The 60,948-nt window shown below is 40.7% G+C and overlaps 5 protein-coding genes across 7 annotated transcripts; 1 reads left to right on the forward strand and 4 right to left on the reverse strand.

Annotated features, from left to right (window-relative positions):
• Positions 1–3,048: 3,048 nt before the first annotated feature.
• prpf18 (PRP18 pre-mRNA processing factor 18 homolog (yeast)) lies at positions 3,049–14,284 on the reverse strand. 3 transcript variants are annotated; one of them, XM_080761611.1, is made up of 11 exons: positions 14,074–14,284; positions 12,571–12,648; positions 12,313–12,339; positions 10,511–10,615; positions 8,384–8,497; positions 7,515–7,661; positions 7,328–7,399; positions 6,185–6,325; positions 5,894–5,965; positions 5,638–5,793; positions 3,049–4,387 (listed from the first exon to the last, which is right to left on the reverse strand). In XM_080761611.1, the coding sequence occupies exons 1-11, from the start codon at positions 14,137–14,139 to the stop codon at positions 4,307–4,309; spliced, it is 1,059 nt and encodes a 352-aa protein (XP_080617737.1). In that variant the 5' UTR covers positions 14,140–14,284; the 3' UTR covers positions 3,049–4,306. The 3 variants fall into 3 exon arrangements, with proteins under 3 accessions (XP_080617737.1, XP_080617738.1, XP_080617739.1); XM_080761612.1 differs by lacking the exon at positions 12,313–12,339 and having other exon boundaries at positions 14,074–14,283; XM_080761613.1 differs by lacking the exon at positions 12,313–12,339 and having other exon boundaries at positions 10,511–10,612; positions 14,074–14,282.
• A 3,168-nt stretch (positions 14,285–17,452) lies between these two features.
• Positions 17,453–23,044, forward strand: sephs1 (selenophosphate synthetase 1). The gene is made up of 10 exons (XM_080760969.1): positions 17,453–17,498; positions 18,764–18,886; positions 19,406–19,502; positions 19,627–19,730; positions 19,857–19,964; positions 20,297–20,451; positions 20,555–20,645; positions 20,743–20,842; positions 21,518–21,730; positions 21,820–23,044. The coding sequence occupies exons 2-10, from the start codon at positions 18,791–18,793 to the stop codon at positions 22,032–22,034; spliced, it is 1,179 nt and encodes a 392-aa protein (XP_080617095.1). The 5' UTR covers positions 17,453–17,498; positions 18,764–18,790; the 3' UTR covers positions 22,035–23,044.
• Positions 23,045–23,594: 550 nt separating this feature from the next.
• cpt1b (carnitine palmitoyltransferase 1B (muscle)) lies at positions 23,595–38,517 on the reverse strand. Its single transcript, XM_080761064.1, has 19 exons — positions 38,329–38,517; positions 34,915–35,073; positions 33,807–33,946; positions 33,131–33,302; positions 32,797–32,898; positions 32,484–32,621; positions 32,326–32,403; positions 31,775–31,882; positions 31,351–31,435; positions 30,801–30,996; positions 29,883–30,068; positions 29,080–29,185; positions 28,859–28,978; positions 28,535–28,699; positions 27,940–28,074; positions 27,366–27,518; positions 25,680–25,793; positions 25,469–25,561; positions 23,595–25,330 (listed from the first exon to the last, which is right to left on the reverse strand). The coding sequence occupies exons 2-19, from the start codon at positions 35,053–35,055 to the stop codon at positions 25,217–25,219; spliced, it is 2,346 nt and encodes a 781-aa protein (XP_080617190.1). The 5' UTR covers positions 35,056–35,073; positions 38,329–38,517; the 3' UTR covers positions 23,595–25,216.
• Positions 38,518–39,686: 1,169 nt separating this feature from the next.
• LOC308314517 (kelch repeat and BTB domain-containing protein 13) lies at positions 39,687–43,791 on the reverse strand (the record flags this gene model as incomplete). Its single annotated transcript, XM_080762148.1, is given in 10 exon segments — positions 39,687–39,869; positions 40,003–40,058; positions 40,061–40,129; positions 41,010–41,164; positions 41,300–41,451; positions 41,599–41,950; positions 42,175–42,192; positions 42,194–42,348; positions 42,534–42,722; positions 43,483–43,791. Coding segments are annotated over 10 exon segments (1,572 nt in total). The 5' UTR covers positions 43,726–43,791.
• Positions 43,792–44,679: 888 nt separating this feature from the next.
• chkb (choline kinase beta) lies at positions 44,680–60,061 on the reverse strand. Its single transcript, XM_080760778.1, has 11 exons — positions 59,536–60,061; positions 57,882–57,990; positions 56,612–56,725; positions 55,875–56,008; positions 55,332–55,436; positions 53,378–53,436; positions 52,130–52,208; positions 51,379–51,487; positions 49,291–49,397; positions 48,845–48,926; positions 44,680–46,885 (listed from the first exon to the last, which is right to left on the reverse strand). Exons 1-11 carry the CDS (start codon positions 60,036–60,038, stop codon positions 46,829–46,831), a joined length of 1,458 nt encoding a protein of 485 aa, XP_080616904.1. The 5' UTR covers positions 60,039–60,061; the 3' UTR covers positions 44,680–46,828.
• Between the last annotated feature and the right edge of the window lie 887 nt (positions 60,062–60,948).

Below are 60,948 nucleotides of genomic sequence, written 5' to 3' on the forward strand. Positions count from 1 at the left end.
TGATTGAAAAAAACACTTTTTTTGGTGTGCCCCCATGTGCTAACTAACTTTACAGCCAGGTGTACATGATGGATGCTTATTAGATTTAAGGTCACATGGCAACACAGTTTTTTTGTTTTCTAGATAAAGGGGGTGGTTCAACTTGCCCGCTGGCTCATCTTACCCCGTTCTCCCCTATATAACATGTAGCCTATATAATGACACAATGTGACGTATAGCTCTGTTTACACAATGCTGTACCCCCTCCAACTGTATATCATTTCCCCATTTTCAACAGTTTATATTATATTGACACTTGCTTTGGTAATGTAAACATATGTTTTGTCATGCCAATAAAGCTCCTTTGAATAGAATAGAATAGATATGTGTTAGTGACACGGTATGAATCCCCCACTCGACCTACTCAACTCCGAATGGGAACAAAGGGACAAGAGAGCAGTCATTCATTCACCAGCTAGCCAAGATCGTATGGCCATTAATGTGCCTCTGCATAGATGACAGAGAGAGAGAGAGAGAGAGAGAGAGAGAGAGAGAGAGAGAGAGAGAGAGAGAGAGAGAGAGAGAGAGAGAGAGAGAGAGAGAGAAAAGAGATTAACAGCCCTAATGGCAATTAAGGGTACAGCTCTTCATTGTTGTGAGGAATCACAGGCAGCATTCGAGCAACATCACCCAAATACAGGACTGATGCCAAGAAAATGGGGCCAGGTCTCAGTTTAGTGTGCAACATTTTCAAAAGCATTACACAGCTTGAAACAAATAGGACAGAGTGGCCCAGAGATGACGGCAGCATAAAGATATACTTTATGCTGTCTCTGTAGAGAGAGAGAGAGAGCGAGAGAGAATAGAACAAAAGACTACACATATCAAATGAGATCAATATTTTGGGGGTTTTGAACAAACAATATAGAGGACAGCCTCGTCAGAATATGCAGAAGCTAATATTGAAAAGATCCATTTTACTGAGGCATATCAGAACTTCTGTTAGGAACAATAAGAAAGGAAACATTTTGAAATGTCTTGACCTTGGAAATGGTTTTATGCTTGGAGACGCCATTATTGAGGAATAATTGCCCGTGAAGTTGTTTATTGATTCCCCAGGCCAGGAATAGATGACTCACACCCATTCACCAACAACATCTCTCGAGCTGACAGTGGAATTTGAACAAACATGAATAGATATGCTTTCACACTTGAGCTTATTTACTTCCTACAAAGAATATAGAATATATACCGTACTCAAGTCAAAAGATAAATGAGTCTGTCATGACCACCCAGTATCTGCAGTGTCCCTGAACAGGCTATCTAAAGAAAAGAAACATCCGTCATTCTATTTTACCTTCTACATTCAGTATCTTCCCATTTCATTCCTTCCCTGCAGAACAAAATTATTTGTGTACAAATGGAACCGCAAGGGATTTTACTGTGTAGTGTGGGCTCCCCTATGGGCCCCACTGAAGAGAGATGTCATCATGTGTCATTGCCACTGTCTCAGTGTGTGACGGGTACAATGTGCCAAGTGTTGCCAGTGGGGGAAAAGGAGAGAGCAGATGCCTGTAGTGTACATACACAATGTGTGTATAGGTATTCTCTTAAATTTGCCATTTTGGTCTAATAATCATGACCCCAGTCTGAAGCCTGTCTAAATGTATGTTGCTCGTGCACGTATCACTTAATGCTATGCCGTGTTCAATTCAATGTTCTGCTTTATTGCCACTTTGTGCTTACAAACAAAACATCCTGAGCACACAGCAGCAATTACATGAATGCAGGGGGTGCATACTTAGTTTAGACTAGTTATTGGTTAGACATGGGTTAAGGTTAGGTTTAGGTGTGCTGCCTCGTGGGAGGTTAGGTTTAGGGTGAGGGTTTGAGATAGGTTGTAGTTGTAGGACTAATGACTGATCTAACCAATAACTAGTCTAAACCAAAAACTGTCTAAACTAAGTACTGCACCGGAATGCAGCTGTTAACAATCTGGGAGCCCTGCAGCACATTTAATTGGTTTTGTTTAATGGAATTCGAAGGTCTCTAATCTAGTTGTCTGTCTTTGTTGACCTTGGTTTAAAAAAAGAAACTTTCTCCTCTCAGTTGGACATAGTGCTGGCTCTGAGATAACACAACCAACACACATCCCCACAGTTACGATAAACACACAAAGAAACCCATTATTCGTTTGGAATTGCATGTAAATATCAGGTTTTGGGATAGGAACACTTTTGGCAGCGGGGGCCATAAACAGACTAAAGCGTGTGGTTTTCCTTTACCCACCAAGGACATTGAGCATGATACTACCACATTCTAATGCTTTTTTTCACTCCTGTTATAACATAAATCAAATTGTTAGTTACAGCCTTATATGCATTTGTGTAACAGATGTGCAGCTTTTTACAGTGATAGAGCTGCTATTCTTTGTATGGCTGAAAGAAAAGCCTCCAATAATCGTAGGACAGATTCGGAATGGCAGTGCCACCTGACCTTTTGTTCTCTGCAGCTAAGACTTGATTGGTGACGTGTTACAGAACTGAGACGCACATAGTGACGTGGGATGAGGCAGTGGGGAACACACAAATAACGACAAGGAGCAAATCAGGTCACCATGGTTACGGAATGTAATAAGGTCGGAGTGCCTCCATTAGCATCGGCAAGGATTTCCATCAGTGGCCAGGTGGCGTTTGGTTCATCAATAAAAGATACTTGACATTATAGTAGATGATGGATAGGCTTGTTCAGAATGAATTCCATGTATTTCAGTTCTTATTGAGCCACATGGTACTTCTGAGGTGAGTCTTTATTAGGAGTTGTTTTCCTACAGACACATTTTATAGTGACACCAAATGGATGAGAGAGGATCTGCTATAAATAGACTGGCTCTTCAGCGGGTGGAACAAGGGAACACATTCTTCTGAATTTTAAATAAAATCAATAGGGGGCAAGTACAGTGAGCTCTTGAAAATGGTTTTATTTCTCACAGGATCATATAAATAATCATAAAACATAATTTGAATGCACTAAAATGGAGACAAGTAGGCTACTTTGACTAGTTCCAGCTGCTGTTGTAAAACTTTATTGAAATGAAAACTCAAAAAGACACGATTGACATATTTGTTTTGACATTTCCACAAACAGAAGTCTTGGGTGTAATAAAACTTACAATCAACTTCAGCCAAGGACATCTTCCTTGAGATATTCAATCTTTCTAAAAGGGTCATGCACAACATTTTCCTGTATCAAAAGGGAAATTCTCCCTGCCTAGATCATAACAACTCAGTAAAAATGGGTAACTCCTTATTTTCCTTTTCCCATTTCCCTTGTGCAGTGTTTCTCAGAAGCAGTTGTAAACCAAAAGCAGGTTGCAGGATGTTCTGGCAAGTTCAAGGACAAAGAACAACCTCCAACGGGGAATAACATGTTATTTAATATACTGGGTCATGCTTTCATAGTCACAAAAGTCCTGCCCTCGTGTGAAACCAGTTTATACACATTGTCGCAATATACATGGCTGCAACTATCTCTGGCCTTACTGCTTCTATGATTCTGCCCTGCAGTAAGGCTCTGCTACTTTCGCTTTTAAATCTCACATGGAACTCAGACCTCTTTAGTGTAAATAAAAAGAACGTTTTAGCTACTCACCAAAACAAAGGCGGGTTGTGTCATTAGAAAGCCTACTTTCCTTAGTGGGAGCACCCTGAGACCCCCACCACACATAAAACGGTAGTTTTTGGCCAAAAAGGGATTTGTTTCCACCGGGGAAAAAAAACTTTTAGTTACTCCAATGCGCCCTCTACCTATATTTCCCAGAGAATTGCCGGAGGAATATTTTTCCTCCTGTGAAAGAAAATCCCTTTCTGGCCAAAAAGTACCGTTGTGTGTGGTGGGGGGCTCAGAGTGCTTCCACTAAGGAAAGTAGGCTTTCTAATGACACAACCCGTCTTTGTATTGGTGAGTAGGTCAAACGTTCTTGACATTTCCACTAAAGAGGACAGGCTGGTCTGAGTTCCATGTGAGATTTAAAAGCTAAAGTAGCAGAGCCTTACTGCAGCAGTAAGGCTATGGACCAGAGCTAGGCTGCAACTATCAAAAGTAACTGTGACAGAGGTTCTATTTTTGTCAGACATTGAAAAGGCTCCAGAGTTATAGAGGTTATTAAAAAGCATGTATATGTATTAATTATTGTGATAATGTACTGATAGAATGTGTTCACCCTGACACACTGGAACATGGTTATGAAAAAAGTTGAGTCTATCACTACCCTTTTGAAAAGTCCATGGTGTAAGAATCCTTCTTATTCCATTTACATGGAGTGAAATTATAGGGCATTGTACTCAACACACTTTGATGGGTCAGTTGTGAAGTGTTTCTGGCAAATGGTCATTAGTCGCTTCATTCCCTGCGGAGAGAAATTAAAGAAAATACATCTGTCACGGGGCAACCCGTGCCCTATATACAAAGACACTTGAAACTGCTTTCTATAACATGCAAGGACTAATGTTTTAAACTTGTGTATGGAAAACTGTGTGTTCACTGATTGTTTGCTAATTGTCTCTCCTGCAATGCTGGTGGCATTGCCCTTGATTTAGGAAGGGGCCAAGTGCTATGCAGGGGAGGGGGGGGGTTACTTCTTATGCTTTGAGTATTTGTCATTGAGTGTTCATGCTTATTTATATTTGTTTAATGGTAACACATCTTTAGTATGTTTAGGTTACTTTTATATACCCTGAAACGGCATTTCTGACTGTTATTGGAGCCTTGGCCGTTCGGGCAACTTCACAACATCATTACTTCAGTTCATCTTCTATTAACATTTTAATTTAATAACATTGGACTTTATAGACATATTTGTCAGTGTGCTAAGATTATGCCCAAACACAGGCCCATATATCGAGACCCCCAAAATCAGAGCAATTGTCAAATTCCAACTATGACATGGCCGGCGTCAGCACAAAACTGGGTTGGTAATGTTTTCCGTTGTGTATTTTATTTTATCCATGACTCACTTTCATGAAAACAGTCACACATACTCTCTAAGGCAGGGGTTCAACGTTTTGGGCTGGGGACCCCCGGAAAAGCTTTGGTCATGTCTCGCGATCCCCGCCCCACCCCCCAATACAAATTGACCACTACAATAACCTTAATAATATAGAAAATACATCATAAATAAATACTGAAAATAGATCATTATCTCATCCATAGCTAGATGGCAGTAGAAATAGTTCAGCACATGCTAACATAGATTTGTTCTATTTTTTTAGAAAGAGAGTTGTAAGATAATACAAAAATAAAATCCCAATGTTAAAAACGTCTTTGGCCTGAATGGCTATTTGTTACATTGATTGCCAGGTATATAATCAATGCGTTTTCATTGTTTGAAATGCATTTTCTTAAATGCACCGGACCTTTAAGAGTATTTGAGCAGATCACCAGCTACCATAGAGGCCACCAGTGAACTGTGCTGTAGACACAAGTTACAACACACACACAGTTATGCTTCATATCAGGTTGGGAATTGTAAAGTTATAGTTAGTGTCATTTTAACTCTTACTCTCTGCCTCTTAATGCATAATTTAATGCACTCTCATAGTTGAATGAATACCACATGTTAGTGTATCTTGTTGCTTGGGGAACATCTTGGGTTCTCACCTGAATGTACTTTCTCTGTGTCTCATCGTTCAGGACATGTGCCACGTGTTTGGAAAAGATCTTCTCTCTGCCTGTACGAGCATGGATGCCCACCATGGTTACACCGATGGGCCAAGGAGCATTACCGATGGCCATCTGCAGATATGCATCATTTGCCTGGGAAGGGATATACAGTATATCAATTGCATGACCCCAAAGACATGCAAAACTTCAATTCAAAGATTTTAGTAGTCAGTAGTGGTCAGAAATGACTTACCTTGACATATTCTCTTTCCAACATGAATTTGATGATATCCGTGATCGACTCTTTGATGTCAGCTGGTAAACTCTGGCAAAAAACAAAGTAAATCAAATACGAGCAAAATTGTATACTAATTTATAAGCCTTTAACCAAGTCTACTGATCATTAAAATGAAAACTGCCCGTTCTGTATCACACACACACACACACACACACACACACACACACACACACACACACACACACACACACACACACCTTAAGTGGTTAGTATTTTCGTTTTCCTCACTTCCTGTAGAAATGTTACCTTCTTTCTCAGCTTCCTGAAGAGGGGTTTGAGATAGGTTTCAGTTTGTGAGTGAGTGGCACTCTGCAGCTTGCCCTGAACACTGCGCTTCACATGGTCCACTCGGCTGTTCAGGTCTTTGGCCCAAACACCCAGGAGAAACTATGGAATACAGAGGGATATGTTAATCAATTGAATTAAATATATATATATATATATATGTTTAAATATATGAATAAAGATGAATTGTTTCATTTTCTAAACGCCTCTTCCAAAGACAGCCAATTGTTCTACACACACACACACACACACACAGATCATCAAACAGCTCCCTCTAGTTCCTATATTGTGTTACAGAAGACCTACAGTATGTCCCTTGTCTGTCACACTGGTCTAGTGAAGACCTACTGTATGTCCCTCGTCTGTCACACTGGTCTAGTGAAGACCTACTGTATGTCCCTCGTCTGTCACACTGGTCTAGTGAAGACCTACTGTATGTCCCTTGTCTGTCACATTGGTCTAGTGAAGACCTACTGTATGTCCCTCGTCTGTCACACTGGTCTAGTGAAGACCTACTATATGTCCCTCGTCTGTCACACTGGTCTAGTGAAGACCTACTGTATGTCCCTCGTCTGACACACTGGTCTAGTGAAGACATATGTCCCTCGTCTGTCACACTGGTCTAGTGAAGACCTATGTCCCTCGGCTCGTCTGTCACACTGGTCTAGTGAAGACCTACTGCATGTCCCTCGTCTGACACACTGGTCTAGTGAAGACCTATGTCCCTCGTCTGTCACACTGGTCTAGTGAAGACCTATGTCCCTCGTCTGTCACACTGGTCTAGTGAAGACCTATGTCCCTCGTCTGTCACACTGGTCTAGTGAAGACCTATGTCCCTCGGCTCGTCTGTCACACTGGTCTAGTGAAGACCTACTGTATGTCCCTCGTCTGTCACACTGGTCTAGTGAAGACCTACTGTATGTCCCTCGTCTGTCACACTGGTCTAGTGAAGACCTACTGTATGTCCCTCGTCTGTCACACTGGTCTAGTGAAGACCTACTGTATGTCTCTCTCTCTCTCTCTCAAAAACTACAAAGTGATTCACACAACTGTAAAGCTGTGATTTGACAATAAAGTAGATTGTGTAGCATTCCCCCGTCTTACCCTCAACACTTTGAAAATTATATCCTGGTCACGATTGTCATCTCCTGTGCCCAGGCAGGTTTTTCCAATAGCCTATAGGAGATTCCAAAAATAAGTTGAAATTGAAAAGTAACCTTTTTTCCAAAATTAAGGTGGCCTTGATATTAGACTGTAGTTATACAGGTGGATTGATTCACGAGCACTCTACCGTCAGTTCTTCTATGGTCGTATTCTCCTCATGAACTTTAAGGTCAAACTGTGTGTCTATTTGTCCAGGCTCTGTTCCCCCCACAATCTCATTCAGGTACTGCAGGTCAATCTTGTCCATGGCTGCCTTCAGGTCGTTCCTCAATCCCTGGTACCAAAGGACAGCAGAAAATATCATACCAGTGCCTTCAAACGTGTCTGAGAAGATACTCGATTCAATTTGCACAATTAATGTCTGGCTCACCGACTATAGTACCCGATTTGTTCCATTTGTGCTTGCAATGTACGTTAACGTCTGATTTACTTAGACAGCAGTTAATTATGTGATCAGCGAATGGGAACCTCACCTCCTAGCATTTTTGTGTTTGTGTGTAGAAAACAGCAAAAACTTGGGTTTCCTGAGGTGACATACCCTTTTCTGCTTCAGTTTCCCATAGCTTCACTTCACTCGCACAGAAGCAGATTTAAACTGGAAACATGTGTCATGCGTGTTTCCAGTTAAATTAAATCTGAAGCGAAGGGAAACAGGTATGCCACCTTCTGGATGCAACAAAATGCACCCCATGCATTGTGTGAATGTTAGTAAATCATCATATTTCGTCTCTTTGCACAAGTCTATGCATAAAGAACACTTTGTGATGACAAGAAATGTAAAATTCAAGCAAACAGCACTTTCAGGCCAGTTAACCTCAGGATAAATAACACATGATTTCTAGGCACAGAATGTGTCTTAAAATAGGCAAAAAAGCATTACTAAACCTGGCCCATAGAACCAAATCAATATGTATTTCACTGTGAAATTTCAGGATATAACTAAACCGTAATTCAAGAAGGAGCACACCTTGCAGTACAGCCTAGTATAATTCATACCTTGTTAACTTCTGGGGCCAGAATCTCAATCTTCCGTAGTCTTTGGAAGGCATCGTAGTCTGATTCTCCAAAAAAACGGACAGGCTCCCCTCTCTCCCTCAGCCGTCGGATTACCTTCACGACAGCAATGGATTATGTTTCGTTTTTTAATGATTTTACAATAAAGCATACAAAATTCACATGACTTACACAAAAGAAAAAGACAAGAAAAAACTAACAAAAAACAAAACTCAACTAGCAGTAAAAAAAAAAAAAGAAAAAAAAACACTCCTCCACATTCTGTTGTTGACACTAGGGATTATGTCATATGTAATGTATAAATACAAATTGTTACTGCAACCATCCTTTATTATATAAATAAAAGTAGTCCCATATTTCATGGAACTTGACATTGTTCCTCCTGGCAATTGAGTATTCAAAGGATGCAGTTTCAGTCATAAGTTGGGTCCAGTCTGTGATCTCTGGTGTAGCAGAGCTCTTCCAGTTTCTCAGTATCAACCTAGCTGCAGTAATAAGACCTGCAGTCACCAATGGATGTTGTGTCTTGGTGACCCCCTGTGGCAGCACCGTGCGGTCTCCCAAGAGACATAACCTTGGGCATTCTGGTAGTATTAGCCCCATGCAGTCTCCAAGTTCCCCTGTACCTCTCCAGAAAGGTAAAACCACAGGACATTCCCAAAAGGCATGTAAAAATGTACCATTTTACCCTTTACATTTCCAACACCGTTTGTCTTCCACCAAGCCCATCCTAAACAGTTTCACAGGGGTATAGTAGAATCTATGTATAATTTTGTAATGTATAAATTCTCTTTTAATATCCCTAGTGGCCCACCCAACTTTGGAAATTATATTTGACCATTTCTCCTCACTTATATCACATCCTAAATCCCTTTGCCATATTAATCTAAGATTTTCAGTCTTTGTAATTCCATTATATTTTTGTAAATTATTGAAGCATGCATTGTCGGTAGCCAGTCAAAAATAGTTTTCAACATATTATATTCCTACCCTGTTAAGGTTAAACACACTTCCAACACTACTTCTTAGTTGAAGATATTTCCAAAATTCACCCGTACCCATCGAGTAAAATTGATTCCCCAACTCCTGATAGGACTTAAAAGTTGCATCCATATATAAATCATCAATTACAACTATGCCATTTCTTTGCCAAGGCTCCCAGCAAAATGAATGTTTACCTATCATGATGCGTGGATTATCCCATATAATCACTGTTTATATTGGGATTTCCCCATCAGCCTATGGACCTCAGACCATACCCATTGGGAATGTTTCAAATTATTTAATTATTTCCCACCTTTCCAAATTGTTTTTCATCTCTTGAAGTAGTGGTGCAAGATTCATTTCTTTTTTTTTTATATATTTTTTATCCCAAGATTTTGTAACCCATTTTTCACCCCTGTGTCAAACATCTAATGTGATCCTGGGCTCTACACACCTTCCACCAACCTAGTCCCCATATATGGGGGACAAGGGGAGAGCAACGGACTTGAACTCATGCTTCCTTCATGCCCAAGTTGCTCCTTTACACCTGACAGGGGGGAGTTTCCCTGGTTGGACGTAGCGCGTGGAAGGAACACGTTATTCCAACCAGTTCCTTTCCCCTCCATCAGGCGCCCCGGCTGGCCAGGGGGAGGCAGTTTAGTGACCAGGATTACTGCATGTTTTTTGTGAGGGTACCTACCCTAGGGGACACAGGGAGAACATGCAAACTCCACACAGAAAGGCCCTTTCGCCAACCCCGCCTTCGGGTATGGGCACTGATGACGCGGAGGAGGAAACACGCCACCAGCACCCACATCGTCCCGAGTGCGAGCGGGAATAGAACCCTGGACCTTCTAGCTGTGAGGCGACAGCACTAACAACTGTGCCCCAAGATTAATTTCTATTATATCTGTGAACTCAGCACTCACCCCCCCACACACACACACACACACACCTTTAATACCTGCATCTGCTCTTAAAGCCACAGCCAACGGTTCGAAAAATATGGTGAAGAGTAGCGGACTCGGATTATGGTTTTCATATTTTGTGTTATGTAGTTTGGAGATAACGATAAACAGAGGAACTGGTGTAATTGGAAGTTATTCATGCCATATGGTGACTGACCTCCTGCCGTGACAATGTCATAGGCAACTTCTCTTCTGTAAGCTCCAACTCCAACCCTGGATTAGATGTGGTGGGTGGCTCATTTTCCTCCTCCTTATCGGTCTTCTTAACAAAGTGGATGAAATGAAAACATACTGCAGTTAGGACTCAACTCTGGTTACACACATTTCAGATGGTTGCCATTTAAACAAATTATATCACTTTCCACAGATACAATTAACAAACATATATCCGTTAAGTGTGCCGCATTTCATCAAGAGATTACACATGGATACTTGAGAAGGGTTTAAAACACTCAAACCACTGGTCTGCCCATCTACTCACCTGTGAAATCTACTTACACCTGTGATGTTTCTATAAAAGCAAGCAGTCTCACAGCTTACCAATGAAGGCTCATACATAGTCTGGATTTTCTGACCACCGAACTACAACATGACGTCACGAGCCGCGGTGAAGAGCAAACCACCGCCACCGCTCCAGCCCTTCTCTGTTTTTACTCACCACCGCTCAACGTTATTTCAGCTCCGGTGGTCACCTCGCCACCGAAAGTCCAGACTATCAATAGGCCTTGAGACAGACATCGATATTTTCTTAATATCCATATTGTGGCATTTTATAGATGTCAAAAGAAAACAGGACTACCAGTATCTTAACCATGTGGAAACAGATGTGTTCAGTACAGCATCAAACACTCCAATAATGGCATTTCAAATGTGCTTTCAAATGTGCTGATAGAGCATGCTATCAACGGCACATGCATCTCAGCCCTCTTAGATTGTGTTTTGAAGGACACAATCTATAAAATAAAATAAAAAACACAAAACCTTGTCATACGCTGCATTTGTAAAGAGCGTAGCTTCATACACTCTTTCACTGAAAATAAAACAGAAATGTAGTTTTACCCCCCAAGAGCAACTGTTGCAAGGCAATGCAAAACGAGTGAAATGAAACCACGGGAAAACTTAACGTTGGCACAGCTACGAATGCTGCTTCCACATGTGCAACATATGAACTCTATAACCATGTTTTTAATAGAAAACATACTGAACATTTCATTGTCTCATGCTGAAATCCACACTCAGGCTGTGTCCCATTTGGTTTTTGTATGGTTTCCTTTCCTTGCCCCGTTGCCTTCTGACAAACTATTAGAAATGGCAATAGAATAAAATAGAGCAGACCTGGGTCAAACAGTATTCAATCATAGATAAGTCTTAGTGAGTGTTCCAAACTACATGGAGTACCAAGAGGGTATTCATCAGATTTGGATCATTCAGATATATTTGCACTTAAATGTTTAAGACCGAGATGATTGATAGTATATTTCTGACACTATTAAACTAGCCTACACACTGCCCTGTCGTGTGTGTGTGTGTGTGTGTGTGTGTGTGTGTGTGTGTGTGTGTGTGTGTGTGTGTGTGTGTACGTGCACACGCAAAACAGGTTACCGTACCTTTGTGCAACTACAAGCAAGATAAGCAAAACATTAAAGTATTATAGCAAATACGATTTGACCCAGGTTCCAAATAGTGTTGAAACATACATATTATATAAATGTATACGACATACAGTAAAAAGAATCACTGGCTGATAGCCACCAATAATTTGAAAGATCCATTCCAGAGCAATTTGTTGCCATGACAATCATTAGAACTTTAAATAGTGAATAGCACATCATAGCCAGTTTTTGGATGACTGGTGACCATCAAGAAAGTGCCAAGGAAGGGAAAGCTTTTGGAACACAGTCATTTGATGGCCCCACTGTCATGCATCCTGTCAACTATCTTTACTGTACCATCCCATACCTGTCTCTCGGGAGTCTCTTTCTGAGCCTACAGATGCAGGCAGAAGATACAGGTTGGGGAGAAACAGCACAGTCAACACAGACACAAAAACGTATGTACACCTCCTGATCAACCCCGGAACTGGTTTTGTACCTGGCCAATAATGCACAAGTTAACACTAGGCTTAGACTCCAGAGTCCAGAGTGTGGTGTTCGAGTACGTATACATATACAATTGAATCATTTATGATGTTTGTGGATGTTACTTTTCTTCCATTACCTTATATCCACATCTTTTGTAATAATCCTCTTCCTCTTTGCGTGCCAAGTCAGCCCTTTTGAAGTATCTCTTTTTATCCTGAAAAAGATGTTAGTAGCTGTTATTTCACTTTAAGCCAAGTACACAAGGTCACATAGACTTAATTTGCAATCATTTGGGGTAGTTTATGGAATAAATGTACAGTCACACACACAGTATACTGTAGATTTAAAGGGGGTGAAATTATAAGTGATATATTTTTGAGGGGCGCTAGCCCCTCAAAAGTGATTTTGATTAAGTGTTAAATAGCTCTATAAAGGATATGCGTATGGCATCATCATCAAACTATGCCTACCGAGTGGCCAAATATTATTATGACAACCATTACTATCAGAGTATAATTGCTCAATAATAAAAATCACACTCATACAGAGGACGACAGAGGATCACCACAAACTGTCAACCTTGCAAACCAAAAGCTTAAGGAAAATTCATATTATATTATGGCCCAAAACCATCTCCAACCAACACCTTCTTGATCTGTGCAAACAGGAAAACATGGATACCATCCTTATGAGAAGACGGTGGAAATGGATTGGGCATGTAATACGTAAAGAACAGGACAACATCACCAAAAGTGCCCTTCACTGGACACTAGAGGGAAAACGCAAAAGAGGCCGAGCCAAGAACACCTGGCGTAGGACAGTGGAGGGAGAGTTGAAGACCCTGCATCACACCTGGGGATCTATAAAGACGCTGGCCCAGGTAGTAATCGTACAACATAAACATAAACAGCCATGTTGCACACACATGCCTAAAATTGCTCTTATTTGCGCCACCCTCGTTGAAAACAATGTATTTCAAACTCCAGCTTGTCCCTCTCCAGGCTGCATGAACAATGGTTTCTGCCCACTCAATATCGTATAATAGACCAGGGCTCTATTAGATGGCTCTGGGTTGGGTTAGTGCCCCTCAATAAAAGAAATAGCACCAGTAGGCCTAGCCCAAATTTTTAGATTCTCGTAGAGGTTTTTTTTCCGATTCTGACGAATCAGAATCGAAAAAAACCTCTACGAGCATCAAACATTTTGGGCTACAGTAGGCCTACTATCACATCAATGTTAAAGTATTACAAAATGAATTACTCAGCTGGTTTAAATAGTAAATAGGTCTATTTGTCTTGTGTTCAATTGAAAATAGCTTAACCAGCCACGTATCCCCCCACGGCCTCTAGATGACGCTGTGGGTTGATTTAACTGAGATAAGATGAAGCAACACTAAAAAATAACTCGACAACAACGCCATCTCAAGGCCGCGCGATTAGTATCTATGATGATTTGTGTTTCTGTCTTTATGTAGAAGAAAACTCATAAAAGCCATTTAAATCGTTTATCGGTTCCAGTTTGTGTCTCTGTTTCTCTAGTAGTGTGTAAAAGATGTGGGTTTCCGAGGCTACTGTCTGTGTACTATTTCAAAGCTAGGTTAGCTAGCTAACGAAAACAAACATCTTTATCAAGCACTCACGTCAACAAGATCTCTATCTTCGATGAGTTTTCTCTTCCTCGCGATCTCAGCCTTAAGTATGTCCATTTCACCACAAGTCTTCAGGCTACTGTTTGATTTCAACAAACCCCAGACTGTAATATTTAACAAACTCACAGGATTGTAAAATGTGTGAGACGAGGCGCTCAGGCTGGTAGCAGGCGGCTACTGATGGCTAGGCTAACCAACCGGAAATAAGCAAAGGAACTGTTTCGTTTTCTTCTTCTTTTTGATTTCCGGCAGTGTGGACGTATTCTTCCTGCCCTCCACTGGTGTGGTGGTTTATTCACGTGCAGGAATTGCGGTGGTGATTCTCACTGTGGCCAAACAAAGAAAAAGCTCCAAAACGTTCCACTTCCACCCTCCCCACTTTCTCATCCCCTTCTTCTAAGTTCTAGTGCCCTGGGGGAGTGACCCAACAAAATGTTGCCTATTTTGTCAGTCACATCACATTATAGTTATACAGTAGGCCGTAAGGCCGTAGTAGCCTAGGCCCTACAGCTTGTGGCATGCTTGAACTAGGGAACAGAAATATAAAGAATAAAAAAGAGATTATAACATACAAAATGTAAAATACATAAATAGGAGATAGAGTGAACATTTATAATTTATTTGTGTATATGAATATGCACAATATGTGAACCGGGAGAGGAAAGGAATGAAATGTAGGCCTATATACATATACTAGATTAAAGTCGATTATGGTTGGGTTTCCCGACCGCATTTAGTATAAGACTTGTAGTGCCACACAAGAATAATGTACTTCTGTATACAATATTAAGGCTGGGAGATATGACTACAAATCAATATCATAATTATTTCATGATCTCGAATATACGATTATATAAATATAGTAAAAATACAAGCTCAATTGTGAACTTTTGGTTGAGCAATTTTTGTACGCCACCATTCAGAGTCAGACTAGTCAGTTTAGTTGAGTATAACATTCTAGGATAATTTTTTTCGTGTTGATTCATTCATATACAAGTTTATCCTCGACTATTATCCTCAGTAAATCGGTTATTGGTTCTAAATATCGTTTTTTCAATATAAAGTATTTTCGGTTAATTGCCCAGCCCTAATACATAATATATACAGGTGAACCACAACAATCACTGGTCATCATGGAACAGTTCCTGCTGACATGCATCTTTGTAAAACCCCTTTTCTCTTTTGGCTGATCAGATGCTGTGGACAATGAAGATGCCTTCAGTAGACCACACATACGTACTGTTCCCTGCATTAATACAAATAATTATTTTTTTGCATGGATCAAATTGTGTTGGACTAATATGATCACATCATGTAGCTAGAATAATGAATATGACTGAATCATGTTGCCATAATGTATTTGAAACATTTAATAGTAAATTGAATGAAGTTAACTGAATCATGTTGCCCCAACTTGATTGAAACATGTACTAGTACATTGAATGACCTTAAGTAAATCATGTTGACCCAACGTGATTGAAACATGTATAAGTAACACTGTTCAATTGCATTAGGGTAAGTTCATATAGATGTGTTTAACCTAGACAATTGGAGCTAGTGCTGCCAAAGCAAACCATTCATGTGGAACCAATGTCCATATTTCATTCATGTTAAACCAACGTTTTTTTTCTTTCAGTGCACATATATGAATGGGCAAATATATATATGAATTAATTTTTTTATTGTCTCCACCAGGCCGATGGTTTTGTCATATGAGAACCCACATGTTTATTTTATCCACTGTTATGTCTGTTCCATATGACCTCTCCATCACAAATGCCTTGCCCTGTTATCGTTTTCACACTAAGTATGTGGTCTGCAGCCTGCCTCATTGCCAGTCCACCCACCAACGTGGGTGGACACCATCGTTTTGGCAACATAACACCATCTAGTTAAAGGTGAGCAACATCATTTTGGACTGGATGGCTTATTTACTGCCTCACATGCACGCTATCGCCATCGCAATGGCTTTGCAGCAGTTTTGTTGCAAGTAGCCTATAGCCTACACCTCTAAATTAATGTATTTTATTTGCCACTCTAAATTAAAGCTGTGACTGCTCTGCATTGTAGTTGTAAATGGAAAAGAAATACACAAGTGAACCAAATGATGAGCAAGTTACCAAATGAAATGCTCTCTCTGTGTGTCTCTCTCTGCCTCCACCCAGTAGGCCTACACACTGACTTGGGAACTAATCTAAATAATAAACACAAATAAGTATTGTTCATTGATTAGGAGGCATTAGGCAATTAATTCGTATATTTAGCAAAAAACAGCCTTATGGATTGTGCCTTTAAGTTACCAGTTTTCCAGTGGGTGTGTATATATGTACGCTAATAGTCTTATAGTGCAGCATCTGATTTGGTTCCACATATTGCATTCAGAAAATAAATGTAATTCATATATTTTTGTCAACTTTGTCATTTAACATTTACAAATTATGCCACAAATATATACCTTCATATAACTTTCCCTGTGCCTATAGGCTATGCACATTTCAGTTTTAGATTTAGTAGAGATGACTTGGATTTAGCAAAATAGTTTCAGAACACTGCATATGCCATATGATCACATTACTATCACAATTTGTGCCTTTATACCTTTAGATTTGTATAGCCTACTTTATGCATTATTTTTATATTTAAAATATTTTTACTCTTATTTGTTCACTTTCATCATTATTCTCCTTTACACCTGGTATAAACTTGTGATGATCATGTGACAATAAAGTTTAAGTGTATTACTGTTATTGTTGTAAATACTATAGATTTATTTTTGCCCCTGCTGTGGAACTTGTATTTAGAGTTGACTGTGCTGTGTGCTCATCATTAAACATGGATTCAGTGACCTCTGCTGTCTGCTCCCAAATTATTCATTTCAGCCACTGAAATCAAGAAGGTTTGGCAGATATTTGTTAGTCACACTATTGAAAAATATATGTAGACAGATGCCTAGTGATCAAAAGTACACAAAGCAAGTAGATCAGTCTAAACCAGGTTTTATAATTGGCAATCTATCTGCGTTTTAGCCTTATGGGCCTAATTGGAGGGAAAACACTGAATTAAAGGTACACTCCATTGTAGAGTTTTTATTGCCAGACTTCACAGTTCATTAAAGGGGATGTCTAAGCCACCAGCGTGCGGGCGAAGGACCCTTTGAGATCTCTGTACTCCCCTCTTTGTATCAAGAAACACATACTTTATTTTTTCAAGTTGCAACGTCATCAAACGTATAGACATTAATGCTGCAGCTTATACTAATTACTACAAAGGATATTATCAACCTAGTCGCGTAGATATAATATAGAATCGTCGTAGTTTTCGTCAGGCATTCTCCATGGACTCCCGATTCCTCCACAATGCACTGTGGTACCGTCCCCGCTCTTCTAGGATCTGGATCCACCGCAAACGTGAAACTGGTAAGATAAACTGGGAGAGCACTTAAAGGGGAATTGTTGCAAGAATATAACTCTGCTTTGGTCCTAAATCGGCACATAGTACCGTTATAAACGGCTTTAATGTGACACACGATCGTAAACATCACACGGGTTGTACGTTTAGGCGTGTTTTAATTCATACGAACTATGTTGTTGCACACCATCGCATGGCGCGGGGCAGGAAAGGGTTAATTTTTTACCCCGCCGACATTTTTGTTCAGACTGCTCTCCCCTGGCTGTAACTTTGTGACTTATAAACGTTACAAACCGGGGCCGCCGTTCTGCTCTGCAGCCACACCGTGAACTCACAGTGCACATTCTTTACTTGTTATCAATGATCTGTACACTGCCTGCTGTGTGTGTCGTGCAACTGCTGCTTTTATGCTCATCATCATCATCATTCTCGCATCGATCAGCGTTCCATAGCAAGCCCCCAGGAGTAGCGCACGAAAAAGGACAACTGCGATTGTTCCTTTTTTATATATAAAAAAAAAACTAACAATCAGATGCAGTAGAGTGACGTGTTTCTGTCCACGTGGTGATTGTTAGGCTTTAGAAACGTCTGGAAACTGGCTTCATGGTATTTTGGTGCAAATGTTATTGTTCGCAAGTTTGCAGCATTCTTCTTGGTCTCTTGAACGCCCCTCGACCCTCTCATCCTAGGCCCTGCGTCCAGTAATACATCAGTTGAATAACAAGACGATTTCATCACCTGTCTTGTTATGCATGCGGTTATATTTGTTATATCTTGTTTACATTGAGTATGTTTATTTAAATTAACATCGTTATTCGTGTATGTTTTATATTATGTTGTGGATCGGAAATCTGTTACTCTGGCCTGAATGAAGGTTCATCCACTGTACTGTATATAAACCGGTATACTATATATCTTCGTGCACACATTCATCACCAGTGCTAGTAGTATATAAAGTACTAATATGAACCCAAAAGTTACTCAGTTATTATGGGACTTAATAATACTGGTTAATAATACATTGGAAATAAAGAAATAATAGTACATTGACATTTATTTGAATAATTGTGGTAGGCTACTTTTATTTTAAAAAGTGTGGTACTATTACTTTAATAGTTACTACAATTATTTTTTAATGTATTCATATTGTTTCACAGTTTGCATGGCCCATAGCTTTTCCACTTGTTCACGTTTTAGGCAGCATTTCCAGGTATGTCTTCTTCTAAGTTCTTACCCTTCCTCTTCTGTGCATTGGTCATTGTTCCTGCTCTAGTGGTGAAGACCCAGTGTTTATCCAGCCATGTCTGTGAGGGAGTCATTTAACCCTGAGAGCTATGAGCTAGACAAGAGCTTCAGACTCACACGCTTCGCTGAGCTCAAGGGAACGGGCTGCAAGGTGGGTGTGTCGCCTCACTGCTGGAGTACTCTCCCTGCAGGTTATACCAGGGGTCTTCAACAGGGGGTCCGGGAGGGTAACCGGAAGGCTCACCCCAAAACACGCTCGCCCCTTTTTTGAGGGGCGGTGTGTGTGTGTGTGTAAACAAACTTTTTCCTAACACAAACAATTTTGAGTTTGTGTAAACACAAACATTGCGTAACATGAACATTGAAGACAAAGGTGAGGACGCAAATTCTGATTGGCCGGAATGAGATGATGTACGATGATGTACTGTTCTTACAGTATTGCACTCCACACCAATGGTTGCATTGCAACTCCTTGCAATTCAAACAAACGGTTTAGTAGATGCATGTAGTTGCAACTTGCAATCAACCATTGAATTGAACCCTGCTTCATCTCTCTCCGATACAGGGTCATTGGTCTGAAAAACGTTGAAGACTCCTGGGTTATACTAATAGTCTGACAAGTTAACAGGAAGGATGTCAAAATGTAAACAAGAGTTTGTCTTGACTGCAGGTGCCACAAGAGGTGTTACAGAAGCTGCTAGAATCCCTACAGGAGAACCACTTCCAAGAGGATGAACAATTCCTTGGAGCAGTTATGCCCCGGCTGGGTATGTCCAAAACACACACACACACACACACACACACACACACACACACACACACACACACAGGTTTTGATCTTCAAAATATGACTAGAAATGCCTTTTTTTTCATACTTAATTTTGTTTTCAGGCATCGGTATGGACACCTGTGTTATCCCCCTCCGACATGGAGGCCTTTCATTGGTCCAGACAACAGACTACATTTATCCCATTGTGGATGACCCCTACATGATGGTATGAAGCTACTGTCATTGATGTGTGTGCAGCTGGTGGTCTCAGTTGCACTCATGGACCGGTTATAACGGTGATACTCAGGGTATAACAGTCCTTCGCTTCCCTAATCCTCCTCTTCTTTCATAGGGCCGAATAGCTTGTGCCAATGTTCTAAGTGACCTGTATGCCATGGGAGTGACAGAATGTGATAACATGCTGATGCTGCTGGGAGTCAGTAACAAAATGTCAGAGAAGGTAAACTAAATATTTTGGATCCACTATAACTATAACATCTGTGAGTAACCCACACAAGTGTCATGGAGATTATAATAACCATAATCAGACTATGATAAGTAAAAGGAGTGTTTATTTAACATAATACGCTATTTAAATAATATACCTATTAAATGTAGGGTAAGTGATATTTTCTGTAACAATAAGTGTTTGTTCAATTCTTTATATTCTGATAGTACTCCTCATTGTTTGTTCAGTAACAGGTCTTAACCAATTTGTTCTGACATTGACATTGATTTGCGTCAGTTCTAACTCCTTTGTTCTCTCCCTGTACGGTGTGGTATTCCTTGCAGGAGAGGGACAAAGTCATGCCACTGGTCATTCAGGGCTTCAAAGATGCGTCAGAGGAGGCCGGCACATCTGTAACAGGAGGCCAGACTGTGCTCAACCCCTGGGTTGTGATGGGCGGAGTGGCTACGACGGTCTGCCAACCCAACGAATTCATCATGTAGGGCGTTTTCACTGAACAGCTCCTAACTTTAATTCACGTTTTTTGCAATCAGTTTGGTTTAACAAACGTAATGCTGAACTGCTATGTGACCTGATCCTAGGCCAGACAATGCAGTGCCAGGGGATGTGTTGGTGTTGACCAAGCCATTGGGGACTCAGGTGGCAGTAGCAGTGCACCAGTGGTTGGATATTGTAAGTCTGTCTACTGTACTTGGCCTCAGATGGTGCAGTCTTCAAATTATCAATGTTTTTGTGTTTCTAACGAGTCCCACTGCGATTTGTCTCTCAGCCAGATAAGTGGAATAAGATCAAGTTGGTTGTAACCCAAGAAGATGTAGAGCTTGCCTACCATGAGGCCATGATGAACATGTCTCGACTCAATAGGACAGGTACGTGCAGATATACACTATCTTAAAATCCAACAACTTAGCAGTGGTGTAGCACTAGAGTGATAGATGTTTGGTTTCCTTATGTTTCAAAATATGGATATTATACAGTATAGGCAGGTTAATCTCAGTAACGGTCTCCATTTACCAAGTAACTGGTATCGCATGCAAAGAAGTCAGGCAAGACCATTAAGAAAATCTTTGCTGTCTGGCTAACAAACAATGTTCATTTTTCCAGGAAATGAATAAACAAAATATTTTTTAAGAACTCTTAATAGTTCTTAGCAATAGTAATAGTACATCAAAGTTGGTATTGTGACTATATATTGTTACTGTAGATACTTGCATGTGTCATTCTGTTATCACCACTTTTCAAGCCATTGATAAGAACAGCTGACAGTGGTTCTCCAAGTTCGCAATGCATCGCAACTCGTGAAAGAAGGCCCTGATGCTTCAGGCCTACAATAATAAGTAGGACTTTAAATAATACATTAACTTCTGCAAAAAGTGGTTCATGGAGACGGGAGTTGCAGTTTCAGTAGAATTGGAGAGAAATGTTATATGAACTCATTTCTTGTCACATTACTCTCCTCAGAAAACACCATAGTATTATATACTCAAAAACAGCTAGGTCATTGGAAAACCTGCCTTTGTAACGTTTTCTTTCCTATCTCCTAGCGGCCGGTCTCATGCACACCTTCAATGCGCATGCAGCCACAGACATCACAGGGTTTGGAATCCTGGGCCATGCGCAGACGCTTGCGCATCAACAGCGAAGCGAGGTGTCATTCGTCATCCACAACCTTCCGGTCCTTGCCAAGATGGCTGCTGTGTCCAAGGCATGTGGGAACATGTTTGGACTCATGCATGGCACCTGCCCTGAAACATCAGGTGTGTGTTTGTGAATGAACTGTCAGGGTGATATTCTGTCCCATAAGACATTGCCACTGACCCATCTCTACTCTGCATCTTTCTTGTAGGGGGCCTGCTTATCTGTCTGCCTCGGGAACAGGCTGCCCGCTTCTGCGCTGAAATCAAATCTCCAAAATATGGCGAGGGCCACCAGGCGTGGATCATCGGTATCGTGGAGAAAGGGAACCGCACGGCCCGCATCATTGACAAGCCGCGAATCATAGAGGTGGCACCGCAAGCTGCCACTCAAAATGTCAACCCAACCCCCGGTGCAACGTCCTAATCTTTCCTTTACTGCATCGTACACCGGACCCCCTCAGACCTCTGCTGGGTGTTTCTTTAGACACATACAACTAGACAACCATCCCAGAGTGTTTAAACATATACACATACAGTATGTATACTATACAGAAGACTTGAGTTGGTGTGTATCCAAATGTAATGACATACCCCGTTAAGGGCATGTCGTCACTCAACGGACTCAGATTATAACACAAGATAACAATTGGTAAGCAAAAGAACATGCATCCAAACCCATCTGCCTTTTGCGTCTGTTGTATTTTCTTTTTTTCCCCCTCTTTTTTTTGTTAACTGAAAAAAAGAAAAAAAAAGTTTAGCAGGCAGCTTCAGGTTAGAAATATGATAATCTGATACTGTTGATTCGATTTGAATCTGAAGAAGTCTGGTCTGGTGTGTCTTCACTGTCTTGCCTCTTTGGTGCTTTTAAAAAACAAATGCTGTCATCAAGCAAATGTGATGGCATTTTTGTTTATCCATCACTTTGTACAGTTCTAAAGCCTAGTTTTAGTTCATTGCTGTAACCGATGCCTTGTAACACTTTGAAAATTGACCAGAATGGGTTTATTTTCTTTTTCTTTTTTTTTCCACTTTGAACTATTTTGTATAGTCCATCCCGAACTAATAAATCAGTCAAATAGATATATGTATTTGATTCCATATAAAACAATTGATGCAGGCCCAATGTGCTTTAGCACATAAGAATTGTTTGCAATGGGAAACCTTTTTTCTTCTCTGTTCTGGTCCCAGAGGCTGTAAGAATCTGATGGTAAGCAAGCAAATGTATTCTTTGTCATACGACCATGTAACTGGCAGAACAGATTTTCAACTTGTGACAGTTGTATGAAAAAGTATAAATTAGGCCCTACCTACGAAGATCCCAATTGACAGCCAGTTACATTTATATCTAAATGATGGGATGATACAGATCATGTACCACTTGCAGAACCTTTGTAAAGGTCGACAATAAATAAAGCTGCTTTCTCTCTTACAGTGGATGAGTTTTGTTTGTGTGTTTTGTTTGTGACACCAAACTTGTGTGCATTGTTCAGATGTGTATAACAATGGCACACAAGGTTTCTTTCTTGTTTGATATAAGAATAATGAGTGATTAATTAATGTATTTCTTCTTGCTACAAGCAGCATCTTTTATTTGGTGCATCAGACTCAAAAACTGAACAGAACAGCTAATTAATAAATACTATACCAGTGATACTCAACCTCAGGCCCGCGGGCCACATCAGGCCCGCGGGACCATTATGACTGGCCCACCAATGAAAATCTAAAAAAAAGAAAAAAAATCTGGAAAATGAAATAAAAATAAATAAATCTGAATGAAGTTATCTTTAATTACATTATTATAAGTAATACTATTAGAGTTGTACTATTACTCGAACGAAAATAAAAGCTTGGGGGGGGGGGGGGGGGAGATGCAATGCAAATGAAAGACATATACTGTGTATCCCTATTCCCTGACATAATTTTATAGCTAAACGGACAGAATTCTATTTTATTTGAATGATGAAACCCAGCTGCCATTAATAGTTGGAAATGGAAATGGAAATTGCGGAAATGGTGGAAATGGAAATTGCGGAAATGGTGGAAATGGAAATTGAGGAAATTGCGGAAATGGAAATTGCGGAAATGGTAATTGCGGAAATTGCTCTTCACTTATAGCTATCTATTTTCAGGTAGATTGTTTTATTTTACTCAGTCAGCCATATCACTACTCATTTTTTTTCATGAAAAAGGTCATAGCTGGGTAATCTATTTTCAGGCAAATTGTGTTTATTGTATTTTATTTTACTCAGCCATAACAATTTATTTTCTGTTAACCAACTTGCTGGCTGGCAGGCAGGCAGACAGCTACTCATAGACAGGCAGACAGACAGACAGCTACTCATGGAGAATTGGACAGGCAGGCAGTCAGACAGCTACTCATAGACAGGCAGACAGACAGCTACTCATGGAGAATTGGACAGGCAGGCAGACAGCTACTCATGGACAATTGGACAGGCAGGAAGGCAGACAGCTACTCATAGACAGACAGACAGCTACTCATGGACAATTGGACAGGCAGGAAGGCAGACAGCTACTCATAGACAGACAGACAGCTACTCATAGACAATTGGGCAGGCAGGCAGACAGCTACTCATAGACAGACAGACAGCTACTCATGGACAATTGGACAGGCAGGAAGGCAGACAGCTACTCATAGACAGGCAGACAGACAGCTACTCATGGACAATTAGGCAGGCAGGCAGACAGCTACTCATAGACAGGCAGACAGACAGCTACTCATGGACAATTAGGCAGGCAGGCAGACAGCTACTCAGACAGGCAGACAGACAGCTACTCATGAACAATTGGACAGGCAGGCAGGCAGACAGACAGCTATACTCATAGACAGGCAGGCAGACAGCTACTCATAGACAGGCAGACAGTAAGACAGCTACTCATTGACAGACAGACAAATAACTACTCATGGACAGACAGACAGACAGGCAGGCAGGCAGGCAGGCAGGCAGGCAAAGAGCTACTCATGTTATGCTATTATGTTATTATAACAGCTACTCATGTTATGTGCAATAATTTGTGCAGTTATGGAAACAGCTCTTTGTGTTTATGCAAGAAAATGTAACACATTTATTTATTTACATATTGTGTGCATGCACATTGTACTTTGATACATTTTGCAAAAATAAAGCAATTGAGAGAAGTTATCAAGTATCATTAATGTCGTAATTTTATCTACTGGCCCCTGGCCCCTTGCCATTTTTGTAATGTGGCCCACAGGTAAATCTATTTGAGTATCCCTGTACTATACTATACTATGTAATAAAGCACTCAAATTTCCGAACATATACAGTACTGAATGCTTCGAGGATATTTACATGTTTACATATGCACATATTGACAAAGACCTAAAAAGTCCACTTTTCAAAGTTATTTCATATCAAAATTACAACGAATGCAAGAAAAACTGCAATTGTTGCGCAATGTTGACATTTGGTAATGTTCACCACCTTTGAGGTGTTTTTGTGACCCATCAGAAAATCTTGACCAAACTATCTGAAGTCAACAACAGTCCTGGAACATTACTTTATACAGTAATCATGCTAAAGACGTGCAAAGGTCTAGGTTTATCCATCCACTGATAGCTAGCTGTTACTCTTCTTTCTTGCCATTAGCCTGCTGCTCCTTTTTGTTGGTTTCAGGCATAAAAAGTGCTTGGATATCCAACATGGCTTTTCGAATATTCTGACCAAAGCGGAATGAGTCCTGGAGGGAAGAACAGGGAAGAGAAATTGACCACAAGTATGCAACAGAAATTGAGAAGAATGTTTTAACTATAGTCCCATTATTGATATTTATTCGTATCTTATTATATTTTTAAAAGTTTGTGTTTGGTGTTCTTACTGTTTCAGGGCAAGAGAACTTGCTGGAGATGTGGAATGTGATGAGGTTCTCTCCAATAATTATATAAGATACGCCATAACCATCATCGGCCACCTGGGGGCAGAGAGGTGCCATTGTCCATTTTCACTTTGTACTGTACAATACATCACCCATAGAGTTTTATAATTTAAGACTTTAATCCTATGAAGCTTAATTTTGTACTCAAACTCACCGGGCCGAACCCCCCACCAGCGCCTACATAGTTTGGGAATTTGTTGAGGTCAACCAAGTTGAGTTGCTGCTGAGGTGTTTGGCTGGTGGACAACTTCCAGGGCTCCGACAGAACCTGCAGAACAAGGATGAGATTAGTATTGTAGTAGGGCAAAGGGGACATTAGAAAGGGTTAAGGGACATTAGAAGGGGCACGGTGGCACAGTTGGTAGTGCTGTCGCCTCACAGCTAGAAGGTCCTGGGTTCGATTCCCGCTGGGGACACTGTGGGCACTGGCGGCGTGTTCCCTCCTCCGCGTTATCAGTGCCCATACCCGAGACGGGGGTTGGCGATAGGGCCTTTCTGTGTGGAGTTTGCATGTTCTCCCCGTGTCCCCTAGGGTAGATACCCTCACAAAAACATGCCGTAATCCTAGTCTCTAAAACTACCTCCCCCTGGCCAGCCGGGGCGCCTGATGGAGGGGAAAGGAACTGGTCGGAATAACGTGTCCCTTCCACGCGCTACGTCCGGCTGGGGAAATTCCCCTCTGTCAGGTGAAAAGAAGCAGCTTGGACTCCTCATGCATAGAAGGAGGCATGAGGGGTCAGTCCGCTGCCCCCCCAGGTTGGCAGAGGAAGTGTAGCGCCCAGGATTACATTAGATATATTGGCACTGGGTGAAAAGAAAACTGGGTTACAAAATCGTGGGATAAAAACTTAAGAAAGGGTTAAGATGGTGTGAACCAATAATTTATTTAGGCCTATGCAGTTTTGTTATTCATTCTGCACCTCCTTAATACTAGTGATGTTAATCTATTTATTCAATTAAAGGGTTGATCAAAATTCTATTTTCTTATTGTCCTTGTGGAAAAGAATAAGGCTATGGTTGGTTATTATGATAATCAAATTCCTGTTTGGAGATTCGGCCTTGGGTTGGATAACCTTGTCAAAGACAAAGCCTGAGTGATAATAAACTTAATGCATAACAGTCGTTTACTTTGTGTATAAAGTGAGCTAGCAATCATGTGGAATTCCCCTGCCCTCTACTGGCAGCAAGGGTGTACTGTATATACAGTACTGTATACAGTTGATCATTATTTTATTGTTTATTGATTATAATTGAACCACTATCACTTTATCACTAAACGGGTGAAATTCCCGCGAACACCAAAAAACAGGGATGTGCGCAGGGAAGCAAACCTTTTATGATGTCACTGAGCATCATGAAAGTACTGAAAGACCCACCCACCTCAGACATCAACAACATTATGAAAATTACAAAAATATAATCGTCGGGTGAAAATCACCCGTGTTTAGTGTTCTAGGGTTAAATAAAGCGGCAAAAGAAACAGTGTTCCGGTCTCTGCAGCCTTCATCTGGTATACTGAACTGTTCAAGGTGCAAGATTCTCGTCCCGGGTTCTGTTTCCTATTCCGGTTCATATAAAATTTAGTATAATATAGCCTCACTTATTTGGTGAGGCAGCAGATTTGCCAGTATAAATCTGGGAAACCCATGACTACAGGCATGCACAGAGTCAATTCCATATAGAGTATGCTGTATATAATAATAATATAAAGGGAGAGAAAGAGATACAGATATGGAAGAGTGAAGACAGCCAGGAAGAAAGACAGTCTATGATTTTCGTGATATCTAAAATGCACAGGACACCTCTATATAAGCCTGGAATGACCCACACTGCCACTGACCTTTTTAAGAAACGGGGAGTCGACACCCAGATATTTGGACAAGAAATAGAGACAGAAGAGATGGCGGTCGATCCCAGAGCCGGTCATGGCCAGCCTGTACATGTTCTGATGCTTATCTGCTGCTTGGCGGAACAGGGAAAGTCTCTGGGCAGTCTGATCACAGAACAGAACAAAAAACAACAAACTCTTATCACTGGACATACAGGCCTTAGTGTGTCACGCTAATGTCACAGCAAACAGATTCACCCTCTGTACGGATGCAGGGCAAACCTCAGCTGAGGAGACCAGAGTCCATGGAGTTGACGGGCAGACCCAGACCTCTGAATCCTGGTGACCGAGTCCCAGTAGAGACAGTGAGGTCACCATGATAGTCACGTGACAAACTGCTAGCGCTCAAATCTGACATTGGATAGTTCAAAGGGCACACACGTATGCTTAAGTAAGTGATCTCTGGTCTTCTATTGTGGTTCCCTTTATTGACAAATTGTGTGTGTGTGTGTGTGTGTGTGTGTGTGTGTGTGTGTGTGTGTGTGTGTGTGTGTGTGTGTGTGTGTGTGCGTCCGTGCGCGCTTACTGTTGCCCCCTGCTCGTCCATGGCTCTAGCAAAGGCCACAGCTTCAGAGGTGCAGGAACGCACAGTCTCTGTGCGACCATCTCGGAACATGCGAGTCATGGACGACTCGTACGTCAGACAGAACACTCCCTGGTCCTACAGTAAGAACACATTTACACTCGTTTAGTTCAGATACAGTAGTGAGCTTGTAGATTTGGTATTTTCACTTAACCAAAATAGTGATGCGACCCTTATATTTAACCAATGAAAGTATCAACAACAATAGTTTGTGAGTTGTGACTAAGTAATAACTACATCGGAACCATCGGAACGTTCTATTTCCTGAAAATCTAACCCCAACAGCAACACTATATTGATACGGAGGAAGACAACAGTGATAAACAATTAATGCATTGTGAAATAAATGCGACCATTTCTCTGCAGTGCTATTTTTGCACATTTTAGAAAAAATCTTGTAAGTGTGAGAACTACTTATTTAGAAGGCATTTGTAGAGTCATCTCAGGTGTTAATGGGTTAACTCATTTTGCTGGGGACCACCCGGAACTCAACCCCCCCCCCCCCCTGATCTGCAGACTTTGAAAACCCCGGACCTACCCTGAACTGGGCCAGCTGCAGAGCCAGCTGAATAAAGGCATCAGGGCTGGTTCTGCTCTTCTTAATCAGACCTTTCCCAAACTCTGTAAACAGACAGCCGTGGAAGTCCACGTCATCAGCAATGTTCTTGGCAAACCGGTATGAACTCTCAGTGATTTCTTGGCACTAAAAGGGAGGAAAAAACATTTTCAATACATTGTTGAAGACAGCCTATTTTTATTTTTTTAACCAATACCCTGCTGGTAACAACTGAGGTTAGACCATAAACCCTTTATCTCTATGATGACATTTTATTATATACACTATGTGGTTTTAATGTCGTACTTCTTTTGGAATTTGCCACTGTAACCGAGTGGGGTAAGGCAGGCCCTGCTTGTTCGAGTCCCCCTTGCAGTGTCCCTCCTCAGTGTAGCCAAGATGGAAACAGTCTGTTGCAAGCACATACTACATAAACACAGATAGGGGCAATGATGGTTCAGAATTACTGATTAATGACATACTTTGGACAAGACTGATTTCAAATACTTCACAGGGTATTTGTATACCTCCCACATGTGTCCTATGATCGGTGCGTCTGCCCAGGAATGTTCTGCGTTCACACCCATTTTGCCATTGGTGTAAGAGATCAAATTGAAAGACTTGTCAAACCACCTGAGAAAAGAAAATACGTTCATTATTGAAACAGCACCACACCAGTGGTGTAAAATAACTATGCACATCTACTCAAAACCTTTTGAGGCGCAGGTGTTCGGGTGAATTTCACCTGGGTTTAGTGATATTGGGATATGTGGGGAAAATTTAATCCCATACACCCACAATGGGCTTCTCTTTCTTTCTTTTTTTTCACTGGACCATTCTCACATGTCCCAGGAATGGGTGGACCAAATTATGTTTTATTTTTAGGAATTTGTTTTTAAGTAATACCCCAAATCTTCACCGATTTTGCCCCCCATGATAGGGCCCCCATATGTTATAGATTTTGAGTTTGTTTGTTGTTGTTTTTTTCATGTTTAAATATTATTAAGAAGTACCTCAAATTGCCATGTATTGCTGTAGGCCGTACTTTAATATATTGTGATGAGAAATATCTTTTATGGAAAAAAATCAGGTAAAATGTATCCAGGCTTAGTGATGGTTTGAGTTGGATGTTAGTGTTCTAGGGTTAAGTAAAGCGATGACCTGATGAAGATCAAATAGATCGAAACGTTGTCAGAATTCTCAATAAAGAACGTCTTTCTTGTACCTGCGGTGTGCAGGCTCCATCCAATATCTACTAGGGTTAAGTAACAAATCTAAATGTGAGCACTTTTGGCACCATGGCTAAAAACATGAACAGTCCTGCCTATACCTGTCGTAGCATTTCCCATGCAGCAGGGATTTGGCGTAACTGTCCAGTGAAGCGGTCCTCTCGGGGTCATAACCCTGTGCCTCGTCATCCAGCGTCAGGAAGAAGGCAGCTGACTCGACAGCGTCTAGAGACTCTCTGTTCACTCCATGGCCGAAGTACCTCATACGAGCCCGGGCCCAAGGGATTCTGGGAAAGAGAGCACAATGACGGTTTGACTATCCCGTGCGTGTGTGTGTGTGTGTGTGTGTGTGTGTGTGTGTGTGTGTGTGTGTGTGTGTGTGTGTGTGTGTGTGTGTGTGCGCGTGCGTGCGTGTAAAAGTGTCCAAAATAACAATCGATTACTATAATTCAATATTAACGATTAATCGATAGTCAACCAGGGGGGCTGCGTTTATTTTTATTTTTTAATAAACCATAAAAAAAGAAACCACATAAACCATCACTTGTGGAAAAACAAATCTATGTTGTTATCCATCCACATAAATGTTGTAATGCTAACAGATACCATTACCATCAATACCAATAATGCAGGTATACTTTGGTAGACCTGTAGCCCTGTACTCAACATTGCACCATATAGCATTCAAGTCACCTGCAATAGGCCTAAGCTAACAAAATGTCCTCCAAAAAGTATCCTCTAAAATGTAGTTACTTTGGGCACGGAGTGGGACAATATAGCCTTTGCAACAGATTGTATTTTTATAAAAGATATATACGGTAATCGATTAATCAGACCCATCCCTAGTGTGTGTGTGTGTGTGTGTGTGTGTGTGTGTGTGTGTGTGTGTGTGTGTGTGTGTGTTAGAGCAGAGTTAAAATGAGAGTTATTATTATTATAGTTAACTAACAAGGTGGTGAGTATTTATCTGTATCCACTAATTCAAACTAAAACAAACACTTGATGTTCAGCTACAGTACCTGTTCCCTGCAGTCAGGGCAGCCAGTTTCAGTTCTCCCGGCTGGGGCTCTGTGGTGTCATTGAGGATCCTCTGGAACTGCATCTCGAGCTCACTGGGCTTGAGATGGCGTCCCCCAGTGTACAGCCACACCTGGAAGAACCGGCCCTTGTGGTAGACTACCAAGTGCTTCCGGTCTGTAAGGTGCTGCACAATGTCTGAATGTGAGAGAAAGTACAAAACAACTCATCAGTTAAAGCCATGTTGGAAAAGTATAGAGAAAGGGCAGGAAAAAAGGTAAAATATCATACTGTAGGGTGTAATCGACTAGCATTCACTCACCCACCCACCCACCCACCCACTCACCCACACACACAGTCACACACTCACCCTCCCATTAGAACACAAACAGTCAAATTCTGTATTACCAGTAATTTATCCCACTTTACACATGTAACCAGTGGTCCATTTGGTTACATATGTACATTTAACACTGAATTAAATGAACACTGATATTTTTTAACAGTGCAGACTGGTTGAACTGTAAGTTTAAAGTTGCTTTGATGATATACCTGTCTCAACCCCAGGCAAACGCGTAGTGTTGAACATCCTCTCCATCTGATTGGAACACATAGGAACGATGCCCAAGGCCCGCAGCTGGGAAGGACAAAGAGAGACATGTTATTCATGAGTGTGGTTCTCAACCTTTTCAGGCCGTGACCCCCCTTTACATTTAGTTTGACTCAGTTAATATTGTGAGCCAATCTACAAGCTCACAAGTTAATGCCTGAGCCTGTGCTATTTTCAAAATGTTTGGCTGTTCTTCATAGTATAGTTTGTTGATTACCCCCCCCGACAGAAGAGTACAGAGGGAATGAGCAAGAACATAACATAATTAGGAGTACTACAGACGTGTCAAGGGACTATACGAAGATGCAGGGAGTGTAGGAAATGGAATGATTCACAAACAAAAGGTAAAATAAGGGAGACACTCACAGGCTCGTGCTCTCCTCGCTCCAGCTTGCGTCTGTACTGCAGCATGGCGTGGACAACATTCCCTGCCCGCGCAGCCTGCCTGTGTGTTGGGCTCATGTACAGCAGGTCCTTCACACACGCCACAGACAAATCAACATAATACACATACATACAAGTTTTTCACTATTCTGGCTATAGGCATTTATATAGTTGATGGATCATATGGCATAAAATGTATATCTTTTGGGATTGATTCCAATTTCTAAATATAAGCTTTTACAGAGCAACGTGCATGTCTGCTCTGATCCAATTTATATATAATCTGCTCTTTATGGGCATTGGATAATTAGATATCCTATGCAAAATGGACCCTTGTGAATCGCATGAGCATTATCAAATCCAACAGATATACAGTAATGTAACCTAACCTGCATGCAAGCATGCTTAAAGGATATAACGTAACCTGCATAAAGCATGATCAAATGTTTCATTCATTATACATTTTACCATTTTTCACTCAGCACTTCTTCAAGATAACGAAGCATGAAAACAACATCAGTGTACTCTCTTACCATGACGTAGAAGTTACTGTTGACCATTATAGGACTCCTGCCTCTGAGGTAGATGTACTCCTCCCACCAGTCGCTCACCTAGGATAAGAAACACATGAGGTCAAATGGTTCCACAGGAATTATTTGCCAATTCTGAACCATTCCTAAGGAATACATACATAATTTGCTGTCCACCAGGATTTGAGGAGGAGGTATCTCTGAAGTCGGGGCGCTATGGAATCTTTAAAGTTATTGGCCAAAATCTCCATTTGATTGTACTGTTCATTGTCAAGCAGCGGACGGACCGACTCAAGGTACTGTTGGAAAGAGACAGGGCCATGTTATGTCAGAACATTGGACTGTGGTTATCTGTAAATCATAACGATAGAGATATAAAATTATGATTGTACTTTCAATGTATTTTAGTCATGGAAGGTCAATCAATCCAGACAATCTGACTCTGTACACAGATTGTCAGTGTCCCAGCCTCACCCTGAGGATGGTGTCATCCACACTAGGCACAGGGAGCCGTGGCAAGGAAGCCTGGAAGCTGTAGAGGAGTGGTCTGCGCCCCGAGAACATCTTCACCAAGCCCTGGAAACAGATAATGACAAAGCTAGTATAAAACATAATAAATAAAGCAAAACCTATTTTTATTCACAGTTTAATCCATATATCATACATAAAGAGACCATTTTGCAATGAATGGCATCACCAAACAGTACCAATTGTTTGGCTGGACTTCTGTGCGTTCTTGCTAATGAGTTCCCAGACAGATCACAGTAACATACTAAATAAAAATAAACACGTAAATGGACGGACGCACCAGCCACACTTTAGTAGAGGGGTTCATCTTTCCATGGGATTCAAACATCCACCCATGGTAGGAGAGCAGGGCTTTGAGAGTGTATCTCAAGAGGTAGATGAGGAACAGCCAGAGAGCAGTGGCAAACAGGATGGCACTCAAGACGGTCCGGGTCTGCACTGACATGCAGTCTCTGTTCAGAAGAAGGCACAAGCTGTTACAATCTTTACACTGTCATGTACAGTATCAAAGAATGCAGTAAGATATAGCACTTCACATTAAGGCTGCACAATACATCGTTATCGTATCGTTATCGAGGTATGAACATGCGCAATATCAGTATCGGAAAAAGGCAACGGTATCGCGATGATATATTGTTGATATTTCGATATGTCGTTGATATTGACTTGTTATTATGCAGTTTTTTCATTCTTTGCAATCTTGCAACACTTGTAACGGTAATATCTTATTGTATCGATATCGCAATATTTTATATCGCAATAATTTGTATAAATACAGAGATATGAAATGTTGTCCATATCCTGCAGCCCTACTTCACATTCTAATGTTTTACACAATCTCTTAGTCAAGCATGGTATTAATTTACCAAAAAAATGTATAATAATAAGAAAGAAGTTATAATATAAAGATTGGCGGTTTCTGCTAGACAACAGTCATATGCGGTAAGGTTTCTGACCTCTGCGGTAGGTTCTCCGTGATGCTGTCGATCATGCCCAGAGAGGGGTCTATGCGGACGTACAAAGTGCTCATGATAGCGATGACAACTATCAACCAGCTGGACGGGCTGGCAGGGTACACACCAGTTAATACGCCATTCTAAAGAGGGGGGAAACAGTGATGTCACTCTCCAAACAAACCTGCTTCACTGCCATTCAACTTGCATTCAGTCCCTGCAAAACTGTCAAAATGCTCTATGATCTAGGGGATTTAAGGATGATAGACTAATTCACCCTGAAATCTCATGTAGACATTATTGAGTCATACAACTTTGTCAAACGTCTTGTCTCACTCAAGACTGTTTTTGCACAATGGCCATGCACCTTATGTAGGCTACTGTACACATCTGCACCTTTTGCTGTTTATTTTCCTTTTGAATATACTGCTGCAGTTTATTTACATAGTGCTAAGGACTCCTTAGTTGTCATCTCCTTAGTAAGGAGATGAGTTGAACAGTATGCGACTTTACTGTGAGCTGAAAAGGTGGGCCGGCAACGCACTACACATTTTGTTTTATTCCTTCACTTGTTCAACAACCTGGTATTAAAGATCATAAAGAAAGATCTTGTGTATGTCCTCCTTATTAGGATTATAAAGATTTGTTAAGTGGCAAATTATGTGACAATGCATCTCAGGGGATTTTATGGAGTAACGCAAAAGTAATGTAACGAGTAGTGTAACTAGGAGTAATCAAGTAATGTAAGGTATTACTTTTTTCAAAAGTAATGTGTAATGTGTAGTGTATTACTTTTTTGAGTAACGGACCCCAACTCTGGTAAGGGTCCATTTGGTAACTAACTAACAATACCAGTCCTAACTAACAATAGCTGTCCAGGCACATACCACATATAGGCGCATGCCTGGCAGCGTGTTGCGGGTTCGAGTCCTGGCTTTGCTGTATGTCATTCCCAGTCTCTCTCCCTTTTTCCTCTCTCTCTTCACTGTGTCCTATCAATAAAGGCAGGAAAGCCCCCCTCCCCCAAAAAAAACAATACCTTTGCTGGGTACCCCCTGGACCCCTGAGTGTCCCTGGATCCCACTTTGAGAACCACTGTACAGTCTTTTACCTTAAACTGTATAGCTCTTTTCCTCCACGCTGTCACCCCTGACAGATAGATGTTTTTGATGACCTCTTGGCTCAGTTTAATGTCCAGGCCATCTGGACGTACGGTGAACTGAAAGCCCACCGCCTGGTGCGCCTCCGCCATCTCCGCCTTCGGTAGCTCCTGACCACAACAATAACAATATTTGATCCATTTACAATTACGCCAACAATATAATCTCACAGCAGTTTACCTGCTACATTTGCTTGAATATAACTGCAGCAAATAATGAATCGGCTAATAATAATTGCCTCCACCAGGCCGAAGGCATGGGGAGAGAGTATGTTTTGCACTCCGTCCGTATGTGTGTCCGTCCGTCCGTCCGTGTGTGTGCGTCCGTCCGTCTGTTACCACTTACCAGCTAATCTCCGGCATATTAACATTAACCCGGTCGGTGCCAAATGTTGCACGCACACTCCCTAGATGTCAACAATGAACCTCTGCCCCATATTTTCCAGAACGGCCTGTGATAGCGCCACCAGGAGGCCGACTTTTCTTTTAAACATTTGTTTTAGGCTTCTCTGCCTTTATTGATAGTATCAAATGAAGATAGACAGGAAAGAGGGAGAGAGAGAAGGGGAGAGACACGCAGCAAAGGTCGTCATGAACGGGACTCGAACACACGACACACTGTCAGGCCAAAGCCTATATGTGGCATGCGCCTGGACCACTTGGCCAGCGGGCGACCCAGGAAGCATTTAACCAGACTATTGTTATTGTGCGATACTTTGGCACACTACTTGTCCCACAGTTTGGGTAACATGCACTTGAGCCATATGTCAAATCGAGTGGGAGGGGCCTACGTAAGCGATTACGGCAAACAAACTTTGCAATTTTTCTAATTGCGACTTTTCTAATTTTATATTACAGCTCCAGATTCTGTCCAAAAATCCCGCAAATAATTACACACTATCTCTATAGTCTTGTGTTCAAGACGCATCTGTCCGATATTTCATATCATTTTCTAACATTGGCTTTCAAAGTTTGCAGGATTGACCCATTTTGAACAAAAACCTCAAATCATGAATCATGAATTTACGTGAAATCTTTCACAGACTTTCCTACTTGGCTGAGGAATATATCCCACGCTTTTCACATTGGCCTGTTATAGCACCACTAACAGGTGGATTTTTGCTAAGCACATTTTTGGAACAAAATGCCTCAAATCATCCAACTGCCATCAAGGCGTAAGAAGAAATTGCACCCTTTTCACATTGGCCTATTACAGCGCCACCAGGAGGCCACAACCTGACCTGGCCTGGTGGAGACCTGTGCCCTGAGGGGCACTTTATCTAGTTTTCTTTGAATCAGTGAGTTGATATATTGCATCGAGTAGCCTCGGATATGAAGGAAAAGTAATTTCAACAAGCTAATTAATGTTAAGTTAACATTAGTTAACTTGTTGAAATTTGAGCTAAACACACACACACACACACACACACACAGACAGACAGACAGACAGATACACGCGCGCGCTTCCCCCTCAATCTTACATTCTAATCTTAATCCATAATGTCATTTTCCAAAGTAATTTTCAACTTCCGCTCATCTCTTCCACTCGCAGAGATAAGTGGTATTCAAGGTTACTTAATGTTGCCTGGCAACATGTCAGTCACAACAGAAAATGTTATGAGCTTGCCCAGCGTTGCCAGGGTTATTGCGATGCATCGATCAGGGTGTTTAGGTTTCAATGCATTGGCCCGGGCTGTGTGGGTAAAATAGGCTTCTCTCTCAATGATCAAGCTCTGGTCTGACGTCACACCCTATCCCTATCCATATCTCCCTCTCTCGCTCACTGAGCAAGTTCTGTCCCCAAGTCATAAACAACAGAAACAGTTGTGTATGACTAATTCGCATTAACGTAAACAAACAGATCTTTGCTAATGTAGGGGATCTACTATAATGCCATCAAAATGTGGAATGCCCGCCAACACTCCAACAGCCATCAAATATTATCTTATCTTCTACGAAAAGGCATAGTTGTCCTGACCCTGATCATTTATACATTATGGATAATTAGTGTGGACTTAAACTGTTAAATCTATAGTACTCAAAGAATGCTCACAGCCGCTATAAAAGGCATCACAATAAATGTGCTTAAACCCAATCCAACAACCAACATATGACTACTGGCTGCAAGACTATGGGAATGAGATAGTATGGAATAAATAACACATAATTATGAAAAGATGGTCCCCTGCTTATGACCTAAAAATCTAAAATAAATAAAGTATTAAACATTAACTATGCCAAAGGCAAACATTGCAGACCCCCACCCCCAATCCAACCCCTTCCTTGCTTTTGGTATTTTTACACAGTTACTTCCTTCTCTAATGTTTAACTTTAACTTCTTATCTGTGATAATTTGGTGGACTATTTTGACTCTCTTTTTTGTCTACCTTCATTGCTCGCTTTTGTGTTATCCCTTTAGCACTAGCAGTATTATTATATAACTGTATGTAGGCCTATACCTTTTACAAAGTGAATGGGCAATAACAATTGGATTATGGTCTATACCACTATAGTAACAGTTAAAAAGATATTGTTAAAATCTCAAATACAAATAATGTAGCAGAGGACAGTGGTCCATAGCCAATTTTGACAACTGAATTGGTGGAATTGTTTTATGTCAGCCTCTGTTTCATTGCTGTATTTTGTTACTGAAGCTGGTTTTACTGTACTGTATTGTTTGCCTCAATGGTTATCCATAAAAGGACCCACTGATATGGGATTTCAAGGTACACAAAAACACACTATAGAGGTTATACATTTAGAATATTTCACAGTACTGTACATTGGTCTTTTTAAATTCCAAAAATGAGTGTTTGCAGATCATAAATGTGTCTCTGTTAGAGCCATGTGTCTCTGTTGGGGGACAAGGTAAGCTTGGCTTTCTTTTTCCATGTCATATGACAGGGACAGTAGCCAAGTAGGACAAAGGTTAACCACCAGATATAGCGGCCGGTTAAGCATGTGCTCTAGCCTAGGATGGGCATGAGAATATAAACAGAGAGTACAGGCCGCATTGCAAAGGGAGCTCCACTTGCTTTAGTTAACAAGATTCTATTTAATAGATACATTGGGTAACCATGAGTTAGAGACTAGCCATATTCTCATCTCACAATATTTCAAACAATAAACAAAACAAAACAAACAAGCCTATGACTGGTCTGTATGCATTTGCTTTGGTCTATATCTGGCCCATGACACATATTTTACAGTTCACCCAACAAATCACACAAAGCATAAGATCTATCATTCTTACTCAAAGCTGTAATTTGGTATTAGCCGTTTTAAATTCACTATATAAGTCTATCTTCAGAAGATGCATGCAGAACAGTCTAAAATCCTCAAATTAATAATTCAGTCAAACAGTACCTTTTTAAAATCAGATGCACTATAATCAGCTTATGAAGGTTGTTGTGACATTGGTTTGTGTCACAGTGGCAGTGGAATTCCTCTGTCTGGACCCAGTCTGTATGCTGTGTGACTCCAGTGTCCTTGGAGTGGCTTTCCTCAGGTACTGAGATCAGAGTTGTCCCCTCCTCTGTTCTCTAAAACCCTCCGCCTCTCGCAACACACACACACACACACACACACACACACACACACACACACACACACACACACACACACACACACACACACACACACACACACACACACACACACACACACACACACACACACACACACACACACACACACACACACACACACACACACACACACACACACACACAACTTTCTCTCTCACTCCCTCCCTCCCTCCCTCCCTCATAGAAAGCTTCTGTTTGCAACCAAACACCATAGTTAGATGGTAACATCATATGCCATGGGAATGGGAACAGTGTTCTCCAGTACAAAAGCAATTATGATAATAAAGAGGAAGACAATGCAATGTAAAGGCAATGACAGTGAAGAAATACATATTAGGTTTTAAAGTGCTTACACTCCCGAATCAAGTGTTATCTGTGTCTAGAATAGAATAGAAATTAACTAATCAATGCAGAAGAACAAAAGGCATGAATACATTGAAGCCAATGTGTCATTGCAGTTTGTTGACAGCTTGGGAACAAAAATAAATATAGCTGCAAGCAGCGATAAGACGGGGCCAACTGGCCAAGCCATAAAAGCAATAAAACAAGGTCCAGATTTTGGACCCAATCAGGGTCCGTGTTCCGGGCTTGAGTCGTTCGCTGGTTGGAGATTGGGGATGACGTCACTTTTTTTGTTACGCTGATTGGCTGAAGGGGTTATGTGTTAACGCTGTACTCCCACAGTCAACCATTAGCAGGGTCTAGAAGACAAGGGGGAGTGGTTAACCAAGCTACGAAAATCCCAGGAGTGGATTGCGTGGATGATATTCATACAATCATATAATTGGGAGATCTAAAGGTAAGAGGTCCTTGGGCGGATAGGACGAATAACTGTGAGCTTACGGTGTAAACTTGCAAAGTATTTAAACAACGCTAATGGCGTGGCCTTGACTAACAAAAAGTCACACAATCTATATCCAGGCCACCGTAATTTACCACTGCTTTCAAGATGGAATCCTGTTCTGTTAAATTCAGCTTGTGTATTCTCGTCAGTCACAGAAAGTTACATAAAAATCACACCCATTGTGAAATGAGCGGTGACTTTGATGAGTGGACACTCCCTAGCTTAGGCAAACACACGATCAAACGCTGGAGCGGCTAACCCTGCTCAAAAAACAGAAACAACCAAGAATTGTATCAAAAGTGTAGGTGAAAGACGGCCTCATAGCGGGTGCATATGGGAAGAGGAGGAAGGATGCTCAGACAGAGGGTCTGGAGGTTCAGCCTTACAATGCTGTTGTCCTCTATGCCTGGCATAAACAGCTGCTCTCCTACAACTGTGCCCTGCCCTGCAAAGGCCATCTTCTGAGTCCCAAACACCTGAAGGAACAGAGAAGGGTCCAGCGTTAGATACTCATATCAATGAATGATGGCAGTTAATACTTTAGATAAACATTTACAGTCTTCTTGTAAATATGCAAACAGCAGACCAGCAGACCTAGACCCCACTTACCTGACCCCACTTTTGAGAATGCACACAGAATGATGTCACCACATTCTCAGAGTTGTACCTAGGAAGTAGAGGGTGGGGAGTTGTGCTTCAGCTCTGGTCAGTGTGGGGAGTAGCTCAGACCATGAGTCTAGAGGACAACAACAGGGTAAGGGACTCCTATTTATGTGAAAGACAGCATGATCAAATGACCCACTGAATAGATTACATTTTCCATGAAAAGACTCTGGCATTAGATACCTTGCTATTATTTGCCTTGTCAGAATAAATCTACAAAATGCACTCAGTAGAGTGGAGGCCTTTCTTTTATACTCTTTTTTTTACCTATATATTGTAACTGACTGTAATGATGAGCATGCACAAATACAATTAAGATTGATTCTATTCTCTGACAAGGAAGAAGTGTATCCCTTTTTGGAAAAAGCTACATTTTAAATACTGTATGTTTTTTCGCCTTAGTCCGTTTGAGCCCAGAAGTGTGTCTGTTTGTTGTTTGTTGTTGACATCATCAGACGTCATCATTGTGATGAAAGGTACCGCTCACTTAGTTCACACGAGTGTGATTCTTTTTTTTTTTTACAATAAAACAATAAATAATATAACTAGAAGACAAAGTCGTAAAACAAAGATGTAAATTAGAATGATGAATTCAAACATTTTCAGTAAATGTATAGCAGTATGATAATCATTTGAACAGGAAGTGTCCGTGGAAACATGACCACCGTCCAACACTACGTTTGTCTGCTGATCTAAGATTACAGGTGGGATAGTCAGGAGGTCAAAAATATAAACAGGTGCCAGTCCTTTCAGTGATTTTAAAACAATGTAATTTTAAGATCAATTCTGAACGCCACTGGTAGCCAGTGCAGTGAGGCAGGAACAGGTGTAATGTGATCATATCTCCGGGTTCTTGTAAGAACTCTAGCTGCTGTGTTTTGAATGAGTTGAAGGCAAATAGGCGATTGATTGACTTTTTCTGTTGGGATAGAGCTGCTGTTGTTGTGCCTTACCTTGTGTGGTGTCATACTGCAGAACCAGTTTCTCTCCTGTCCTCTGGATGTTTCCCAGCACATAGAAGCAGTGCCCAAGGCTAGTGGCCAGTGGAACATCATGGGACAGCGACACGGTGAACTGGAAGTCAGTGAGTGGTAGCGAGGAGACAAACCTATAGGGCAGATATAGTTCACAACGCACACCAATACATGAGGGGATGTCATCTTAAATGCCCATTTCCAATGCATTTCCATTTCTACTGGCACAGAACAAATCAACTGGCAGTGTTAACACCAACAGAGAGGACACAAACCTCCATGTGTCCTCCCAGGGGTCATAGCATTCAACAGCAGTGTAGAGGGATGTTCTGGAGTCAGGAGTCACCAGGGAATCCAAGTACCAGCCTCCTATAGCATAGATACGGCCTTCACAGGCCACTGCACTGAAGTGTCTTCTGTGCTGTGGAGATAACAGAGCTTGTGACACAAGTTTCATAACTGTATCATATATCTCACCTGTCAATGTAACGCGAACCCTAACCAGCAGCTTTCTTTGGTGCAAGATGCCAAAATACCAGATATACATTTGAGAGGAGACTTGGCTCACCTTGATCAGAGGAGTTGTGGAGACCCAGGTATGAGTGATGGGGTTATACCGGAAGCAAGCCATTTTGAACTCCCAGCCTCTTCTCATGCGATGTCTGTAACCCCCCATGATGTACAGGTAGTTATACAGGACTACTGTAGTGAAACACCACTTGTCAGCCTTGAAAGGGAGCTGTTCAATGGAGCGCCAATACCCATCACCATCTGATGCCTCCAGGATGAAGATGTGTCGCGCAGCTTCCGTTTCTGGGTCATTCCACGTGGTCAAGTTCTCCTTCCTGAGACTGCAGAGATGCCGATCTCCACGTGTCCTCAGATTAATGACTTCCTCTCGCTCCTCCTCATTCATACACCTAAGGAAATTAACCGTATTAATAAGTTGCAGAGCCTCAGAAAACCACAGCACGGTGCAAAGAGTCAATACCCAGTAACAAACCTAGCCCATAAAGACAAACCTTGTCTCTGCATGAAAAACTGCATTTTCTCAATATTGAATTGTGTGCTGTAAATGGAACATGGCTATGTAATTCAAAATACTAAATGAGGATATCTATGCTGCATCAAACCAAATCTATACCTGATGAGTTGGGGCAAGTCTGCTCAGATAGATAAATACGGTCATCTTCAGCTCATCACAGCATATTTCCTGAGCCAGAGACAGGTAGGACAAACAGTTGTCGGGGCTGAGTTCTTCTGCCAAGGCTGATAAACACTTTGAGAGGAAGCATTCAGCCAGGAGGTAACTGGCCACCTAGTCAGAATGAGAAAGAGACATAGGAAGGGAGGGAAATTGGGGTGGATTTGTGCGTATGTCGACTCGCGTGTGTGTGTGTGTGTGTGTGTGTGTGTCGTGTTAACACTGGCTTTCCAGTGAAACCGGTACAATTAATTCAAAGATGTGACAAAGGGATCTATATTCAGTTTCCATCTGCCCACCTGGATATGTTTTCCTAGCTCCCCTTGGGGAACCTGAAATTGACCGCAGAAGGAGAACTCTAAGAGATGATAGAAGACGGAGGACGACACATAGTCCAGGCTGATGAGGTTATCTGAGGTCTCTCTCATCCTGGACTGGGACAGGCCTCTGAAGTATTCGCTGCACTCCGAGAGCCTTAGGATATCCACCTTAGAAATGGAGTGTAGAACCATTATTAAGCAATGCTGATCTCATGATTTAATTCAACATATGCACACTTAATACAACACATTTACTGTAAATGAATGCTGAAATGATGCTGTGCATAAGAAACCATACAGCTACCACTCGACCAAAGGGTAATAACTAGTCACTAGTCCATTGAGCAATATATAGTATAAGATAGGACACAAATGTAGTAGTCAGGCATATGACATAAGAAATGGTATGTGATTTTGGATATCATATTATAAAATGTCACAATGTTGTATTTTCTGCAGTCTGCATTGCTGTAAAGTGTTATTGGAACTCACCTGACTGTTCTAGCTGTTCAAATATTTACCAACTGAGATACAGTATATAGGCATTACTGATTATTTATCAAACATCTTATTACGTAAATATTTTGGGAATAGTCATCCACACGGTATTTTGGTCAAAAATATCATATTTGAATATTTGATTGTATATGAACCTTTATTGAGAAAAGGATATCCCCTTGAGATGTATCATCTCGTTTTCGAGGGGGTCCAATATGTGTACATATCAGCCAGCGAATGACATGATCCAGCCAAACAATTTAACTACCTGGATTGGAACACAGGGCTCCACAGGCTTCTAAACCAGGAGGTTACACCGTAGCCCTGCCTGAAACTCTGAAGTCTAATATTCCCACGGCCAGGTGGAGTAGAGTTTCTGACTTTTGGGTTTCCTGGCTTTCTGGGTTTGAATTCAAGTATTTATACTTACATGGAATGCATGTGTGCTAGTTTGGACTGTGACCATGATTCCATGTCCGTCTCCATGGCCATAAGTGCGGAGTGCCGGGCTGGTTTCCCATTCCTCTCGATGAGTTTTGAGCGCTCCTTTACCTCTCCATGCCATCCACCGATTGGCTGCTAGAAAAGCTCCAGAAAGTCTCTTAAGAACATATTTCAACCACAAATTGATCCACAATAACAGCATTATTAGATACGGTCTGAGTGGATCCATACCGCTGAGTGCTAAGCAGGAAATTTATTTTTTAATAATGTCACTAAATTGGCCACATTCATCAGTTTACCCACATATTACCCAGAGCGTACAACGTGTAGTTATAAATCCAGGCCAGCACTTATATTCTCATATATGAAAAACCTTTAAAGGCGTAAATTCAAGATATTGCTCCCATAGCATCTGTTCTATGTACCATAAAATGAAATAGACAAAGTATGACCACTTAAAGTATTCTGAACTAACCCAGGGATGGAAAATTGTATAACTCTGTACTGTACAGTCACTCCAGCACATCTGCTCGTCTTCCTCTTACTGTCTGGTCCCTCTATCAAGTGCCGTTGATTTAAGTAAACAAGGGAATAAAACAGCTGTGCCACTGGACAATACCAAACACAACATAAGAATAATGTTAATAAATAGCTTAAACTATTTTTTATGTAAGTTTTAAGCATATGAACCTAAACAACGAATTCAAGTTTGTTCGGATGTGAAGCCGCTCTGCCCTGAAGATAGCCAACAGTGTGTTTATGTGGAACTCTGCGCAGCATAGTTCCTTGGGACGGGTCTATTCCTGGATGCAGGGTGAAGGGGCAAAACATGACACCATTTACGCTGCTGTAAGTCACGTCACGTCACGGTGAGCTCAAGTTACTGTCCTGACACAAACGTGAATTGCATAACATGTATTACAACATGATTATGGTCTAGTAAAAATTAACCACTTTCAACCTGAACACTATTTTGGGCATGTAGACTACATAGACTACAAATTTCCTAAAAGGGAAGAAAAGTTGTTGAAGAGGTGGGCAATATCTAACCTGACTCCGGCAGATGGGGCAGCAGAGAGTACCCATGGGGGAACCCAGTGTACTCTCTGCTGCCCCAGTGAGGTTAGGCAATATCCATCTATCCACATCATTTGGAAAGCATTAGAGTAATATTTGGTTAGAGGTATAAACCATGTATGTTTATTAACTTAAAGTACAGTTCTACAAAATGAAACAAAAAAATAAAAAGCATGGTGGAAAGAAAAAACTAAACAGAATGCAACAACTGTAGTGTTAAATTGTTAGAGCAAGGTTAATGAGGCACTGTTCAGTTTGTTTCTTAATATCGCATCCAGACTGTTGAGTAAATGATGCTGCCAATACATTTATATAACTGGGAATATCAAGACATTGATGCCAGCGCATTCAGTCTAACACAAAAATATGAACTAGCTGCATTTATTTTCAAATAATTGCTTGTTGCAGTCCATGTTGAGATTTATTTTCATCATGCTCTTTACACACATTTCCGTGCATGTTCATTTCTAATGCTCACATGAACACAGTTCAAGTCCTTGGTCTAAAATACTATTGACATTCTTGGTCTTACAGTAAAAGGACCAGACGGGTATTCTTGCACGTTTACCCCAGTGACAAGTTGGGTATATTTTACATTACTGCCTCCTTTTTTCAATGCATACAATTTTTTTATTTATTTTTTTGTTTATTAAAATATTTTAAACCTTAAATTGTTTGTAAATCTATCTTTTCAACTGCATGAATGAAAGAAACATCGCATGGATAAAAAAAGAAACTAAAAACTACAGCAACGTAAATAATTTCAAGTTTGAGTAGGTCAATGGGCCAAACCAGAGCCATAGACATGATCTTAAATCCCTTTATTTTAAATTGTTTTGTAGTAATAGTACAACATAAACATTAAAGAGACTTTAGTTGTTACTGTAAAATACTTTAAAACAGTTGTCATGTTGCACACATGCTTAAAATAGCTCTTGTTTGCACCACCCTCGTTGAAAACAATGTATTTCCAACTCCAGCTTGGCTCAGTTCAGGCTGCATGAACGAGCGCTCGGTTTCTGCCCCCTGTATATTGTAACTCTTCTTCTATTAGATGGCTCTGGGCCAAACATGCAAAAACAACAATATTGTCATTTAAATGCTCTCAACTGTCATTAAAGGCAGGGCAACATATATTGATAAAATATCAAATATAATATTTTAAAAAAACTGTAGTTATAATAATAAATCTGTTAATAAGAACAGCTAAATCTCCACTGCAGTTGAGGAGTTTTGTGATGTCAGGCGTAAACTCACTTAAAACTCCCTTTAAACAAATATAATAAGTTACTTATTATTATTATTATTATTGTACATTCAGTTTAACTTTTTACAGTAGAGGGGCTTCCAGGGCAATGCAAATATAACTGGTTTTGAATGCTAGACATTGACGATGGCAATACAGTGTACTGTACATCTGGGAGTGTGATATCGTCATTGCATTTTCTTCTGCTACCTGTCAATTCCATACAATTATATGAAAAACGAAACCCCTATTGTTATTGAGTTAGTATTTCAATATCAGAAATTGTCCCTCATCTGTTGCCCTACCATCACATGATCAAAATGAGAGGGACATTCAATACTAGATGAAACATAACAAAATATGAAACCAGTGAATTCAAAAACATAATAAGGAAAAGTACAGTGTGGTATTAGTCTGTTAAGAAAACTCATATCTAGCAGTGGTGAGCAGAGCCATTTACAGTTTTGATAATGAGTGTGCAATAATGTTTTCAACTTTTCAAGTTCAAAAACTAAATACAAAGAACACAGGGGTTATTTGGACCCTCAAGAAAAAGAAAATACAACATAGAAAAGTGTTAGATAAAAATGGCTTGAAATAACACAGAAATAGTCCCCCCCCCCCCCCCCCCCAAGTTTTTAAACAATAGATAAAATTAAATAGGCTGTGATTGTTCTCACTGCATTTCACTATTTGGGACTACCATAAGTGCATTACATTGGACTAACAATACAGAGTTGTCCTTGTGCATGACATTCAGGAATAGATTTTCCTTCATTCCAACAGTCTGCCTTTCATTCACTATTAATTGTTAAGAGCAGGGGTGCATTGTATTGGATACTTAGTAAAGTCAACGGTTTTGGAAAGAAGTCTTAGATAATATTTCTACAAGCTTCACATTCAGTGGAAGAATTTTCACTTACAAAGTAAGAGCTTTTTTACTGGAAGGTTCACATGGAAAGATGAAAAGAAAATGTCAGTATACATTCAGATGAATAAGAGGTGGAATTTAGCTATATTTCTTTTTTAGTCTGAAGTAGTCATCAAACCGGCGCTGGGCGTAGTCCTGAAACACAAGCGCCACATTTTAGCTAGAAAGCATAAAGATATAACCACATTTATGTATAATCGTTATTGCTGCAACTATACATTGACACGAAGGTAGACAGGAACGCCCACAAACGTCACATCCGGTTTTAGCCTGGGCTAAAGAAAATAGTCTTCCCCATAGAGTTATATAGCGTACGATTCTTTGGATCACTTTCAGAGCGATTTGTTGGATGATAGAAATATTGACAACCAAGAAAAATCCATCAGAAGGACATCTGGAACGCAATCGTTCAGTCACCCTCGGAAAGTTGAGTTATTATTAAGTATACGAGACGATTTAGCCATGGTTCACATGGCGCTGGTCTGTCATGGCGGAACGTCAACCTGTTTTACGCACTTTTCCCATTTAGAACAGAACGTTAACGTCTACATGTGATTTCAAATATAAAGTGCTCGCCCCAGAGCCACGGATGTTACAATCCTCCTCAGGTGGGTAGAAGTACGCATATCTTCCGCATTGATCAATAAAAAGCGTTTTAATCCCATCGGTAGCCATTTTATCAGTGTTATAATGCACCAACCGATAGGGGGCGGGGCACATAGTTGAAAGCGTATGGCCAAAAACTGATAAAACATTGCTTTTTATTGAACAATACAGAAGATACCGGTACTTATTCCCGCCCTAGCAGAATTGTAACATCCATGGCCCTGAGGTGAGCACTTCATTATTTGTAATCTGAACATTTGTGTAGGCGTAAACTGTAAGGACTGTAAATGGAGAATGTGCGTAAAACACTTCAGTCCAGGTCAGGGCTACCACGAGTTTGTAGATTTTTTGTTTATGCTGGGGCCCTGGGGTTCAAGTGGTTTATAGTCAGAGTATCCTTATCTCTTCATACTTTATTCATACTGTCAAGTTGCACAAGCATAAGCACCACCGAAATCGGACATACTGTATGCCTCTCCATCTCCATCTCCCTCCATGTTACAAAACATTGTGTGACTGCGACGCAGTGTTTAATCACCTGGTAGATACACTCTATAGATATGATCAATTAAACTTAACGTAATAACAAAAATCACCCCCCACACACCTCCTCTCTCTCTCTCTCATTAGCAGGCAACAGTACAGCACTATCTCTCTTTCTGGCACAACAGCGCCGGTACTGGTACTAATAGTCATACTCGTGCTCATTAACAGTAGTATACATACATAGTTGAACACATAGGTGGACACGGACATTGCTGTTCCTTGGAGTGGTTGCACCACTCAAAAAACCAACAGCCATTAAGTCATCAATAATGTTTATAGAACACATTGTAGTGAATTCTAAGTAGTTTAGAGACAGTTGGAACTTGGCACGGAGCCATCGATTGGCAAAGTGTGGTCGAAACGAATGGTGTCTGTAGCCTACTTGGAATTCACTAAAACGTGTTCTATAAACATCATCATTCATCATTGATGAATTAATGGATTTTTAAAATGTATATTATAGTTTCAGTGATCATATCTATAAAAAACTGTCTCTTACCATGCAAATATATCAGGCCATTGTGTTGTGTTGGATCATGTCCAGCAGTCAAGGAAAACATTCCAAACGGACTAGGTTGTTTCATTTTCTAAAGTAGCGTTCCTTATCGAGTGGCAACAAAGATCTGTGCCTGTGATCTGGCAAGCATGAAGCCTACATTTAAATTAGTAGTATTTAAAGCATCGGAGTTTGAAAACCCAACAGGCCACTGTTTATTCCAGTTGGGAGAACACTGAACTTTCCCCCGGATCCACCCCCTAATTCTCTTATTTCCATCGCTCAAAATTATAATTATTTTGTATATATTTTTATAATGTAAATAATATCCCAAGCGGCACAGTTTACTACTTATTTCAATGGAAATAAGCGAATGTCTCAGACATTGTGTTCTTATCAAGGTCCAGGAGATGTCACCTAAAGTGAACTAAAAGGTCCCTGCTTACCATGTATCCAAACTCAATCTTCGATATCCTGGCCTGAATGATTGACCACAGGCCCCAGAGAAAGTGTGATGCTAATGCATACCTAGAAATCACACAAAATGAGAATCACATCATCTGTCTGCATTCAATCCAAGACTACCCATCCCCTCAGCATCTTCCCATGATCTATTTCTCATCTTAGCCAGTTCTCCCAAGACCCGACCCCCAAATATCTAGATTTTGACTGCTCACCACACACCACACAACCGTATCAATTTGTTGGTATTAATTACCTGGGTCACTTGCACACCACTTTATAGCCTCTAGGCTATAAACAATAATAATTCTATTTGTATCATTATTTAATTTGAGGACCTTTGATGAGTTTGTCCAAGGCAAAGATTTATCCTACTGTAGTTAGCAATGAACAATTATCAGTAAAAAGACAGATGTTTACATCTCCCTACCTATTAGCTTCAATTAACATCTCCTCCTCGATGCGTGTCTGGTCCTCCTGTGTGCCATTACCAGGGTATCCTCCCTGCTCAGCGAAATAACTACGAATGAAATGAAGCTGCAACACATAGCAAAACAATCGTCAGGAAAAGAAAATGCACTGAATGAAGTTTTTTTATTATTTTTATTAGGAATCATTGATTAATTAATTAATTGATAATTGAAAAATGTTGATAACATTATCGACCGATTAACCAGTTAGTTGATAAGCAGCATTTTTGTTTTTTTGTTTTTAATCTGAGAATGATTTGGCAACATTATTTGCAACCACTTGAATGAAGTGAAATTATTCTGATTGATAGTGTATGTGAAAAGACACTGAAAGAGTCAATAGCTGTTCCACTTTCTGTCAATGCCAGTGGACATGGAGGACATTCCTTCAATCTCACACATGAAAACATGCTGCAACAACACTGAATAGATGTCCTATTCCAACATTTCCTGAATATTTTGCTGAGCATTGACTTTCCTGCATGCACCAATTGAAACTGCCGTCAGTTGACATGTTTAGCCACTAGATGGCATTGTGTGGACAGAAAAGTACCACAGGGTCAGGTATACTGTATTCTATTCTAAATTTAAGAAACGTGTCGGTTGGTGGTCGGATGTCAAAGTGTCTGAGGCCTCTTACACACTTACAGAACACAAATGTTTGGGCAAACCATGTGACTCCCATTGGGAAAGCATTGAGGCGGCCATCAAACACAGACAGAACATAGAACATGCGTTCTGCATGTGTGTATCAGGCCCGTTTTTGGTGCAACACACCCCTCCCCACTCGCCTTACCCACCGCACCGACACGACACCTCCCCTTTTGGGATTAGACCGCGTCTCTCAGCAGAGCCACATGGGGAACATTTCCGGAGGGTGTGGCAGGCAGGCAGCATCGGCATTTCGGCACAACATTAAACACGGACGCCTACCACTTCTCTCCTGCTTCTTTCTACCACCACCGCAAAAGTTTAAACTGCACGCACGACGCAGGTGACACACTCCTCTCCTCCACCACCTCCTTTGCCGTGCCAGACAAATACAACAGGGTTTTTCGAGTCCCAAACAACGTTACGTGCGTTTGCGCCAACACATGCACTGTCATGCGCTGTTTCAAGACCACAACATGGAATGAGCGGCTATTTGTCTATACACTCCTAAAGTTACATTTCTGTGACAGTGCAATGACCGCCAACGTGTGCCATCAGTGAAATAAAATGATAAATACATACAGAGATGCAATGACAGTCAATGACAGATATCTATCCATCTATCTATCTTAAAGAATAACATTAATTTTATGCCCAAGTTCAACCCAACTTCCCACGATCATCCGTTGATTGATTCCCTCCCAATCAATGTGATCTATTATCTCGCATTACCCACGCTGTACATCATTTCCTGTTCATATATTAGAACAGGTAAGGCCCTAGTACAGGGCTATTCAACTGGCGCCCCCCCCCCCCTCTTTTTCTTTTTAAGAGAGAAAGTTACAGGTATGATGTGTGCGATATATAAAGTGCTAGATTATCATAATGACAGTAATCCTAAGGGCTTTTGGAGAGAAATTAGACACACTCCTGCAGTCTGTGTGCATGTATTTTCAGCTAGTGCTCGTTGACGCTCGTTCTGTCAAATAGGTCTATTCTAAGGTATAGCATATACTTGTATACTAGTATTATAGTATAGACATATATCACCCTGTGCTCAAATGTATTAGCCTACATAAATCTTTGTGTTTGAACACAAAATGCATTTGTAGAATCCAAAACAATGTGCGCTTCGCACGCACGCTGTGCGGCCCTCCACACACAATCATTCTAGTTGAATACCCCTGCTCTAGTATATACAATTTAAGAACAAGAAAAGAGAAGAATGGAATGTTGTGAATCCATTGTATTTCCACGAAAGCCCCATTTATACTTCAGCAATTAAAACTGTTGCTTGCCGACTCCTTTTTCAATAATTTCTGTTGTCCAAACCATTTATTAGCCTGAATACAATAGGATTCTGCTCTCTGTTTTGAGTGGGAAGTGTTTAGACTAACCTGCTGGTCTCTGGTTGGATAGTTCTCTTGTGTGGCCTTGTAGAAAGGCCACTGGTTGTATGTGTAGTCGTACATCCACTCACAGAAGTGGTTCCCAAAGTCGAAGCCCCTACAAGAGAGAACACTGCAGTTGTCACAATCAGTAGTGGGACCAGAACAAAACACAGTAGAAAACACTGTTTTGATAGTGTAAGCTTATATGAGGCTATATATGAGATTTATGTATTTATTGACGAAGAGAAGGTATTATATTTGACTCTATTACATCTTTAAACATGTAACCCAGTGGTTTTCAACCCTTTTCATATCAGGGTCCATTATTTATTTGGCATTTGAGCCACGGACCACGGTTTGATGGCCTCAAAGTTTTAGGCCTCTCAGACCTAAAACTTAGAATTTTTGTTGTGGATTTTGTTCACAATTCCACGCTGTATTTAGTGGTACCATAGGAGAGAGAACAGTCGATCAAAATAACAATTTTTCTACATTCTACATTATTCTCTAATTGTGTAGATTTCTAATACAGATGTTTAACAATAATTTAACTCTTGGTCCATTTGGTTTCCTTTTACACTTACAAGAGTTAAAGATCTAAAAAGGGTCCATTTGGTTGCCAGCTCTCCATCATTTTGCTGGGGACCACCTGGAAAACTCTCAAGGACCACTGGTGGTCCCCGCACCACTGGTTGAAAACCACTGATGTAACCAAACCTGAATCCACTCAAAATTAGTACTGTAGACCACACTTCACCTGTAGTTGTAACTGCTGTACTCAAAGTCTATGAGCATGAGCCTCTCTGGATCCTTGTCTTCCAGAAGCAGGATATTGCCTTTGGAAGCAAATAAAACAAGTGAAAACACGTTTTTTTTGTCACACCAGCAGCCTGTTGCATCAGCTGCAAGTTATCTCTTAAGTTAGGGAGCCTAAATCCACATAATTATGTAGTTAGTTTGATACTACAGCTGTGTCTTTCTTTGGATAAACAGATAGTTTGTAATAATAATAATAACCCTTATTTATATAGCACCTTTCATGTCATAAAATGCAACGAAAAGTGCTTTACGGGGAAAAAAAGAGAGAAAAACAAAAACGTAAAATAGCATTAAAACAATAGCTAATTATTAATAATCAAATTATAACACTATTCTGGTCAGGGTTATATCCATGGTGAGCACTCATCATCATCATCATCATCATCATCAGTAATTTACTACTCTTAGAGAATCAAGTACTTCTTGTGTTGGCAATCATTGCATTTATTGTTTTTCTTTTATGTAACATTTTGTAAACAGGTCATGGATAATCACACAGGGAGGTCTTGAAGAGAAAACAATAAAGTCTTTTGGTGGGCTGACGCAAAACAAACAGTCGGCATAACTCACTGATCATCATCCTCCAATCATCCAAATGACGCACTATGACATTACTTATTTTATGGAGGACTTTACTATGACTTTACTACAGACTCTGTGTAAATTTAAGTTGTTACCTATATTGCAAATTTATTTCAGATGGTGCAACCCTTAAACCATTAGTAGCGCATAAATTCCATCCTAAATTAGAAATTACGATCTAACTAGGCTAGCACAGCTGGTGCAACCCGTGCTCCTTCAGCGCTTTTTTATGAGTAATAAATCTGTCAAAAGTTGGTGGAAAAACATAAATTACATTAATATATAGATAGATACCTTATAAAAGGTATGAAAAGCAAGACATTTATTTTAACAATATGAGGCATCAACGTACGACAGTCTCGTACCGTATTAAGTGTTGACATTTAGCATGTGCTTGAGCAGTCCTCAGCTTGGACTCAAACTCAAAGTAAGTCAAAGGTGATTGATTGATTTCTTTTTTGCCCTTGCCTGAATATGCTCTACACATGTACAGGAAACGGAGTTCCAAGAAATGTGTCAGCAAAGCCAAGAGGGCAGAACAACCAGCCCAAATTAGCAGTGCGAGTATGAGCACAACGCCTGATAGGACGAGAGAGACTCTTACCTTCCTGAACATCATTGTGACAAAATACCACTGGAGATGGGGTTGCTGCCAGCAACTCGCTGAGCAAACAGAGGAGTGGGAGTTTGGGGAGGGGTGGGGGGAAGGGGTAGTTAAAAGGAGGACAAGAGAACAGATAGTGAGTGACAGTGAAACTCAACATTATTGTATGTTCAGGGGACAGGTATTTGGGGCACAGACAGTACCTGTTATTCAGTATTAAAAATCACTGTAGTACTTGAGTAGTGTAACTACTATATATCATATCGAGAGTCAAGAGTTACCCACAGGGGAATTACCAACAGTTTGAGCACCCTATCCAGTCTAACAAGAGACATGATACTTGTTTGCCAGTTAGAAATGTGTGTCAGTACTGTAATATTACTGACAAAACCCACATCAGGAAATGCCACAAACACAGGGAGGTTTTGTCAGTGTCCGCTGCCGTTTACCCCATTCAAACTAGAGACAAATTACTTACTTGTATGGCAATTAGTGTTATCAGCAGTATGAGCTAAGTGAGATTCTTCGTAAAGCTGTCCATTAAAAAATAGGAAAACCATCAAACTCTATAATTAACCATCAAGCAAAAATACATGTCCTTTTTTTTGCCGCAATAATGGTGGTACATTTTACATTACAAATTCCGGACTGGGGTCGATAAATTACTTCACTCTGACTAACTGATTCCTTATGTGAAATTCAGCGCACGAAGGTGTTGCGCAGCGAAAATAGCCAATCTACAAACATAAGCATAAGTTGCCCTGCTGGCAAGCAGAGAACTTATTGCGTTTTTTTAGATCTATATCTGTGCCAGTGATAGACACCGGTAGCATCAGCTCAGATTACCAGTATGTCAAATGGCGATACTGTGAAGGTGATAAGCAACAAATATGTGGAGTGGAGTGACTGTTACAACATATGTTACATCATAGTCTAGGGCATACACATTATGTGATGTATTCCTCTAAATATGCATATTGTAAAGATAAGGGATATTATGAAGAAATTATCAACCACAATCATGAACTGTCCCTCTGCTAGTTGTCAAGGTCAGAGTGTTATTATTATATAAACATTCAGGGGGAGAACTAGGGGAAAGGTTACGCTCTAAAAAATCACAATACCAGTTTCTTTTTAAAATATTTTATAGTAATATCGTTTACAGTATCTATATTTTGTCCAGATACTGTGATTTAACCACAATGACATTAATATTGTATCATTGTAAGGCATTGTATCCCGTTTTGTCTTTGTCATTATAATATCTCAACCTAATTTTCACTGTTTATTACTTTGTTATTCTTATTATGTATGTCTTTATTCATCTAAATGTCATTCTTATTACTTCACATTCATAACTGGTACAAACGTACTTAATTGACTTGCCTGCATGAACAAACTGTAAACAAAATAGCATATCCTTGCATTTGCTATTATACTTTATTTCCTATTTTTTGTCTGAGCCTTTTCTAAGGTCCTGTCCTATCTTATGGCAGCTGTTCGCGTTGCTAACCCCTAGGGGTGTCACGATCAAAATAATTTTAGTTGACGATTAATTGTCATACTAAATAATTGTGGTTAACGATTGAATTGTGTTTTAATAAAAATAAAACGTGTTTGCCTTGTAGGCTTTATAAACAAAGATTGCACAGGGCAGATATGACAAATAATATAGAAAATAATAAACCAATATACAAAGCAATTACTGACAATGACCAGTACAAATAATCAAAATAAACTATGGCCAAAACAGCTCATACACTTAATAATTTTATATTTAAAGTAAACATTTAAAAGGAAATCGTGTAAATAGCCATTCTACAAGCTCACACAACTCTTTGCATCATGACACGTTGTAGATTTTTTCCACTATTCTGCTAAAATATTTTTTGACGATGATGTAATCATTGTGACAGACAGGCCCTCCCACACACACACACACACACACACTCACCGAAGTTGTTCTAACTCTGCAGGCAGGTCGAACTTCAGAAGCTTATTGTACTTCTTCAAATGTGCTTCTCGCACAAACTTCAGCTTTATCACTTGGTCCATGTATCTGAATGAAAGCCGTGGAAGGGACAGTGAATGAAAGGACTCTTCCTGGAGGTGGTCATGGTCAAGATTGTAACATATCGTCGCTGTCGTGTCTGGCCAAGATCTTGCATCTCCATATTTTATATTTTTGTCTTTCATAAATTTCATACTTTGTCGTATGACTGCGTCACACAAGAGTAGTGAAAATAGCCTGATCTGCAAGCTCACAGCGCTATTTTTATGATTTCTTTGGACAATTTCACCTACTGCAACTTGCCAATAATAGTGACGACAGGTTGGAAGTGTTTAAATATTAAATTGGTTAATATTTAACCAATGAAAAGGTTATGGACATTGGACATACAAGGTACATTCCACCGTACGATATAGTGTATCGCCAGAATTCTAACAATATACATTCAGAGGAAGTGTGTGCATGAGAAAGATTTTGTGTCCTCACGTATCAATGGTCCTAAAAAGCCACTTGGGCTCTTTATTGAAGGGCATCACCATTGTATGGAAGCGTGCCACCTTTTCAGCGATCTCAGCTGAGATGGAGGGGTCTGAGAGTTGCTCTGTGCGCATACGGTTATTCTGGGAGAAGAGATTTAAGAGATATTCAATTTTAAAACTCGCAGAACATTCACAAACGCAGCAGTACACCGAATATCTATCTTTACAGTAGCTGCTTGCAGACCCTAAATCTTTGTAACTATTATAATGCTATACAAGTTACTTACAATTATGGTTGAGAACTTACTGTGTTTCCAATGTAAGGTAAGGAGAATTTTCTAATTGCATCCTACATTTCCATGTTATACTCAGCAGATTCTACAGTATGGTCTCCAAATGTAAATGCCATTGGGGTATACAGTATGAGTTGTCTTTGCATTAAATATATCAATTTAGGATTTCGATTTGGTTACCACAGTTACTGAGAAATGTCCACTGGAAGCTTGTAAGCAATTTGGGTCAATTCTAATGAAAACAAATTTAGTCAAATAGCTAATACTTAGTAATAACTAGCTAGTACTTAGCTAGCAGATATTTGAAGAACCATGGGATGTGCGATAAACACAAATGTGAAAACATTATGTGAGGGTCAAGTACACAACAGACTGTACAGCAAGTCACACAATTGTGACTATGTAATAAACAACAAACAATGGTCTGTGTGTGCGTGTCTGTGTGTAATACCGGTATGTACTGTTCAAGGCGTCCCTGGGGGAAAATACCATAGAGCTTAGGCCCCAGAGTACGCTCTGCCAGGATGGCAAACATCACACTCTCCAGCACCAAGGCGTCCTCTCCCTACCACATATAACACACACACACACACACACACACACACACACACACACACACACACACACACACACACACACACACACACACACACACACACACACACACACACACACACACACACACACACACACACACACACACACAGTTTGTAGAATATTAATATTACCCTGTTAACACTGACATCTGTCCGGAAGTATGTCATATTCTATGCTACGCCATTTATGCCAGCATAAAGGTCTCCACACACCGGGCACGAATCGTATGCGAATTCGGATTTTTAGCTGCGTTTCTCCATCAGTTTCCCGAAAAACGTGGCCGGTGTGCAACCACCTTTAGTCTCCTAAGGATGTCTTCAGACAGAGTGGACATTGGTGGGGTTGTGATTCCATGTCCCTTGCGGGAATTCTGCCAATGTGCCATTTATGTTCAAAGATGGATTCATAACTTTAACCCTGGCATCGATATTTTGGGCAAAATGTAAAAAATGTCAAAATATTTCTGAAAATAGCAGATCTACGAGGTCACCATTTCCCTCTAGCTCTACTGTTGTGATTTCGGTTGACCTGATAGGTTGATACAGTAAGAGTCTCCATCTAACTAAGGGTGGTGAGTGTTGATTCAGTAGAGTCATTTGCATGGAGAACATGACAACACCAGGCAGTATCACACAAGTTATGCAATAATACACACATAGAGAATATATATATATATAATTATATATATATATATATATATATATATAGTATTGGACACATTACGTGACCAGAAGATACGAGGACAAGGAAATAATGGATAGGAAATTAGGAATAGAACATGCATCTCGTATCATTGTGCAACGTGACGTCAGTCTCTGATAAAGCAGTTGACGTTCATCATATCAAGTGACACGCGTATCAAATATGTTTACGTAATGTAGATGAGTGATCCACCACATGTGTGTACGGGGTCAGGCAGATAAAGGTCATTAATCATGACATCTACTACACCAGATCTCTTTGCCGAAAATACCTGCTCTAGAAGCTCACAATGCGTTGTAACACGCTGTGTTGTGAGCTTGTACATTCATCTATTTTCGACAAATCTTCACACCCGATACTGCCCACACACATTTCAACGTGACCACAAACACAGATACAGTAGGTACGGTAGATGGACAAACCTGTAGAATGGCTCCATAAAGTCGGAGTAGGACCCTGCGAGGCTCCTCCCCCACAGCCTGAACGTGGTCGGGCAAACTACACATGTATAGCAGATTACTCAGTCCACCACTGCAAAACATAACACAAAATACATAAATCAACTGAAGTGCTATTGTCTTTAAGGGAGACAGCAGAAAAGAGGCCATCTACATATAAAAGGGAATAAGGGATCTTATGTTTCTATAAGAAAGCTGCACTGTTTCAACTGCAGTGGTCCACTACAGTAGTTAATATATTATAAATGTATATAATAAAACGTGTCAGAGTCAAAGTGCAATATGTTTATACGAGTCTCCATTGTCACCATATGCATACGTGTCATAGCCAAGTCTAGCCCTGAAACATGACTGCCATGATGATTATCATGACAGTCATGCAGTAACTTTACCCTATTTTTGGCAATTTCTGCATTTACAAACTAAACGTATATATAAACATTCAGATTTCAAATATAAACTACTCACATTTTGTCTCACGGGTGTTAGCTAGTAGCAGCACCATTCGCTAGCACTGCTGCATTCCGCGTTCTTTAATAAAAAGCATTTTTGTCCGGTCATTTCTGTGTTTTGCCCGTTTTTGCCTTCAACTTCCGCCTTTCGGAACTGCACCTCAGCGCCCCTGTCGGTTGTCACTTGCAATGATTTTCAATGCCCAAAGGAAGAAGATAAATCTGGCCGTCTGCCGTCTGGCCGTCTGCCGGTCTGACAACCGACAGGGGCGCTGAGGTGCAGTTCCGAAAGGCGGAAGTTGAAGGCAAAAACGGGCAAAACACAGAAATGACCGGACAAAAATGCTTTTTATTAAAGAACGCGGAATGCAGCAGTGCTAGCGAATGGTGCTGCTACTAGCTAACACCCGTGAGACAAAATGTGAGTAGTTTATATTTGAAATCTGAATGTTTATATATACGTTTAGTTTGTAAATGCAAAAATTGCCAAAAATAGGGTGAAGAATCGTCATGACTCTCGTATGAATACGAGAGTCATGTTTCAGGGCTAAGCCAAGTCATTAATGCCCAATTCAAGTTTATTTTTTGAGGGGCGCTAGCCCCTCCTATAAATTATACACAGGTTTAATGTTTGTTTTTAGTTCAATGTTTGTTTTAAAAACACCATTGACAATGACAATGAAGGGAAATTTGACATCGTATCTTCATTGTTAATGTTTGTGTTGGCACCGTTTGTTTTATATTACCATTACATCACCTAATCAACATGAGTTTATAGACTTTAATATATTAGCGCCCCTCACTTCACACGGGTGTGATTTCTCTCTACTAAATTGGTGACTTTTTTAGTTGGTTTCCTTCGATTTGATGGAATGTCTTTAATTATTACAGTATATAGATTTATCATTTAATTTCAAAATTGTGTGGGTTTTGTTGTGCTCAAGTTCTATCTATCAGATCATTCATAATCTGAAACACACACACACACACACACACACAAACACACACACACACACACACACACACATCTATCCGCTACTCGTCCCTGAATAATGTGCGATTGTTGGACGAACTCAACTCAACCCGTCATCAATTCAACACATAATAATATGTAGTCGCCACGTCAGCGCTGCTATTTCTCTAATTCCCTACTAATTACCAAGTACCTGACAATGTCGATCTGGAAGTCTGCCTCGGGGAGGCTCTTCCAGGAACCAGACAGAAAGTCTCGGCACCACACGAACGCCTTGGCCTTCGTCTCCCTGTCGACCTCCTCACTTCGCCCACCCTGGTAGGAGTCTGCCTCGGAGTCATCACTGCCATGGTCGACCCGAGGACTCGGAGCCCTCAGACTGTTATCGCTGGCGGAGACGAGGATGTCAGCTGTCTTCTTCTTCTGCTGCACCACTCTGGTGTGTTCTGCTGCTGTAGGAGCAGGAATGTTCTTTAATAAAGCCCCTGCTGTCTCGGCAGTGGCACCCGAAGTGCTGGTGGTCTGCATTGTGGTGGTGGTGAGCTTTCCGCCGCCGGCAAACGACAGATGATGGCTGCTACTGTGAAAATGTGTGTGTATTTGAATGCGACGGGGACTTGCTGACAGGTGATGCTGTTGGTGGGTGAGTCCAGCTAACCGTAATAGCTTGGCACAACTGAATAGCCTGAGTCGCATGGAGGTAACGACTAGCGACTGAAGATAGGGTTAATAGGATTCGATACCGATAATAACGCTTCCGCGTTTCTGTGATGACCAGTATTCAGTCACTCAGTCACTTCATTCGGGGCGTTTAGCGAAATTGGCATAGTGAATATCCAATTACCATCGCCTCTACGCTCAAGGGAAACAGCAATTGGTCTTCACTAGGACCCGCCTTCTGATTTAGAACCGCCTATACACTGAAGGATTGTGGGCAATTGAGTGTTTAGTGGCCATCTACATCTGCGTTGCTTTTTCGGAACTTGAGTTCCTGGCTTCCTGCACCATCGCTTGCGTGCATTAATGACGTTAAACCACCCCCTCTTGTGTAAGTCATGGACAGAGACCTGGTGTAAGATCCATCAAAATCCTTTACAACCACATTGTCTTAAAGCATTCCATTTGCGTTTGTTTCTTTGTTTGCCTGCTGTGATGCTTTTTGATTGATTGATTGAAATATGTATTAACAGTTTGCAGAATTACAGTACATTTCAAGCACAAACTCAATAGGCTACAAAGACTGTTAACTGTGAGTGGACAACCCAATTAAGCATTAAACTTGTTTACAAGAGGAGGGCCCACCTTGTTCAATTGAACAACATTGAAATCTGGAACTTGACTGTCTGTACTTCTTCAGCAAACCGAAAATTACCCTAATATACACGGAGCAAAGCCAAGGTGTTCAAGTAGGCTACAGTATGTGACATAAACTCTTACTCTGTGCTGTGCTCTTTATAGTTTATTAATACAAAAGCAGGATAATTGAGAGCTTTATATATAGGTTAACAAAGTTTTTATTGCTGTTTCAAATTTCATGATTACATTTTTATTGTTATATCCCATATTACAAGCACAATAGTACAATTATTGGCTTTTGTCTTCTTCC

The sequence above is a fragment of the Protomyctophum bolini genome, assembly GCF_963924005.1.
Source record: "Protomyctophum bolini genome assembly, chromosome: 4".
NCBI classification, from domain to species: Eukaryota; Metazoa; Chordata; class Actinopteri; order Myctophiformes; family Myctophidae; genus Protomyctophum; species Protomyctophum bolini.

Bases quoted from the DNA above. Each gene is read 5' to 3' on its own strand.
- sephs1 (XM_080760969.1), top strand. From the start codon at position 18,791: ATGTCTGTGAGGGAGTCATTTAACCCTGAGAGCTATGAGCTAGACAAG. The intron at 19,503-19,626 runs GTATGTCCAAAA...TTTTGTTTTCAG, and splicing joins AGCAGTTATGCCCCGGCTGG to GCATCGGTATGGACACCTGT. The intron at 19,731-19,856 runs GTATGAAGCTAC...CTTCTTTCATAG, and splicing joins TGGATGACCCCTACATGATG to GGCCGAATAGCTTGTGCCAA.
- chkb (XM_080760778.1), bottom strand. From the start codon at position 60,038: ATGCGACTCAGGCTATTCAGTTGTGCCAAGCTATTACGGTTAGCTGGA. The intron at 56,726-57,881 runs GTTTGTCCATCT...TATATGTGGTAG, and splicing joins TTTATGGAGCCATTCTACAG to GGAGAGGACGCCTTGGTGCT. The intron at 52,209-53,377 runs GTAAGAGTCTCT...TTGCTTCCAAAG, and splicing joins TCACAATGATGTTCAGGAAG to GCAATATCCTGCTTCTGGAA.
- cpt1b (XM_080761064.1), bottom strand. From the start codon at position 35,055: ATGGCGGAGGCGCACCAGGCGGTGGGCTTTCAGTTCACCGTACGTCCA. The intron at 32,899-33,130 runs GTGCGTCCGTCC...ATCTGTTTCCAG, and splicing joins CCTCTACTAAAGTGTGGCTG to GGCTTGGTGAAGATGTTCTC. The intron at 30,069-30,800 runs GTACTGTAGCTG...TCTCTTTCCCAG, and splicing joins GCCCTGACTGCAGGGAACAG to AATCCCTTGGGCCCGGGCTC.
- prpf18 (XM_080761611.1), bottom strand. From the start codon at position 14,139: ATGGACATACTTAAGGCTGAGATCGCGAGGAAGAGAAAACTCATCGAA. The intron at 12,649-14,073 runs GTGAGTGCTTGA...CATCTTTTTCAG, and splicing joins AAGATAGAGATCTTGTTGAC to GATAAAAAGAGATACTTCAA. The intron at 8,498-10,510 runs GTCAGTCACCAT...GCTGTCGTGAAG, and splicing joins TGACATTGTCACGGCAGGAG to GTAATCCGACGGCTGAGGGA.